Source organism: Anopheles merus, chromosome 3L (assembly GCF_017562075.2).
Source record: "Anopheles merus strain MAF chromosome 3L, AmerM5.1, whole genome shotgun sequence".
Classification (NCBI taxonomy): Eukaryota; Metazoa; Arthropoda; class Insecta; order Diptera; family Culicidae; genus Anopheles; species Anopheles merus.
The window spans coordinates 24861473-24931615 of NC_054085.1; the positions used below are offsets into that span (position 1 = coordinate 24861473).

General features: G+C 45.2%; 1 protein-coding gene across 1 annotated transcript; it reads right to left on the reverse strand.

Moving 5' to 3' along the window:
* Window positions 1–24726: 24726 nt before the first annotated feature.
* LOC121598567 (fat-like cadherin-related tumor suppressor homolog) lies at window positions 24727–60117 on the reverse strand. Its single transcript, XM_041925587.1, is given in 14 exon segments — window positions 24727–27974; window positions 28080–28307; window positions 28443–28463; window positions 29527–29712; window positions 29786–31348; window positions 31351–35406; window positions 35542–35995; window positions 38533–38933; window positions 39759–39959; window positions 41746–41982; window positions 49944–49967; window positions 55617–55800; window positions 57654–58637; window positions 58734–60117. Coding segments are annotated over 14 exon segments (10170 nt in total). The 5' UTR covers window positions 60030–60117; the 3' UTR covers window positions 24727–27639.
* Window positions 60118–70143: the final 10026 nt, after the last annotated feature.

The following is a 70143-nucleotide window of genomic DNA, read 5'->3' on the forward strand; positions in this document are numbered from 1 at the left end:
TAATAAATCTGGGAAGCAATTAAATAATTTATCGCACACTACCCAGCCGGCTAATAAAAGCCCTGCAATCTGCATGAAAAATTACAAATCACCTTGTTTACCCGGAAGCTCATTACGTTCGTGTAGCGATTCACAAAACGATTAGAGCCACGAAACAAAAAAAAAGGGATAAAATCCCTACCCATAAGCTGCCCATTAAAATTGGAAGTTCATTGTCGGTGGTAGCAACCCCGGAAAAACGACCGGCCAGCGTTCGATGGGCTCTACCGGCTTTACGATGCAACTCAATAAGTGTTCGACCCGCGCCGCAATAAAGCTCGCACTGTGTCCGGCCTTTCCCCTTTCCTTGCCGATCGACGACGGATGCTTTATGAGGGTGTAATAAACACTAATTGAAGTGTGATTTCGATGCCCCCATGGGCCCCACCCGAAAGTGAGAATAAAATGTGCGGTACAGCCCCCCACACCAGCAACGGGCGGTAGAGGGAGGCCCCACGGGTGTATTGTTTTACGAGACATGATTAGGATCGATTTGGGTGGTGGTGAGGTGGGATGAGGAAAATGGGGAAATATAAATCCCATCCATTTGGGATCAGTTGGGATGGTACACAGCATTATCTATCACAACCATCTGTCAGATGCAAATAAACTCGGGAGACCGACAATCGGAATCGTTTTTTTTTTTCGCAATATTTCTGCATTACCGTGGGGCATGGGGCATTTTATTTTCTCGTTACCAAAAACCCGTTACAGCTTTGGGGCCCCTTTGGGCCCCAGGATAGCCAAGATGGCCTGCGATGGCTGCTTCATTAATAAGCCATCAAAGTGACGACGGTTTCGGGTTCGGGTTTAGGCGGGTTTCGGAGCAATTGAGACAGTTGTCATTTCCGTTTTCATTTTCGCAGGTCAACTGCCTTTCTTCTTCTTCATTTCCATCCCTTGTGAATTTCAATGGCAACGTGTAATCCTTTCCAAACATCAGCCCAGCCCATTCGTTACCGAGCGCAGGGTCGTTTGTTGGTCGTTGTTTAGTTTACAAAAGGAAGGCATACATTTAGGCGCCGCTTGTCTCAAACAGGAGACGAAAAGAGCAGGCAAAATAATATATCTTGATTTTGACATTCCGCTTCGGTCGAATGAAATTAGAGGACAGAACGTGTTGCGTAGACACTCCTTCCCTGTTTTGCATACCTTTTTTTCCTCTTCGTTCCGTTTAAACGAACGTTACCACACACCTACCGCAGTGCAGGCAAGCCATAAAACGGACCAAAAGACTGACCATAAAACTTCTTGCCGTAGAAGAAAGCTTGCTTAGAAGCAAAGCGAACCTTTCGGCCGCTTTTGTTTACCGCTGAAGGGGTTTACCCTTTTTTTGGTCGTTTTTTTTGTTAAGCGTCTTATCAACGAGTAAGCATGAAGGGGAAGAAAGCAAAAGGAACAAACGGAAGCGGAAAAATACAGCGTGAATGCAAAACAAACGCATCATTTTGAGCAGCCGAATTGGCTTTCAAGTGACTGCTCTACCCTTATTTAACGTCACTCACCGTCACGAAGAAAGTGGGGTTACCTTCCCCGTAAGGAGTGGCAAAAAGGTTTTGAAGATCGGAACATGCCTTTTTTTTCGTTTTGCTGTTCCGTGCTGCTGAAGCAGTTGGCACGTGGCGCTTGCAAGCGTGGTAGAAGTGGTCAAAGAAAAGCAGGCAGTTCACCTTCGCTACAGTGGAACGGTGTACAGAAATGCGTGTAGGCGCGTAGGAAATAATGGCTGTCTTAGTGCGTACGCATGAGATGAGAATGATTGCGGCTGGGTGTGGGAAAATTCCACCAGCTCACAAGTGACAAACAAGTTATTTATAGACGCTCACATCAAGATGGACGGAAAGGCGGAGAAGCTTGTCGATACGGGGAAAAGGTTTATGAAAAAAAAGCACACTACAAACATTTCATTTCATTTGCAATATGATGTTTAGTTTGTAACCTATTTGCCATTGCCGTTTTGCCACACACAGCGATGGCAGGTTCTGCTGAATAATTCATTAAAATTCAATTTACCATTTCGTTTCCTAGGATTGATTTATTCCTCGCTTGCCTAGGACTCGTTGCATGGGACATTGCTTGGGCTAGCATAATAAAAAAAAAACATATAACAATGTTACTTCAGACACACACAGCAGCATGATATTGCACGAGCAACAGTAGCCGGTGTGCAGTGGGCGGGCAACAAACTACAAAGTGTTGTAATACTGGAATCAAGTGCTCTTTTATGACCTCATTCGTTACATGCTTGAGATTTTCCGCTCCCGCACAACTTTCCCGCTTCGAAACCATTCCCCCACCCCATCCGTCAAGCTCGTGCTACGAAACAAAGCAGTGCCTGTTACTGTTACGATTCAATCTGGTTCGCTTTCTGGTCGGTTAGGCTCGCTCGCTGCCTGGTGGCCGTCTGCGGGGCCCGAGATGCCACGGGATAGTGTAAAAGTAAATTTACTATCCATATCATTATCGGGCTGACGGGGCGAAGGACTGTCTCCACGTTGCTTGACTTTGTTTTTCGCCTCCTCCCCCCTCTCTCTCTTCCCCCTGCTGCACGGCAAAGCAACACGGGTGGTGCTGGTGCTTGGTAAAGTAAAATGCACCGCACACAGTGTGCTGCTTGACCTGCACGACGCAAGAACAGTGGCGCACTGGGTCTTCCCGGCTGCGGGTAAGCGGCAAGCGCAGCGAAGATTGATTTATTGCTCGGTGCTGTTCCTGTACGATCGTGCCGGCATACGACGCCGATGGCGGTCGATGATTTATAGTGCAAAAAGCCCCGGACGGCGGGAAAACTATTGCACGATGCGAAAATTGGGAAGCAGCAAATCAAAGCAAAGAGGGAGCCTGGGTGGCTCGCCGATGCAGGTTAGAGGTGTGTGAAGGAAGAATACTTATCAGTAAATCAAGTGCGGGCGGGGAGTGATTGTAAACGGACTGCCCTGAATAGATTATTATGTGATGCAATCTATTTGGAGTGGAACGAAACATGGTGTACGATAAAGATTGAAGTGAAAACTATTTGTTTGGTTGAGATAGTGTAAAAAATGGTAGCTCGAGCGCTTGATGGAGACTCATGGTGTTTGATGAACGTGATGGAGGCGCCTGGTGTTTCGTAGAATTTATCATCTTAACGTTTTCAAAATTATTTTTTCGAGCTAAAACGATTCATAATTATCTTCAAAGTGGTTTTTTTGGCCCGGCTGGCAATTCACACCGCTCGACAAAATGCTCGTCGTGAGTTCAAGCCTCACATGGATCGACCCTCCTGGCAAGGAAAGATTACATGTCTGGTAATCGTATCGTAATTGTAAACCTGCGTGGTAATTAACACATTTCAAAAGCATGTGAAGTCCATCATGATCACATAGATCGATACTTTACAAAGAAGAAGTTATCTTTTATATATTAATGCACGCTAGTTTTATTAAATAAAAGGTTGATTTTTTTTTTGATAAAAGGATAAAATCGTTCGTTCAGAGCACAAAACATGAAATTGGCGTTACTGTCAAATCCGAGAGTAAAATTAACGAAAAACAACAAATCACTAATTTCGTTGGATATTTTTCGAATGAATTTACTGCCTTTACAAACTTTTGGGTTGATTTCGCACGGGAAGTGATATTTTTGGACAACTGTCACCTTTTTATAGTTTACTTGCTGGCTCGGAAAAGTTAATAATGTCCTAATAACTAAATAAATATTTTATTTTCTGTGTAACTTCGGATATTTCTTTCGTGCCCGTATCCCCAAAGTATCGTATCGTGGAGTGTAAACCGCTAAGCGCCTTACACCGAGTGTCAAAGTGCTGTATACAACAACAGCAGTTTTCTTGTTCTTTTTATAGGAGTTAGAAAATTGATATTAAATTATGTTTAGTGAAACATCCGAAAATGTTGCCCTAAAATGTTGTCTGAAAAGTCCGCAAATTTATTCGCATGCCTACGCAAGGTGTGTGCAAATTTTAATCGAAAATGATTCAGCCGTTTCGGAGGTTGCTGGCAATATGGTGGTTGTTGACAGGAGATATTTAGATAAATAGAGATGATTTATAATTTTCCTATAAGACTCAGCAAAATCCAATACGAATAGCTCTTTTTTAAATGTTTGAAAATTCAATCGACAGGTTAGATAAAATTTGTTTAGATCGATCATACATGATTTTGCATCAAAAGCATTGGCGATCATTGGCTTAGAATCTAATATGTCACTTTTGCACCACCAAAACCCCATTTAAATGTTCTTTTATGATGTAAATTATTTTTTAAAGCTTCAATTTAAAGCATAAAACGCACGGCTGGAAAAACACAACATGAATTTAAGTTTTTCATATGATATTTTTTAAAGCTGCTTCCTAAGGTAGCGTCATCAACTCGTTGCTAATACCTCTGAGCGAAGTTGATTGTGATGAGCGCAAGCAAGAAAATTCAAGCACGAAGACCCACCGTACTACCGGCGACTATCGAATGGAAGATTTTAAAATTGCAATCTGTACTTCTACCGCTAAAGTGAAGTGTCCTTTGATGCTTGGCAAGCAGCGGAACGTAATAACACGTTCCCGTTGCTGTTGACAAGAAGCGTCACCAGTTTCCGCTCCGCCCAGGAACGAGCTGTAGCTCAAGAAGCTCTCAAACCGAGAGCTGAAACACACACACACACACACACACACACACACACACACACATGAGCGCTTGCACACGCACATTCCATCAATCCCACACATCAGCAGCACGCCGTGCTCGTTGGCGAAAGAAAAAAAAAGGGGGATTGTGAACATGTCATCCATCCCAAGCATACCGTTATGATACGTTACGTCCCATTCTCCCTTCCCCAAAACCCATTAAGGGCGATCGGCAAACGGTAACGGCTAGCCCGGCACGACTGTTACGATAAATCACGTGCGCGCAGAATTGGGAAGCGATTTGGAGTATTTGCATTCGAATTTACATTTCACTTTCACCAGACCGGCCTGTTCCTCCAAGGGGTGCCCGACCGTTCAATAATTTTGCCGTGTGTTTTGCTTGTTTTTTCCCCTCTTCCTTTGCTTTGGCTGTTATGTGTCCCGCCAGGGAAGGCTTTACCAGTTCGTTTCCAGTGGCCGCTTCCTTCGAATGCCCGATCGAACGGCACTGCAAACAGGGGGAAAGAAAAGAACCGATACAAAAGCCCTCGTAACGATCGGCTTTCTTTCCAATTGCTCCCAGAGCTTTCCCTGAGCTTGCGCTGATGAGTGGTATGGTATGGGTATGCAAACACATGGGAACGTTACCGAGCATGTGGGTGTGGGTGTGTATGTTTGTGGTGGTACGCCGGCACACTGGGCTTTATTTTTATTGCCGATTTTTATTTATGCATCTCGGGCCTGGGCTCCTTCGAAATCATATCGACCGATCGGTTTGGTCGGTCGGTCGGTCTGGTTGCTCCCGGGGCAATCGATTGCCCACCTCCCCCACCAACTGTTACCTCTTATTTGTTCAACAAATACTCCCCTCCTGGGGACCGTGTACAATACCCCCGGTACTCCGCACGCTTTGTTTGCTTCACCAGTGCAGTGACATGTTTTCGGTGGAATGTTATCGAGCGGAACAACAAATCGCATTAGCTGTTTTTTTTTATTGCCAAGCGCCTGGTGAATTGGTCACACACACACACACACACAACACACACACACACACACACACACACACACACACACACACACACACACACACACACACACACACACACACACACACACACCCTTAGGGGGATTGGCGCATGAGGGAGAGATTATTGTGGGAGCAGTTACGGTTAAGCGTGATGCATGGGACCCATTAAATCCATCGGGTCCAATAAAAAGTGCATTTCAGAGCACAGGCGAGCATGTGCTTAGGGACTTTTTTTGTTGTTGTTAATAAAGGAAAGTATTGATTTGTTATGGTTATGGTTACGAATAGGATCACACTTTTGGTGGTAATGGAAACATTTTTTTTTTCATCGCAACTAGAGAAAGGCAATCAAGCATAATTGTGAATACGTGTTTTTGTAAGGATTTCAAGTCGATGTTAACTGCTATTAAAGCAATCAAGCATAACGGTGAAAACAATATGTACAATTTAACACACATTTTGAGGCTAAAAAGGCATTACTAGTTTCAATGAATATAAAGTCTCTGCTTGAAATTTTCTGTAAAATTGTAATATATCAGCTGAATATCAAGGCCTTCAGCTTCAGGGCATATAAAACCTCTGTTTGTTAGGGTGAACATAAACTCAATCAATGCAAATGAAGCCTTCGGTTTGGTTTTTGTCAAGATTTTGCAAAACTAGAGAAGTTTAAGCTTTGCAAAATAGTGTTTTGTTTAATTTGCACTTTATTATACATTTATACCATGAAATAATCAAGTAATTCATATGTTTATGTCATAATAATAAAAATGAGTGATAGTTTATTAACCCAATTATGTACCAACATGAGCTAGTCGAAGGATTGATGTCACAGATTTTTATCCGAGCGCAAGTCAGTGGTTGGAAGTATTGCTGTGTAATATATTATCGAATTCATTATACATATTTTTGTGTTATAGCAATCGCTAACAGAACAGTGCAGGGATTCACTTAGCTTAGCTACTCCGTCTGGTGGACTGTATATTGTGGGAGGGGTACTCCCTAAGCATAAGTCTTGAAAAAGGCTGGCACCTCGAATCTACCTTACGCCTTGCTAACTGCGCAATTCCTTCCAAAGTCGTGCCACTCTTAAGGCATATCGAATTTTGTCTTAAAAGAGATGCTCCCCAAACAATTGCATACTGAAATGAACACCCAATGCTGGAATTCAAAACTCAACTTTATTCGTCTTTTCGGGAGCCGACATGCTCCGCTAGCAATGGACATAATCACAATTTTTATACAAAATCGCGTTGGAATTTCCCCGTTCATGGGATTTCCTATTGAGCGCTATAAGGTGTTATGCTGGTTGCATACGTTGAGGCGTTAAACACATTGCCTACCTTCCTGGTTTTGTGAATTGTTTACCTAAAAATCTAACGAAGAGTGAAGTGTAAATTTAACCACGATATCATTTTATAATATTCTTCAACCCATCAACCATCATTTTTTTTTCATCACCATCATTTTCTAGTTTAAGGAAATTTATTTTTTTTTCTTGTAGTAAAACAAAACCATGCACCATTTGTCACCACTCAGCTTTTTACCAAAAAATGGAATACAATAGTTTCGAAACTGTGTGTTTTGTGCCGAACCATCCTAACCAATAACTCTCTGTAAGTTTTCAAATTCTCAAACTACGCGAATTCCATTAAAATTCTGTAAAAAAAAACAAAACATAAAAGATACAGAAGACTCATTGCTTTGCAAGTGTGCTTAGCAAGTCGTCCACAAACTGGACGAAGTAGCAGTAGTTAAAAAAAAACACACACACACACAACAACGAAAGAACGCACGTGATGAGCCCCCAACGACCTATTGCGGCCGTCACGGTACTGTAACCATGATGATGAGCATCCCATAAAGCAACCGCACATAAGTAAAAGATGACCATTCGCGGCGTGGTGAGCTGCACGAGCTACACGATGCTCGAATGCAACCGAGCGCTGCTCTGTCTTCGCCCGAAACACCCTGCCCGGTACTGAATGCAATAAAGAGAAAATTTAATTCAATTTATAAACGAGCAAAGTCGAGAATGAAATAAAATCTAATAACAACGGAAAAGAAAGTGAAGGAGAGAGATAGCGCAGCAGCAACGAATGGATGAAAGACCACCGACCACAAGTGTGTATAAAACACAGCACAGTAGTGGGATGTATGGTTGTAGGGCGCTGGCAACAAAACTGACTGAACTAAAGGGTGAAAGCGAGACGGTAGGAAGAAGGGAGAGCGAGAGTAAAAAAGCTCATTCCAACCTCATTCGCGAACAACGACGCCGACCTCATTCAATGGTTCGCACCGCTCCTAAACGCAATAGAAAGGCCCCTGCCGGGCGACCAAACTGTCGTCATACCGTGGCACACGATTGGCCATATTGGCCACCGCCTTTACCTTCTTTGGCTTTGGCGAGTTGGCTCCAGTGAGTGAGTGAGTGAGTGGAGTGGGTCGGTGGTGTGTTTGAAAATAAAATTGTACAATGCTGACAATTTACGCTCCACCAGCACCGTCGAACGATGAGCCCGCGAGGACGATACAATAAAATTGGTGCAATTTATTCAATCATATTACTTACTGAACCAGAAGCGCATAGATCACGCGCTGGGAGGGGGGAAGAGAAGGGAAGCGAATGAAGCGGTTTGCAGAAGTGGTTCAGTTCCGGCACTCAGTGCGGAAAAGTTTCAAGATGACTGAGCTTGGGGTGGAAAAATTCTAAAAATTAGTTTAACAGGAATGGCACTGCAATCGTGTTGTCATACGATTTATCATGCGAATTGAAGGGTAGTTGTTTCTTTTGTTTCAATATGCTATAAATCGAGTTTTCAATGAATGAATTTTACAATAAATTTTCACAGATTAAAAAACAGAAGTTAAAATCCGTTAGGCAACGTGAGCAACATGTTTGTAGACAAAAATCATTTTACTGATGGTTTTTCGCTTTTCAAACGTTGGATGGTAAAAGGATGGTAAAATAATTAGCCATTTACTTGACTTAGGTCAAAGGAGCTTAGAGTGATATCGATGAAGAACTTAGATTCAGCAGTAGGAAGTGTAGAAATCGAGATAGAATAAATGTATTTGATTTTTATCATTTATAGTGAACATTTGCGTTTACAGCACTTTATTCAGGGCCCAAGTTCAGGCCCCATTAGATATTGAAATACATTTAAGATCTCTTTCAATGTGATAAATTTATAAATTTTGGGTGTAATTATGTATTGTTCGTCAAGCCTATTGTCAGTAATAATTAATATTATTATTATGCAGGTAATATTATAGGAGTAAATCTAAAACGTTTAAGGTTGCATGAATAGAATCGTCTTAAATTCGTGGCAACTTTGTGTAACTATTCATGTACAAAGCAAGAATAGGAAGTAATGATGCAGTGGCAACTACTGTAGTTTTTACTTCCCATAAGGAAGATGCCTGCGCACAACACCTAATGAATCTGGCTGTTTCAATTTTAAAATTTCACTTGCTTCCATTTTTTAAAAATTATTGCGCTTTTGTGTGTTTGCCTAACTTTAAGGGCTCAACAGTAAATTTTTCCGGCAACGCAGAGACTAAAAACAAAAGACAGAAATTGGCTCGTTTATATTAATTATACAGCTCACTTGGATTCCAAACATAAATTTGCGTTGGGTTTTGCTAGTGATATAAGATCAGATCCGGATTCGTTCAAATGATTCGGATTCGTTCAAACATGCGAGTGAAACATGCATCAGTTTTTGAAAGATCAGGATAATCGCTTCCCTGGGCGAAACAAGGGCGATTGCTCGAATGCGTCAAATGAGCAAGTGAGCAGGTATCATTTTCGGATCAGTATTCTGCTCTCTTCAGATAGCTGATCAGAGGCGTTTATAGACCAATAGCATATCTGTTCACAATGTGCAATCGTATGACTAAATCTGCGTGCTAAATCACTCTGTCAATTTCATGTAAAATGCACCTTCACTCTTTAGCGCTAATCGTGTAGATGCAGCTTAAGCGATCTGTTTAGCGTATTGTCCACTCGCCAAAAACGATGAAAATATATCTGACTATCTCATTCGCTCGCTCGTTAACACGTACTGCAGCTCTTCGCCTTGTGATTCCTGTAATGTTTTGGGTCCCTCTCACGATTTATTCATTTATTTCAGTTTCCCATTTGTTTTTCTATAGTTTTCTCGTAATTTTGGTATCGTCTTGTTGGACACAATCCACAATCCAATTAGAACATAAAATGGGTAACGCTCAACGGGAACTAAACTGGAACTGAGTTGATCTTCAAAAAGACCCGTTTTTAACACCACTAGTCTCTGCTATTTTTTTCACACGATAATGAATCAGACACGCCTACATGTATGCAATCTGCACAACAGTATTATCTTACTAACGACCTCAAATGTATTGTGAGATGAAATGAATATGAGCAACAGTCGTTTGAGTTGACATTATTTTATCGTTAGTAAATGCAGGAATTCCTGTTGTATTCTTCACAGCCATTGTGTTAAAACCGCTTATGACACCAAATTAAACACATTAGAAATACTTTTACAATGCCTAAGCTGTCTCCCTTTCGCCGAAAGGTGCTTTAATACGTTTCAATATTTGCCCGTATATTAGTAAAAGGAGCCTCCTTTTTGCTTCTCGGCTCGGCATACCTACACACCGTACCAGTACGATGAAACGAACGGTGATACATTGTACCTACTCATCTCAACCCTGCTCATTGTCTACCCGTGCAGCGTAACGAAACGGGGAGTGGCGTGGCAGCTGTGGAACAAGGCTCGACGTTGCGCTACGGTTCACTGAGTAAACAGCACATTCGTACGAAATTCGTTGACGTAATACAGAGCTTGTGCATCTGTGTGTATGTTTGTGTATGTGGGCATGTGTGGATATTGAATCATAATTTTCCTTTCTGCCCTCCGGCGGCTGAAACGTGTAATGAGTTCATGCCTGGATGTGGTAGAGTTCATTGGACTTGCCTCCACAATGTGATGTACGGTTTTTGGTGCGTATCCTTTTTCTTTCCATCGTACAAGAAAAGGTTGTCGTAAGAACAACGGACTTTTTCGAAGCGTTATTTAATATTTTGAATCTTGAAAAAAGCCTTTTCCATTACGAAGGAAACACGCGTGCACCGGCTGGGCCCATTCAGCGTCATCATCAAAATGCCAAAACAAGCATGAGGTGCCACTCGCTTGTTCAAAATGTTGCTCATCGTTTTAATTTTATGCCCCAATAATTAAGCATCGCCAAACGTGCCGCCAAACCGTCGGCAGCCGTACAGCGTAAGGGGTTCGTAAAATGTAAAACTACCGTTCAGTGGCAAACCTCGCACGTTAGTCTCATTTAGAAAGGGGGGGGGGGGACCGGGGGCAGCCATGATGGGTTGAAGGACGTGTGCACATTGGACGGTTTATGATTTATGGGCGACAACGGCAACGGCAACGACATTTAGTGGCACATGCCTTTCCCTCCGGCTGCCGGCTGTCTGGCGCGCGGCCGTGGAAAAGGGTGGAACGATTCTTGGTCGGTGGTGGCTTTGCACAGCAATGAAGTCGCTGTGCTCATCGTGATCGTCATCGTCGCTCGGTAGTGCGGTACCATCGGTACACTGGCACGTCCACCGTTGACAGTAAAAGCGGTACCATTTCACTACAAACTGCACATGGCTTTCATTTAGTCGGTTTTATGTGCTCTCCGTATCTCTCTCTCAGGGTACTTATCTTTAAGTTTCACTGCACATGTGTCTTAAACAGTGTGCAGTGGAGAAGGAATGCACATGAAGAATGGTACGAAGCATATAAAAAAGCAAAAACTGTACCGATGTGGTTGATAGAATCATAGCAAAACGTGTCGACACACTTGTGGTAGTAGCAGACGCAAGTAGTTAGAAGCGATCAACCGAGCGATGGGGGTATAACTGTCACCATCGCCCATTGACAGCTGGCAAGTAGTCCACGATTTGAAGCTATTTTGACAAGTGGATTGTTTTGTTTACTTTACTTTTTCCTCTATCCTCATATAAACCTTGACTTTATGGTAGGTGCTATAAAGCTGGGCGCGCTTTACAGTTTACGTTCGCTAAGTGCATTAAAAATAACAAGAAAATGTGATCTGCGGTTTTCCACGGAATGGACTACAACCGAAAGCGATCAACGTTGATAGACTGCGCAGTGTTTTGTCAGTGTGGTATTGTTTCCGTTTTATTTCCCGGTGCCGTTCGTTGGTTGTTACCAGTGAATGGGTTTGTAAATGGTACTGGGAAAGTAATTTTTACTTGCACACACACACACACGGAGACACTCGCCCATCTGCCCACGGAAGCTCGTAAACCGGAGGGCTCATCGCCGGGTGTACGAAACAATAGCCGCAAAAATGCTTAATTTTCCATTCGACCGAAATGGTGCGAGTAGGGAAAAAGGGGATCCGTTCGCTTCGCCGACGAATGATGATGTCGCGGATTTATAATTATGAAAACATTGCACATTCATGTTGCTTTGCACTATTTTGCCTCGTGTTTTGCCGCGACGTGTCGTGTCGCGCAACTCACATACGACAGTGTGCTTGGATGAGCTCGCAATGGCGTATCACGCTGCTGGCGGAACGATGCGTCAAGCAATTAGGATTATGACAACAGTGTGTGTGTGTGTACGTACACTGTTCGACCGCACTCGACACGACACGAGGCAGCTGTTCATGCTTGCTGCGGGGAAAGTTCACCTAGCAGGGAAAGTTCAAAGTTCGCATCTTCGCTGCGGGGCTTGCTGATTGTTAGCATGACGCGGTTCCAAGGACACGATACGGTACGATGCATGGGCATGGGTGGGACGACAGCACTGGTACAAAAAAATGTTTCATCCTTCGTGATGATTACTTCCATCATCTTCCGGCTCTTATTTGCGAAACAACAAAGACGCTGGCAGGTTAATGGTGATGATTTTTAAACCTGAAATGAAACTGAATAGGCTCTATCCCTAACGAGGGCAATAGGGGGGGGGGGGGGGGGGGGGGGGCACGCGGACAGGAACGTGGGAACACACTGTAATGAATTGTGGACACATGTGGGCTGGTAGAATGTAGCACAAGCTTTCGATTTGGCCCAAAAGGTTGTTTAAAACTTAGCACAGGCTATTTTTTGTGATATTTAAAAACAAAATTCAGTGTTACTTTCACATGTAAGGCGCTTAAAGCTATGCAACACAATAATAAATGTCATTCGTTATGGATAAAAGAAAATGTTTACCTTACAGGGTTTACCAAGTCACTTTGCGATTTGAGCTGCACAATTCATCACGCTTGAGACGTTTTTCTGTACTGACGCGCTACTTCATTTGGCCAGAAATAATTTTCTATTCTGCCGCATTCATTTTCGTCCATTACATGAAGTCTTTTCACAGGGGATGTTAGCTGGAGCCGTCCGCGATGTTTACATTTCTTTCAAAATTAAATTTTTGGAGTTTTAGTGCTGATTTGTGATGCAATTCTGTTGTTTAACAAAGAATAGAACTTTATCTGTGCTTTGCTGTAGCATTCAAGCCGGAAAATGGATTATTCGTTGAGTTATTAGCAGTTGAACCTGCTCAGTCAAACCTGCTAATAACTCAATGAATAACCCATGTTTCGGGTTGAATTTTGCTGTGGTGCAAAGAAAAATTAATATTCTTTGTTAAACAACATAATTGCATCACAAATCAGGACTAAAACGCCAAAAATTTAGTTTTGAATATAAATATGTACCCGTCAAACATTGCAAGGGTTGCAAGTGGTATCATCTGCTCGAAATCTTAAGATATTTAAAAAAAATCTTAATTAAAAAATTAATTAAATTATTCTCAAATTATTTTTTTTTGCTGTGTTGTTCGTCGAAAAGATCACTTTTCCTTTTTTTTATATTTTTGCAAAATAAAATCTCAAAATTTAGGCGTTTAGTAAGCTTTAATTTGCAATGTTATACCTGCTCTCGGGGTGCTATAATTATAACTGCTAATACTAGGGGTGAAAAAACTAGCAAGGCTCGCAAGCTCTTTAATGCGAGGGCTCTGCGGCGATGAACTTGTATGGCGTGCGAGCTCTCGCGCGCCCTCGCAAATCTCTGTCAATTGCATGGCGTGCATCGCGGAGGGCTCCAGCTAACATCCCCTGTGAAAAGACTTCATATAATGGACGAAAATGAATGCGGCAGAATAGAAAATTATTTCGGGCCAAATGAAGTAGCACGTCAGAACAGAAAAACGTCTCAAATGAGATGAATTGTGCAGCTAACATCGCAAAGTGATATTTCCTCTCGTATGATAAGAGTATGTGATAAGCGCCCAATAAGAGAGAGAGGAGTGTTAGATCTTCTCACACTAGCGAGAGCGAGACATGTTGAGAGTGTGGATCGATAGAGCTACCTCCTGATTTGGATGATCTCCTGTTACGATACCAGGTGTGTTGGTTCGCGCTAGTATCATTTCGATTGGTCGCAGCATCCCGCAGAGATAGCGGAAGGAGCGAGAAAGAAACGATACACACTCGCCTCGTCATCTTTCCTGTCGTCTGATAAGAGCAAGTAAAGAAAGAGGAGCTATAAATCTCGTTAGATAAATCCCAATAAGAACAATGAGCTATAAATCTTCTCACACTGGTGAGAGGGAGATAAATGGATCAACGCGATCGATTAGAAGGATCGATAGAGCTACCTCCTGATTTGGATGATCTTCTAATAGGATCCTTGAAATTTGGTCCATGCTGGAGCGTTTCGATTGGTCGCAGCATCCCTCAGAGGTAGCGGAAGGAGCGAGAGAAACGATTTCTTTTGATTTTGACCCCACGACAGCTGTAGCATTTAGTGCATTAAGCCGTTTAACCATGATTTCAAGGTTTAAGGTTTAACCAATTTTCAAGGTACATCATTCAGTCGAAATACAAAGTAAAAACAAAGTAAACAATAGCGTAAAGGCACATATTACACTATTGAATTGCTGGCATGTGTACCATTCCATTAAGCTAATGCGTACCGTCGTTTCGCCCTACCATAAGACGATCGCCTCATTACACCGTACCATTATTGTGGGCAACATTATGGTTAGTTGGCTCCCGGCTACCACCATAATCTGCTTATCAATACACTAATAAATGGCGGGAAATAATAAAACTACAAAATGAAAACGCCGCCAAACGGAACAAACTAAAAGCAGAAAGAAAAAAGATCAGCTCAAAAATGATAACAAGCTTGCTATTACGTCCCACACGGTGCTGGCATAATATTGCGCTCAGTGTTTTTTTCCTGTCTCTCTTACTTCTTCATTGTTGGTGTCTTTTTTCCGCCTTTTTTTTGGTCGCTTTCTGTTGCTTTTCCCAGTTGACAATGGTGGCGTGTACGGTCAACGGTTAATGGAAAATGCGCTATCGCGCCCCATTACCGATCGGGATGATGAAACGTGGGCGACACACGGGAAGGGATGGGTGGATCGAGTGTATTGTGTTGCATCGTTTTTTTTTTCGTTGTATGTGGTTCGATATTTTCGCGGAAATAAAAACAACGGCCCTGCGACATCAAACTTACTCCCCTTTGTTGTATTGCATCTGGGCGGAGATGCCATTTGCATATTTGTCGTAAGTATGAATTTACGGGCTTTCAATAATGTGTTTCGCGCTGGTCCTTTAGAGCACCTTGTGCCACACAGCGAGCGTATGGAAAAGAGAGGGTGGGGAAGCAAGGAAGGCGGAGAGAAGGGATGGGGTAAACATATATGACACCCATTTACAGTGTATGCAAATAAGGGATGTTGTTGTTGCTGCTGGTGCTGGTGAGCGGCAGATGTATAATTCACTTTTATCGATCCCTTCATTTGCTACCTGTGATTAAAAACGGTGTCTCGCCTGAAGGTGACAGTGGCGCAGTAATATAGCGCTACGCGTCATCGTGTAAGGGTATTGAAATAATTACTTCATTACCTACAAAACAAAAATGCCCAGTAAAATACAATTAAAACAATTTCAGTTTTTTAGTGTAATAATTGAAATGTGTCACACAATTTTAAACAAAGTTGCAATGAATTTGTGAGTTAAAATGGGATCGTAACATATTAAGTTCGTTTCTAGTTAGAATGAAAAGAAAAAAGGGATCGATTGCAATTGGATCATGGTCAAATAGCCTTGGTTTTTCGTACGTGTATCCTTCAATCACTTAAAAGATATGAGGAAATAATACAAAAAAGAAGGAAAGCTTTATTTACCAATGGTGTAAAAATTTAGATCCACATTAAAGTTTCATGAGATACGTTTTGAGCTTTATGATACTGCAAACAATTGGAATGTTTTGATAAGTTGATCGTTTTTTTTTTATTCAAATATAGAGCTGTTTAGATATTCATCTTTTTCATCAAATATTAGCCGAACACATTAATTCACTCATTAAGTTAGCAAGTAGAATCCACTCCCAGCAAACACGACCACAAAACCCATCTATCCGACCAACGCGAAGCTGGAATCCAGTTGGAAAATTCACACACCAATTCTCGTTCAAATTATTTGTACAGCGCACACGCACAGGCATACCCACACAAAACCAGCACAATCATCCCATTGGCACCCCTCAGCAAGCGCGAGATTGATAATTTCATCTGACGATATCATATTCAATTCCCTGTACCCCATTTACCGGCGCGGGCACAAAATCACTGAACGAACGAAATTAAATCAGCAACAATTAAACATTTATACACGCGCTCATCCACGTGTTTGCGCGCGTGTGTGTGTGTGAGAGAGATTGTAGATAGAACCATAATTAACAGCGAGCGTTGATTGTGTTTGTGGAGAGAGAGAGAGAGAGAGAGAGAGGCCATTGAAATTTTCATTCGATGACTCATTTCATGTTGTGAGGTGTATTTATTTTTATTTTTTATTTTTTGAAACGATCGATTAACGATTAAAGGCCCAATCGTCGCCCAGCGGGCGAGCGGGGCAGCGATCTCTTCCCAAAATCTTCTTTTTAAAGCGACAAACCGGTGGACACGGTTTTTGGTATTCAATTTCCGATATCAGATATCATTCCCGATCAATGCTTAATGCAGCGGTCCGTAATGCAGCGCGGCAGGATCAGCCCTTGCATCCTGCACCACACACACACATCCACACACATCTATAGCTCCTCTTAAAGCCAAGGGCATAATGGCAGGAAGCGAAGGCTGGCGGGGGAATGGGAGGAAAATTCAATTTAAATTAGTGCCGGAGTCATTGATTGCGTCCTATTTGTATGCTAATGTGCATTTGGCTAAATTGTGTGTAAATGAAGTGGGCGCACAGTGATCAAACATGCAGGAAGCGATGCCCCTCCCCCCTCCCCCCCACGCTGCATTGTGGTATTTTTTTGCCCCCTTTTCCAAGCGAGAATATTTAGTAAGCGAGTGCATAGGAAAAGGCAAACATACACACACACACCCACACACACACACCCACACCCACACACACACACATAGGTAAAAAAAATTCATGTGGGTCAATAAGCAGGCGAAGGGATGCGTTCCACCACGCCCAGTTTGCGGTGGGCGGGGGGGGGGGGTATCTGTTGTGCAATTTTAATTTGTATCGAATTTAATTAATCCAAATTTATACATGACCGCAGGAGGTGCGTCAGTGGCGAAACAGGAAGTGAAGTTTGATTTGCCGGAAACGGTTGAATAGATGAAACGATCGAATTGGTTGAGCAAAAAAACAAATCCCTTATCGCGGGGCTCAGTGGGGACATGGGGCTCACCGCTAATTGGTTGCGTTTGGGGCGTCACTGTTCGGGGTAGATCAACCGGTTTGCATGATTTGAGTGATGAGCCTTTGTTTTTGTGCCGAGATTTGATGGGTGATAACTTGGCTTTACTGGGAAAATGTATTATGCATGAATGGGACAACTTGAGGTGGATTGATTTATTTTTAGGAAAAATATGAAACCCAATGAATAAAGATAGCGTTAAATGTTTACATTTACTTAGAGTACGAGTTAACAATGATGATGATGACGAGATAATGATTTCAAGGAACAAAACATTAGAATTGATCCTTAGTATTTGGAATGCTATAATAATACCAATTCTTCAATACATATCTCTTCTTCTTTGGCTCAACAACCGATGCCGGTCAAGGCCTACCAACCCACTTGTGGGGTTGGCTTTCAGTGACTTATTGATTTCCCCCCATAGCAGGATAGTCAGTCCTACGTATGGCGGCACGGTCTATTTAGGGCTTGAACCCATGACGGGCATGTTATTAAGTCGTACAAGTTGACGACTGTACCATGAGACCGGCTTCAATACATATACATACATCAAATGATCATACAAATCCAATAATCCAATTCAATCAAATACAACAATCATCAAAAGTGAAAAAAAGATTAAAAATCTACTTGTAGCATGAAAAGAAAGGGATAGAAACGAGGATCAAATTTTAAATAAATTTAGAATTCTTGTTAGAATAAAAAAACAAAATCCCGCACAAAGCTACAAAGAAGTACAGTAAGAATTCAATCGTTGAACGCTTTCTAGTTGGCATGCTTGAACGCTCGATAGTTGTATGACAGTTCAATTAAAAAGTATGCGTTTGTATGGCAAAACCGGCTTTTGAAAGTTTCACAAAAATCTCATGGCTTGCCGAGAAAAATATTTAAAAAAAAATGTATGGAAAAACGTGCCAACTAAACTGTACATTATTCAATAGTTGGCAGGGAATCGAGGTTCAACCAGTGAGTTCAGACTGTACTTAGAAATTCAACAATGTCACAATGTCAATATCACAAAGGCTTTTACCATGAAAAATGGTATTAAAAACGAAGACCAACGTCCAAAGATTGTAGAACGCCACATAGCCACACGTAGGATCCTAAAAAAAGCATATCAAAGGACGACGAAGTAAGGATATCGTTGTCAAACTATTATTGGAATGGTAGGAAAAAGTCCTTTCGGGAAGCCAGATTCTAAAATTATAAGAAAACATATTTAATTATGGCAAATGAAGTTTCCTAGACCACACCAAGCGATGAGTACGAAGTATGAAGGGTCAAGTTCTAGGATCAAAGAAAGTTTTTGTTTGGTGTGGTACCAATTTAGTCTCGAAAGGACTGGTTGCTTTTAAAGGATTCTGCGCTAAGATACGAGTATTAAAGATATAAAATTTTAAAAATTCATAATAATTAATATAATAAAAAAAATATATTTCTCAATTAGAGACATCTATTGGATTGATTAAGCCTGGTTTTATGACAAACATCTAGCAGTTCTGATCGCTATTCTTTCCAGCTCTTAACTTCAAGTAAAACGTTTTGGTTATACTTGTACTTTGGTTTTTGGTTTGTTTTTATTTTATTTTATTTATGAAATTTTCTAGCTTCAGTGGGATTGAAAAACCAAAATGCTTGAATAATGTACACAAATTGATGCTATTTTTATTTCACTCATTGTACTATACTCAGTGAATATTATACTCTTTATTTGTTCAACCAATAAATTATTAAATTAAACTACAATTTTTTCACCACTGCACCTGATGTGTGAAATAACGACATTCTCTTTACATTTATACCGTTTTAAATATAGAAGTACATTTACCTATTTTTGGGACACGTTTTTGTGGGCTTCAACGAAAACAAACAAACAACATTCTGAATATAATTGACACAATCAACCAACCGAGCAGGCCTGAACCTTGCCCCAGCAGGTTTAAGGTTGAAAAAAAAAACTTCTCCAAAGCTCATTGATCGTATCAAACTATCCCTTCCTGTAAAAGGTCCCACCCGGACCGGGTGGGACGCAAAAACAGTACCTAAAAGACCTTCCGAGAAGGTAGGGCGCTGGGTGGGAGTTTACAATTTGATGGTTTAATTTCCTGCCCGCTTAATGTGATGCACACGTCGAACCTCTCGCCGAGCTTGTGGGCTTTACTTAGGATTAAAAGTGTACAGAAACACTCCCGGCTTTTGTAACTCGGTCGTGCAGAATGGCTGACTGAGCCATTCGACAGCCCTGGGTGATGTGGTGCGGAGGTGCCTACCTTTAGGCGCCTGCTTCCTGGACGATGCCCCATTACAGCTGGACGATTTTAGTTTGTGTTTTTTTTTTTTCATCCCGTTGGTAGGATACTCATATTCGCATGCACACTGCATGGCTGCGATAAGAACGGATTTCAACACACACACACACACACACACATGGGAAAGAGAGTATGGAGATGCAATTCCATACCGCCTACCTTTCCTTGAGCGGCACAAAGCTGAAACGTGGCACGAAACATGCACCATCATGCTGAATCCCATTACCGGAATGGACTAAAGACTCGTCCGGAGCGGAATAATTTCAAAGTACGGAAAAGGATGGAAATTAGATTTCTTTTGTAGGTGACAGTGCAGAGCCGCTCTAATCAATCTCGGATAAGCTCCTACGGATGAAGCAACACATGCACACACAGACACACATCCACACAGATGCCTGCAGTTCAGTTTAAGATCGTTAGCAAGTAATGAGATTTGTACTTTTAAAATAGACCTAGAGTGGTAAGGGCACAAAAACACACACACAGACACAAAAACCCATGATGAACGAGATATTGGTATCTTCGATCATAAACTCCATCATAAACTTCACAGTCAGGGGCTTTATGGGTTTCGGCTGCTTCCCTACTTCCCGTACCATTCGCCTTGCCCCTGTGCCGATGTGTATTTATTGGTCGTAAACAGTGGATGCCGAACATCCGGGGACTGTATTATCGGTAAACAACGGGTTTGCCGTTGTTGTTGTTGTTATGATTTCAGTAAAACCCCCGGTCCAACGAGGACCATGAGCAACGGGGATCATAGTTGGTGGAGCTCAGAATTTAAGACAGTGGGTACCATGATAAAGCGTCATAAAACTACCGTATCAGGTTGCCGGTGTGCTCCTTGCCTGCACTGTAAAAAAGGGATGTTGTATGCTCACTGTTGGTGAAACAACATCATAGCTTCCTCAATTAAGCATGGTTAAGAATGGTTCAGCTGAAGAGCATTGGTAAAGATGAGTACGAGTAGACTACGCATTTGGTTTGAAAATGGTTGAGTTCTTCAAAAAAATAGGTTTAAAATCACTTGTAGGGTGCTATTAATGTTTTAAAACTAAAAAAAGGAAAAAGAGAACAATAGGTTTAAATATGTGATACAATAGTTGAGTATTTCTGACCAAATGTGTGCTAGCGCCTAGATGTATGCAAAATATGCTTTTTTTGACAAATTGGATCGATGAAGCTGATTTTAAAAACGTTCTGTTCTGTAAACAAAAAAAGGTGCAGATGTGGGTGAAAGGTCGGAAATATGGTTATCTACAGTATATAGTTTATAGTCAAACTTTTTTTTAAAAATCTTTGTTGTATTATATTGCTTACCTTTGCGAGCTTATTTATGAGAGCGAAAATTAAACTTGTATGCACCTTTACACGACTAGCAAAAACCAACATAGAAAAGTTCTTCAAATGCATCAGGTCTATATTAGGCTATTATTAAATATAAATACAAATAAATACTGTAGCTAGCAATGTTTATAATTGCATTCTTACTTAAAGTTGAGCACACCTGAAATATGTTTAGAAATTGGTCGCCTAAATGTATGCAATATCGTTAAGATTGCCGTTCAATAGGTTCTACAGGCTTCCCAAGTATGATTGCCTCACGATTTATTGAAATATTCTCAAATATTTTTTGAAATATTTGTATTGAAATATGTACATTTTATGAATTCGTTTCCACGCATAATTGCAACAGAAAACTGAAAAAAGGATAAAAAATAAATAAAAAATTGCATAACTTCAGGCGTACCTAAAAAAAAGCGAACAATGAGAGATATACAATTATGACTAAAAGTTGTTATTACATGCATTATGTTATGGGTTAAACATGTTGAGGTGAATAATACAATATTTTGAGAGAAAATCCTAACATCGAACCATCATTTGTTTTTACAACCGCTTGAACGATGCCCTTTTGGCACGTATGGTGTGACGTGTGGAGTGAAATACGGCTTCATATCCGCCAGATAGACGGATAGTTCCACTTCAAGTCGGGTCATGGAAGGAAGCGCCTGCAAACGGGCAAGAAAATCCAAACGAGAAAATAAAAACACAGCACACCGTGAGTGTTCCGCGAAGGAGCGTGCTTTACACGTGCTCGTAAAATGGCCTAATCCTGGAAAACGAACATGGAATGCTGCTGTTGTTGTTTTTTGTTTCTCCCTCACCTTGCGTTGGGTCTATTTATCAAAGCGATGGAAATGCGGTGCGCTCGTGTGCACCGCATCGTCAAGCACCCTCTGTCCATAGCGTGAGAGGTGTGTTTCGCCCACCTTGTTTTTTTTTTTTGGAGCAAAGGATTGAGAGATGGATTTAGCCGCCCTTTGCACCCAGGGTGCTGGGTCCATGTTTTATGGCGTCATATATTAACACACTCATCGGATTCTTCTCCAATACACGATACCGTACACACACACATATACATTGGTCAGGGTGTTATGATAAGGGCTTCCCTTTTCGGTATGCACTACGCAGCATGAGGGGTTTGTTTGCAAACATTTAGGCGCCGGTATATCTTTTGTTCAGATTTTTCCCTATTCTTTCGAAGCGTATAGGTGGCTGAAGCATGCGTGTGTGTGTGTGTGTGTGTGTGTGTGTGTCTGTGTGTGTGTGTGTGTTTGTGTGAAGATTATAGCACACTTCAGCTCACGAAGAAACTCGAAATCCGGTAATCGGTAATCTAGAAGAGGATCGGTTTATCGTTCCAGCACAAAGTGCGCCGTGCCGTACAGCTGGCAGAACATCCGGATGCTATTATACGCTCAGCTTTTAATCTTGCACACGAGCTCACACACACACACACACACACACACACACAGGCTCACCAATCTGAGTTGGTGCAGTGACTCGGCGTTCGGATGCTTGCAGTGCTGATGCTTCTACCCTCTTTAAACGAGAGCACGCGTGGAGCCGTGACCCTCCCGAAAGCAACTTACCTATCAGGGATGGTGTGGTATATCCAATTTATGCTCGTACCGATACCGATACCGCCTCGGCTCGTTTCCAGTCAAGGGAAGGAATTTTCAATTAGTTGCAAACACAAACGCCGCTATCAGATGGGTGGAAAAATAATTGCAATGCGCATTACGCCCTGGATTGAAGCTCACATCAGATGGGATGGAAGTTTGAGGCTTTGAAGATGAAATACAATGGGCTGTTTCCCCTCTTTCCAGGGGGATGTATGCTCATTAAAAAATTGATTTGCAAATAGAATAAAGCACATAAAAAGCTTTGTAAAAAAGATTAATTAACTCTTAACCCTCTTACTGTACGCGCCGTACGCGCCCGTTCCATTATCGATGCACTGTCATCGATTTATCTGTGCTGAGCTCTGAGCAATCCAATCAACCTTAAACAAACAAAAAACCCACATCGCCAAACAACCACAGCGTTGCCGAAGATTGACAAGATAAGCTGCAGCGCACTTAATCCGCTCAGCTTCATAAACCGTGGTGCCGATCGAACAAACAAAAGCGGCTTAATAAGCCAAATATGAGGCAGGCGCGCTTGCACAGCGAATGCAAAAGCCATGGGCGCTCCACCACCAACCCGAAGCCAACATAAACCAATAATAAATGGTTATCTCGCATCTAAATGGTGGTGGCCGAGTGCTTTGCTTTTGTCCACCCCGAACGCCACCCTTCGGCCGGATTATGGCCGGGCTGTGGTGGGAGGTTTTCTGTGCTGAATAATTTAATACATGTACACGGCTTGCTTTTTCAACAACTGGTCACTATTAGGATTCGAGGTTAGCCACAGCAATAATGCACCCCACTGGGAAGGATGGTGGCCGGCGACGAGGGTGGGAGGTTGGAAAAGGCAAGTTCATGTCGGTTTGCTGTTAATCACACTTTACCGTGGGAGCCGCCGTTCTGTCCCGTACGAGCCGGTGTCGTTATAGCTGTCATCAGGTGCCGGCGCGTTTGCCCACGTCGGTTGGTGTTATAAATAAAGCCAGGATCGTTTTGGAGCTGTGTTGGGAGAGGGCTCACATGGGTTGGATATTGGTATTGGACATTAGTGCGTAATGCAAGCCTGCAAGCAAGTGGCAAGCAAAACGAAAATAAACATGTAAACGGGATATTAACACGTGGGCAATAATAAATCATTGCAAGGGGAAAAAATATACCAAAAATAGAAATGTTAATATAAACTAACAAGAAATTATTATTTAAAAAATAAGTATCGATATAAAGAATGTCCCATATGATTGTGATAAAAACGTTATATAAAATTATTATCCTTTGATTTTTTTTTGTAATTTCTGTAAAATACAGATAAAATTCTATAGTAGTTAATTGTGTTAATGCAAATTATATGTTGAAACCGTTTGGTATGGACATAAAGAAATATTATTTCCCAGACGGTCTTGTAAGGCGCCTGAAGATATGCAATATGTATATTATTTTCGCTTTTTAAAAGCAATTTGTTTTCCTGGTTTTGTCACTAGGCAATCTTTTTGATAAAGAAAAAAAGATTACCTAAAATATATCAATATACAGTATAATGCTTCGAAAAATAAAAATTGCATACCTTTAGGCGCTGGTCAATATATACCTCTGGAAAAAGGGTTTTTACATCTGTTCTCATTGTTTTTTGTTCAATAAATGATATCACATTAATATCATCATTTCATACCTTAACAGATTGGATTTATATTGATATGTAACATCAAATGTTCGTACATTTACGTATCACTTCAGTAGCAAAGCTGATTTTGTTCTACACATTGCATAAATGTAGGCGTTTGATTAACAAGAAATCACTAGGATTAGGGAAAAATATGTCCTTTGTATCGATTTGTCTTGTTCTTAAAACGCAAATTTTAAAGCAATTGAAGCTACACACTGTATTCCGCAGATTGTTGTTTTGAATCTGAAACAAAAACTTTGTTAAAGAGATTTGCTCCGCCTCGGATGTTAAACCGAACTACTCTACCAACGAAATTCGGATGTTATCAGCTGTCTCTACGATAAACGCAAACATCAGCAGCCACCAATTTAAAAATAGTTATCTCAGAAATTTATTTACTTCCTCACTGCCATACATACACACGTATGCTCTCCGCACAGCATGCTGCATCAAACTTTTTAGTGCGCACATTTTGTTTTCGTTTGATCAGTACAGGGAGAACACACTGCGCTGCGACTACTGTATAAATACGCCTTTCGTTTGATCTCTCTTGCTCTATCTCTATCTCTTTCTGTATCTCCGGGTGCGTGGACATGAAATGAGACTAATTCATATATTAATCTGCTTCTCCATTCAACAACTATTGCAGGTTAAAGAGAATTGTTTCTTTTGAATTTAATTGCGAAATAATGTTCGTAAAAAGTGATAGATGGTTCAAAATTGCATGCATCTCGAAACAAACAAATTAATAGTGTGCTAAAAACTTCTATGTTGAATCAATTTCAATCGATTTTGCCTATTAAAAACGGTCGAAAAAAAAAAGAATTTATAAAGAAGTGCGTAGTTCATCTCTTTTTCTTCTTTCGTTTCTTCCCCATAAAATGTGATAGTCTAGTTACTTCGCTTCTAACTTCGCTTCTTTCCCCTTTTGCACCAAACGCTCCAACAAGCTATTCCTTAGTACGAGTGTTTTGTTGTTCATTTCATGCTGCACCGGTCTCTGGTTTGCTTACTCCTGTTTGTTCTAGATTTAACCCTAATACTTTTGATATAGTTGTCCCACCCTTCCCGCTAGCGAGAAAAAGTGTGTGAGTGTGTGTGGAGAGTTTCCCATTGATGCTACACTACTAAACACGGGCCCGTCCACTTCGTTCGTGTGTTTCGTGGTTGTGTTTTTTTTTGTTCCCAAACGTAAAGAATAAAGATTCGCATGATTCGTTTTTATCCTAATTCTTGTATGCGGGCTTTTTGTTATCTCCCTTGCTTAGTCGGTTCGTTTTTTTTTTACTTTGTTTGTGTCATATGATACAGTTGCTCATCTGCGCTTTTCCTCTTTCGGTGCGCTCTTTCTTCGCATTACTTCGATTGTTTAGTTTTTTTTTCGTTATTATTTTTTTCTCTTACTCTTCAATATTTTACTAAGGACTTCCTAAGGACTGCTAAGTTATAGTTTCTTCTTCTCTTTTTTTTTGTAATATTTCCTACTTTAGCTCATTCACCGTCCAACTCGAACGCTATTCATGGCGGGTGGGAGTAGCTTCTCCTCGCCGCCGTCTCACAACACAAACCGGGGTTTTGAAGTAGAAGTTTGGAGGGTGGGGTCAGGTTACCTTAAATAATAGAGCGGCCACATAAAATGCTCTTCCTTACAGAACTCACATTAATGAAATCGCGACAAACCTAGGGTTATGTATTGTTCTTCTAGTAATTATTATAAAAAAAAAAACAATTAATGTGAAAATGTGCGATTATGTTGAGTAAAACAAAAGAGGCAAGAATGGATGCAAAAATTCCTATTGTCCTCTCATCTAAACTAACGCTAGCTGTTCCCACGTTGCTATAAAAAATGCACTTTATATCCTATTGGAAAAAAAGAAAGCACAACAGAGCCTATTGGATGCAGGGGGAGCCGTTTCCGCCGTCTCGCCATCTAACCGGTGTGGAATATTAAGTTACAACGTTGGAATCTCGTGACGGGTGGTACAAAAGTAACATTAAAAAAAAAAAAACACTGAACGCTTAGATGATGAGGCTAAACTAAAGGCAAATTAGTGGTAGGACAACAGTTGTTACGTTTGAGTTGATTGTGAAGTTCCACCGAGGCGTCGATTGCGATAAAAACGAGACACACTTAAGGCGGAAATCCATTAATGGCATTCGGCATATTTCGCTCCCTCCCTTTCCGTAAACCGGTCGGCAAACAGGTCGCCGAGAAACGAGAAACCGAAAGAAGGCGAGGAACTGAATTAAGCTAGCCGCTTAACAGGAAAGCATGCACACACAGAGACACCAAGGTTGATAAACGCAACGTAGCGCCCGAATACTGAACTGGTAATCCTCTATTGAATCTTCTCCTAATGGAAGGTGTTTGCGTCGAGGTGTGTGTGTGTGTGTGTGTGTGTGTGTGTTAAACCTACCCCATGCAATTATCTCGCCCTGGATGGCGGTGTGTATTTTACGGACTTTATCGAGGGTCGTCGTGCTATTTATGTTGTGGAGAAGAATGTGGATACACGTTAATCTAAACTAAACTTCTCTCCTTACCATCAACTTAATTGAACAGGAAAAGAGTGGATTTCCAGTGAATATTGTTCAGTCCTTAGTTGCGATGATTTGATGAAATCGATCCTTTTTTTTCCTGACGCTGAGAATGTGAGGACATAGTGTTGTTTGTGTGCAACTGTGCCAATGCACAGTTGAATGATATTTCCTCATCCGATACGACAGTTTGATGGAAGATGATTGGTACAGTGAAGCCCTCGCTTATTACTCACTACTTAAGCAGTTATAAAAAAAAGGAAAGAACCTTGAACAACTGTGGCCGATACTCTTAGGACGAAACGATTTGCCACCGACAAACACAAAGCAGGGACAAACAAGCACCGCGGGGAAGAAGAGCTGCTCCAGCGGCACACGGGTGCGGCTGTATACTAAATTAAATAAATTATCCCACCACAAAGAACCAGTGGCGCTGGAATGAAGTAGTGGTTTGTGGTGATGGTAGTGACTTCCGGAACCAGTAGCACCGCCCCAGTGCTGCCGCGCACGAGTGGCAGGGCAGGGATCGCACCAGCGCTACCATTGCGTGGAATAGTGGCTGCTGTAGGGGGTGCGTGCCCCACCACCACACGATTGCATTAAAAGTAGTCATGATGGTAGCACTAAAAGTACTAGTAGTAGTAGTAATAGAAGTAGTAAAATAAGTCTTATCTGTTAGCGCCATCTGTGGGCGAGTGCTGCTGCTGCTGCTGCTGCTGCTGTCATCGATTAGCTGCCGCTGTCAAACTTCCGTCTGCTGGACGACGTTGCTCCACTTGACCTTCTGTTGCTTCGGTTTGGCGGTCGCACCGGTACTGCCGGCGCTGGTCGAAGCGACACTGCCACCACCGGACGAACCACCGGACGACACGTTCGCCTGCGGTGGCGGGAGCTGATGATGGTGATGCTGGTGATGGTGATGATGATGGGGATGGAGGTGCTGCTGCTGCTGCTGCTGATGGTGGCTCTCCTCGTACTCGGAGTCATCGATCTCGCACAGCTGGGTGGAGAGATCGCTGTTCGAGTGATTGGAGCTGTTCAGCGTGCGGGAATGGCTTAGCAGAGAGCTGCCTTCGTCTGCACGAAAAAGGAGGTGGGAATGAGGACATTTGAAATCAGTGAAAATAAATAACGCTTCTTGCATTCAACTGCAACCGCAATCGATTGGTGGTCAAAGCTTACCAGTTTTTAAAACTAAATCGATATCACTGGGTTCGCGACGGTTCCGGCGCGTTTGGGGAAAACCGTACGACTCGACGTCGTCGTCGTCCGACTCGACCAGCTGGTGCCGGCCGATCTCGAGCCCGTTCAGCGGCTTCCGGCCCGTCAGTGGCACATTTTCGCCCTCCGTTTCGCTCTGTATGTTATACTTCGGCAAGTAGCTGTTCGGGTGACGCAGATAACTATCAGCTGTGAGGGGAATGACAACAAAAAAAAAAAAGAAAAAAAAAGATCGATTATAGGTAAGGTTTTTGCAGGAAAAAATGAATACTACTCATATACAGTTTAAATTTTCAAAAAGGTTAGTTTTGGAATGCAACTTACGTGTATTAACTTTTAAAGGCACTGCGGCGTTCCAGAAAAAGGTTAAGAAAATTTCGATTTTGTTTGTTAGTGTTAATCTAATACATTTGGTAGTACATTAGTACATTTTGCAGTTTTAAATGACGGCGGTAACATATTCTTTAATTTCTTCCAATCTAGTCAACAGATGCAAGCTCATATTGAAGAGATATTGAAGATCATCAAGATACTTGACAATAGACAACGTGTAGAATCTGATGTATGAAGCATACATGACTCTAGATAGTCCAAGTCTCAACAAGAGAAAGCCATTTGTTCCTCTGAATATGAAGACTCAAACCTAAGTTTAAGCATCATAGGAGGAACCCCGCAAAAAAGAACAAAACGAAGTATTATGGAGCTCAGGACATTCAAGAAACATCCAGAAAGGAACAAATGACAAAAACAATGGTGTGAAGTAACCATTTTGCCATACAACATAGAGAATAGCCGGTATAGAACTCCAAACGCTGGTATAATAACCTCAAAGTTGTTTAGTTTTCCCTTAACTAATATCTCATCAAATCTCCTCAAATCTCTCATCATCAAAGATCTTGGCAAAAAAGATTCAACTTGACTGTCAGGACATTCAAATGTTCTTCAATAAACCGCTACTTCTTCTGCAAAGGACACTCCAAAAGTCCAGAAAATTAATGTTTCTTGATGTCTGCTTGCAATTTCAAACATAAGAGTTTGTGAATTCTGGAAGAGGAATTGGATATCCTACTGTTTATCACAAAGTTTAGCTCGTAAATCAACTCCAAAAAGTTTTTGGGGTAAAAAGGGTGTTTGGAGATAAAACCATAGATCCCAAAGATTATAACAACTTATATAGTACAATAGAAGCAAATCAGCTCTTGCAAGTACTATCTTTAACTTATCATTAACATCTTCCCCGGATCTCCAAAAAGTTTTTGGGGTAAAAAGGGTGTTTGAAGATAAAACCATAGATCCAAAAGATTATAACTACTTATTGGAATACAATGCAAGCAAAGCAGCTCTTGCAAGTACTATCTTTAACTTGAACCTTTATCATTAACATCGACCTCTCGTCCACCTCACTTACCTGTGTTAAATCTATAGTCTTCACTGCCACTGTCGAGCGGGTTCAGGCAGGATATGGAGGAGTTCTGCTCGAAGCCCAACGAAAGCGGCTGCTCACTCTGATCACACTCCGAGTCGTCCACGTACTCCGACTCGTTATCCTCGTTCAGCGTTTCGATGTCTCGCGTCGAATCTACCGGTCCTAGAACTGGGCGACAAAAGACCACACACACATTAGAAGATATCGCCTCCTGTTTGCGTCCCTGTGTCCGGCTACTTACTCGGCGGAAGAAGACTAGCTTTCGGGTGCGATTCATTGCTTTCGTTGCTGTGGAAGCTGGACGAGTCCGGCACCTCGCTGCCCGGCACCTCCGTAATGTTCGGCAGCGGATGGTGCCCGCGCCCGACCCAATCGGAACAGTCCCAGTGGTAGGCGGCGGTGCTGCCGTGATGCGCCGGCCCGTCCTCGAAGCTGTGCGGTGGCATCAGCATCGTCGGCGAGTGCTGCGTGTTCAGCAGCCGGCCGGGCAGTACGCCCATCTGGGCCGGCTTCAGCTGCATCGGCGAAACGCGCAGATGGGTGGTGCTGGGATGTGGAGGTTGCTGCTGCTGGTGGTGCTGTTGCTGCTGCTGTTGTTGCAGCAGCGGATCGGGCGATCCGCCCTGTCCGCGCCGCTTCAGATCGTTGTTGATCTTGTCGGTGAACGTTTGCAGCTGGATCTGTTCCGTCCACTTCTGCTTGTGCAGCGACTCGGTGTCGGAGGTGTTTGCGTTCCCGCCACCACCACCACCGCCACCACTGTTCAGGTTGACCACCATCTGCTGCGTGCACGGTACCGTCCCTTTGCGATACTCGGGCGGCACATTCTCCAGCTCATCGCCCGCCGAACCGTAGCTGCGCAGCGTGTCGAGATTGTTGTACTGCAGCATTGCGTTGCAGTTGTACAGATGGTCGGCCGCGTTGTTGCTGCTCGGCGTGTACGAAACCGGCCGCTGGTCGCGCTGTATCTCCAGGTTGGACATCTTCGAGCCGCGCTTGTAGCCGGACGCCTCCGACACCGGGTTCAGCACGATGCCCTTGTTCGCCTCGTTGTTGATCTTCTCGTGCCGGCTCGAGCGCCGCTTCTTGCGGCAGGCGCAGGTGACGCCCCACACCACCACGCTGACCAGCGCGAGCCCGACGATGCCCACCGCCAGGAAGAACAGATCCGACGACACCTTCTTGAACGCGATCGTCAGTGCGTTCGAGCTGAGCGGATCGCCACAGCTCGCCCCCGTCATCTCCGGCGGGCAGATGCAGCGGAAGCTGCCCGCCTCATTGATGCACGTCGCTCCACTGCCGCACGGCTGTCGCTCGCACTCATCGATGTCGGTTTCGCAGAACGTGCCCGAGTACCCGTGGCACATGCAGAGCGGCCCATCGTCACCCTCCTCACACACGCCGCCATTGCGACAGGGGTTCGGTGTGCAGAAGCGCCCGTAGTCGCACCGCTTGCCCGACATGCGCGCCGGACAGTCGCAGGTGTAGTTCCCGAACCCAACCTTCGCACACTTGCCCCCGTACAGGCAGGGCGAGGAGGCGCACGGGTTCTGGTCCTCCTTGCAGTACGGTCCCTTGAAGCGCGAGTGGCACAAACACTCGAAGTTGCCGCCCCCGATGTCCTTGCAGGTGCCACCATTCCAGCAGGGCTGCGTGCCGCAAACGCCCAGCGGCACCAGCACCGACGCCGCGTCGCAGCTAAACTCCACGTTCGCGAACTGCCGCAGGCTTGCGACCGAGCTGGCGCCCTTCATGTGCAGCGGCACCGGTATCTTGGACAGGCGTATATCGTCCATGCACCCACGAAGCCGCGCTGCACGTCCTGGAAGCCGAGCACGGTCGGGTGCTGCTTCACTTCCGCGCCGAAAAAGATATCGTCCGACTGGAGGTTCAGCACACCGTTCACGCCCGGCGCATTGCCCTGGGCCACGTGCTTCCCGTCCACGAACAGCTTCGCACTGTTGCCTTCCCGCTCGAGCCGCACCTCGTGCCACAGCCCGTCCGACACGAAGATGCTCGACACGCTGACCAGGCCCTCGCCCGACCCGAGATCGAACCGGTACTGGATCATCCCGTTCATGATCTCCAGCACGTTAAAGTCCACCTTGCCCGCCGAGTACATGATGTTGCCGGTCGGCTGTACCGTGCGCAGCCGCAGCCCGAGCACCAGCTGGTCCTCCAGGTGTTTCCGCGCGATCTCCTTCTCGATGCGATAGTGCGCGTAGCTCTTGCCGCTGAACGACACCGGGTTGCGCGGCACGTAGCACGTCTCGTCGTGGCACAGCGTGATGTCCCGGTCGCACTTCGGCCCGGCGAACCCTTCCCGGCACGTGCAGTGGTAGCCCTGGTCGGACGAGTCCGGCACGCACGTCTTGTACGGTGGGCAGGGCGCCTTCGAGCACTCGTTCACCGCGTGCTGGCACTTGTCGCCACCGTACCCCTCCCGGCAGGCGCACTCCATGCGGTGCGCGTGCCGCGCCGACACGAAGCTCGTCACGTCCGTCGACACCGGGTGGATCAGCTTCGCGTCCAGCACGATCCGGTCCTCGCACTCACCGTGGATGCAGTAGTTCGGCAAACACTTCGACTTGACCACCTCGTCGATTTGGAGCTTGGTCGCGTCCTCGATCTCCTCCAGATTCTCGTCGATCACGCGCCGTATCTCGTGCCCGGCGTAGAACCCGCCCGTCTGCCCGTTGCGCACGGTAAACAGCACGTCCAGGTCGCGGTTCGCATTGCGCCGCGCGCGCACCGTCCCGTGGGAAAGTTCGCGCCGGGCGCGGTGCTGTATCAGGTTCAGGTCGTCGTCGTTCGACGGCTGCACGGAGATGATGATGATGTCCTTGATCTTGCACCCGATCGCGTTGCGCACCGAGCGGATGAAGCCCTTGCGGTGGCTCAGCACGAACGCTTCCGGCGACACCTTGAGGAAGCGGATCACGATCGCGTTCGCCAGCATCTCCTCGTTGATCAGCTCGACCGCGACCTTCACGATCGTGTACGCGGCGAACTTGCCGTCCGTGACGGTGACGTTGACGCGATAGTCGCCCACGTCCAGCCGGGGGTAGGCGTAGATGACGCCATCGTTGCGCGAGATGTTGAACAGGTTGGTCGGCGAGTACAGCACACCGACCGTTGGGGCGAGCCCGTACGTAAGCGTATCGTACTGATCCTGGTCCGTCGCGTACACCTTCCCGATCACACCGCCCGGATACTCGTCCAGGAACGAGTTGATCGCAATGTCGAGCGGCGTGATGACCGGCGGATACTGCGACTCCTCTATCACCTTCACCAGCACCCACGTGTCGGAGTACAGCGGCGGCGTGCCGTTGTCAAACACGCGCACCTGCAGCTGGTAGCTGTCCCGGATCTTGCTGTTGAACCGCGTCGCCGTGCGCAGTATGCCGTCCTGCTCGATGCGGAACGCGCCGCCCTCGTTGCCGGAGCGGAAGTCGAACGTGTACGGTGCCGCGTTCGGGGCCGTGTCCGCATCCGTCACGTCGAACTTCAGCAGCGTGTGGCCGATCTGTTTGTCCTCCTGCACGACGGCGGTGTAGTTCTGCTGCGTGAACACGGGCGGATTGTCGTTCGCGTCGGAGATCTCGATGTTCACCAGCACGTACGCGGTCAGCGTCGGCACGCCGTGATCGCGCGCCTGCACCTCCAGCACGTAGTTCGAGATGGATTCGCGGTCGAGCGTGCCGGCCACCGCCACGTACCCGGTGTCCTCCTCGATCGCGAACTGCTCCATCCGGTCGCCCCGCTCGATCGTGTAGCTGACGCGCCCGTTCTCCTCCGCGTCGAGGTCGTTCGCGCGCACCTGCAGTATGCGGTCGCCGCGCTGCGCGTCCTCCCGGATCCGGGCGCTGTACGAGTTCTGCGTGAACTGCGGATGGTTGTCGTTGCTGTCCGTGACGGAGATGTTGACCGTGGCGAGATTGCTGAGCGGCGGCGTGCCCCCATCCACCGCCTGTATCGTCAGGAAGTAGTCCTTCGCCCGCTCGTAGTCGAGCGTGTCGGCGAGCGACAGGACGCCCGTCCGGTTGTGGATGCCAAACTTCCGATGCTCATTACCCCCAATGATGGAGTACGTAATCTCTGCATTGATGCCGGTGTCCTTGGACGTGGCCAGCACCTTCAAAATCTCCGACCCGATCGCATTGATCTCCGGCACCGACGCAAAGTAGTGCTTCGACGTGAACTCGGGCGGATTGTCGTTAATGTCCTGCACGTTGACGACGAGTGTGGCCGCGTTCGAGAGCGCCGGGTGGCCCAGATCGGTCGCACTGACGGACAGGTTGTACAGGGCCTTCTGCTCGCGGTCGAGCGGTTTGGCGAGCGTCACGATGCCCGACTCGGGCGCGATGCGGAAGTGGTCCCGGTACGAGTCGAGGAACGCGTACTTGATCTTGCGGTTGATGCCGATGTCGGCGTCCGTCGCGTGGATCTTCGTCACCAGCGTGCCGACCTCCGCGTCCTCCGGCAGCGTCACGCTGTACGGGTTCATCGAGAATTCGGGCGCATTGTCGTTCAGGTCGGTAAGCGCTAGCTCGATCTGCGACGAGCACTCCCAGCCCGGATGGTCGCGGTCCTGCACGTGCGCCATCAGGCTGTAGCGGGACTGAGTTTCGCGGTCCAGCTTGCGTGCCGTCTTGAGGTGTCCCGTGTCCTTGTCCAGATTGAAGTCTTCCGCGCCGTTGCCGGTGAGATAGAACCGTAGCCGACTGTTCGCCGGCTCGTCCATATCGTTGGCAAGCACCTGCAGTACGTGCGTGCCGGGGCGGGCCCCTTCGCTCAGCTGTTCGCGATAGCGATACTTCAAACAGTACGGTGGATTGTCGTTCGCATCCAGCACCGTGATCGAGATGTTTGCCGTCGCCGTGTACTTGCCATCGGTCACGATCACCTTCAGCTCGTACTCGGCGATGCTCTCCCGGTCGAGCGCCTTCACCACGAACACCTCGCCACTGTTTTTGATCTGAAACTGGGACAGCGAATCGCCCGCGATGATGTAGTACTCGACCGCCGTCCGCAGCTCGACGTCCTTGTCGGTGGTGGCGATCTGCAGCACCACCGTCCCGGGCAGGGCGTCCTCGCTGACGCTCGCCTTGTACTGCCCCTCGCGAAACACCGGCGGACAGTCGTTGTAATCCTTCAGCCGCACGATCACGGTCGAGCGGGTCGTGTGCTTCGGCTGCCCGTTGTCCGTCGCCAGCACCTGGAACTTGTAGTCCTCGCGCTTCTCCTTGTCCAGCGCCACCAGCGTCGTGATCCAGCCGGTGTACGCGTCCACGTCGAAGATGTTCACAATGTCGCCGACGTCGGGCGAGAGCGCATAGCGGATGTCCCCGTTCGAGCCACTGTCCGCGTCGCGCGCCGTCAGCTTCATGATCGAGCTGCCCTTTTCAATGTTTTCCGCGAGCGCGAACGAGTACGGGTTGCTTTCGAAGATCGGCGTGTTGTCGTTCTCGTCCTGCACGTGCAGCACGATCTCGGTGACGGCCGTGAGCGGTGGGCTCGAGTCCGTCTCGGCCAGGATCGCGATCAGGTGCGCATCGCGCACCTCGCGGTCGAGCGTCTTCGCCAGCCGCAGCTGCCCCGCATCGTTGATCGAGAACTGTGGCTCTTCCAGCTCGTCCGACAGGATGCGGTACCGGGCGGTAACGTTGCCGGACAGCTTCAGCCGCGTGATGACCGTGCCCGGCAGCGAGCTTTCCGACAGGAACAGTTTGCGGTCCTTCTTCTCGAACAGGGGCGGGTTTTCGGCCGAACTCATGATGTAGATGTCGATCGGGACGTCCGAGTAGAGCGAGGGCGTGCCGCCGTCATGCGCACGGATAAAGAACTGGAACAGTTGGTTCTCTGCGTTGTTGGGAGTTTCGAATTTGAAGCGATATAAATAATTATCAGAAACCGTAATGGCAAGAGTCACACAAACATTATGAAATTCTTTTGCTAACATATGAATCAATTTTCTATAAAATGCCTGCAACTTACCCCACTGAACCGCACTCTTCTGCAGGTACAGGCCGCCCGTATTCTCGTCCACCCCGAACAGCTCCCGGATGCCGCTGTTCTGCGAGTCAAAGATCGAGTACTTCACCACCGCATTCTGGTTGTCGTCCGCATCGACCGCCCGCACCCGGTAGAACGTCGTGTTCACCGTCAGGTTGCCCTGGATGAGCGTTTTGTACTCCCGGTACTGGAACACCGGCTGATTGTCGTTCTCGTCGCCGACGCGCAGCCGCACCGTGCTGAACCCGGCCCGGCCGCCCGCGTCCACCGCCATCACCGGGATGTCGTACTGCATGCGCTCCTCCCGGTCGAGCTTTTTCTTCGTCACGATTTCGCCCTTCTCCTTATCGATCGAGAAGTACTCCTGCATGTCGTCGGAGATGATGGAGTACGCTAGCCGGCCGTACTCGCCAAAGTCCTTATCCGTTGCCTTGACCTGAGATAAAGCAATGTGAAAAAGGAAAAAAATCTCCGATTAAAGCACGAAGCAAAGGCTGCTTTAAGTTTGGGACGGCTTTCCCAGGTTCAAGAACGCAGCCTGTGTGTGTGCAAGCGGTTGTGCACGAGAGCATCGATTGCTGCCCGGAATATAAATAGCCTCAAATTAAGGCGAAGGTCAATTTGTTTGCTCATTTCACCGGAAAAGACTGGCGGATGTGAAAGTGTGAACAAAAAAAAAAGGGGGGAGCTAATGACGGAGGTTTTGCTACTCGCAATACAAGCAGGGTCTAGTGAGAAAGTGAAACGGTACGTAAAAGGGCACACAAAATAACACACAAAAATACACAGCGAAGGTGTTGCAATGTGACCTGATTTCACTTCCGACTGAACCGCAGCCTCGTTTTTCCTCCCTACCGACATACATTGAAAGCGTTGGAAATGTCATTTTGTGGTCAGTGAGATAAAAACACCAATGACCACAGGTCTGCTAGCCAATGCCAAAGTGGAGGTAGAGTAAAAAAGAAATGGTTTGTATTTAATTTGCTCACCATTTATGGCTTTTTCCCCAACTATTTTGGTTTCGTTTTCAATAATAAAGGTGTCTTTTCTTTATTCGCAAAAATAAAAAAAGGTTCGTCGCTTAGTATGAAATGGTAATGGGAGGAAAATTCAGTACAAATAATAACACCAGATGCGGGGTTTAGTAATTGTACGTTCGAGTTGCATGCCAAGCTTAAAGTAAAATTGTACGAAACTCATTTGCCAAGAAAATAAATGCACGGTCTTGCTGCCAGCGCGAACGTTCAGGTGTCGGGTAACATTTTGATAGCATGCATTTAGGCGTTTCTTCCTTCCCTCATCGGAGCTTGGGTTCGGGCTGCAAGAAAACCGTTTCCCAGCGCTTAGCATAAATCAGCATTTTTCTCGTCATGCACACCTACGAGAGTTCACACACACGCACACGCACACATAGGAGGGCGTTTAAACGGCTGTTGTAGCGAAGGAAATGGTGCAGAAGACCGAGCACCGACGAGTACGACTGGTACACGTCGACGACGTGTGGCTTAATTGCATCCAATTTGCATTCCTATTTTCTTTCGGAGGGAAACTTCTGTTCCGTACGTCGGTACTACTAATGCGCCGATGTCGGGGTTTTCGGGGGAGGGCAGGGATACGTACTCACGTATCCACAAACGAAACACACAGTTCCCAAATGTGCCTTCTACCCTGATTTTGTTTTGTTTGAGTGGAGAGAGAGAGAGAGAGAGAGAGAAATAGGCGGTGCCGGATTTTGTTTGAGACTACTATTAAATTGCAGGGATTTTGTATTTTTAGGAGATGGGAGGGGTGAAGTTTGTAATTTCTGTTTCGTGTTCTGGTGGTGGTGATGGTGCTGCAGTTGCAGACCTCCTCCTACCAAAAGAACAGACAGCTGAAAATGTAGATTTATGTGTTTCTAGCTGTGAGCGAAACGACTCCTAATATTATATCTTTATCGTGTACCATTGGGCATGCTACTAAAGGGGGTTTCTTTACCCCTCAGGTTGAGTTCGGGAAGAAGTTCAACTTTATAAACAGGTAGATAATTTAAAGCCACTTGATCGTACATTCGCAAGGGAGGCTATCAAGGTACGACTCGGGAGTGAAACTACTTAATCAGTTTAAATACCAGCTTGGGACTGGCTTTAGGAAGGTGTTGTTTTAAATGCTTCCCTCTCTATTAAATTCCTAACACGTCATTCTAAAACCTGATTTAAATGTGAAAAAGAGGTGATTTGTAGTAAAGAAGGCATATATGCCACAAAGAGATTGAAGGATTTTAGTAGTTATTTAAAAACAACGAAAATAATGTGCAAACCTATATATGCTATAAAAAATTAAAATAATTGCTTTAAGCGCCTAGATTTATGCAATTTGTGTTACAAAATTCACTTTCCAATGAGCTGATGCCTGATTGTTACTTCTGCAGGATCTGTGTTTTAATTATGATTTACAAAATTATAATTAACACAAACGGTGTTGCGTTGTGGTTACCGTTTACTGGAACGAGCGTGGTTTCGGTATGTTTCCCTACTCAAGAACTATCCTCCAGCCGTTCGGTTAAACAACGAACAAGCGTGAGGTTGTTTTCACTTCACAACCTTTGCACCACACGGTACCCCATACCGTACGGGGGATGTGGTTGTTCCCCGATGGCTGCCCGACGAACCGCTCAATCAGCAAACAGCGGAGCGGAGAAATTTGCGCAAACTTTGGGCGAAGCCCACCGCGCTACCGTTGTTGTTTCGGCTTCGGGAATTCGCGGCGCATTTAACATAAATTAAAGCAAACGATGTACCGGTGCTTCCCATCCGTGCGGGATTGCATGGGATTTGTACGGTGGCAAGCATCGGCAAGTGAATTGCTTGCGAAATTAGGGCACCGGATAGGGCTCGAAAATGAGCTACACCCGCTTCCGTTCAGACGGGTTTATGGTTGAAGCATGTTTTTTTCCCAATTCTCCTCCCCCGAGAATGGATGGGATGGTCTTACCGTTGTTACGAGCCGCCCGGCCAGCTGGTTCTCGTCCACCTTCGCATCGTAGAACATGTGCTCGAACACGGGATTGTGCAGGTTGGCCGGCAGGATGGTGATTTTGACGCGCGTAAAGCTCGTGTACACGCCGTCCGTTACCGAGACGTTCAGGATGGACACATGCTTCTCGGCAAAGTTCTGCATGTTGACCAGCGTGATGATGCCGCTCACCGGATCGATCCCGTACGTCTGCAGCTCGTTGCCCTGGGCAATCGTGTACACCAGCCGATCGTGATCGATGTAATCCGGATCGGAGGCCGACACGACCGTCACGAACTGGCCGCGGGATGCGTGCTCGGACAGGACGCATGAGTACGACGGCTGCTCGAACTTGGGCGGGTTATCGTTCATGTCCATAACTGGAGAGCGGGAAAGAAAAGTCGAAGGAAATGGTTATTAAACAAATGTATATAAAAAAAGATATATTTAAAAACTTTTATGGCAAAAGTATAAAATGTTCCTAAGCTGATTTTGAATGTTGAATCTTAAAAAAATAAAACAAAAGATAAAAGATAAAAAAAGAAGTTTTTTTTTATAAATATTGAAATCAAGTTTAACACAAAACTAATGCAACAATCAACACAAGTTAGACTTTTATCCATTATATGTTAAAAAAATTATCTAAAAGAGAAGACATAAGAATCATGGCTATTCATTTTGTATACTTTTAGGCGCTTAACAGGTAAAACAAGTTAGAATTTTTGTTTTGTCAGAAAAAAATAATTTGCATACTTTTAGGCGCATATTACTTTTAGGCTTAATTTGCATAACTTTAGGCGCTTGTTAAGATTAAATAAGATGAGATTGCTTACTTCTTGATACTTTATTAACTTCAGCTAACAGAAAAGCAAGAGTTGAACTAATTTTGCATACATTTAGGCACTCAGCATTGGGAATTTATGATTATACAGATTAACTATAGTTAAGAAAACAAGCAACTCAATTTAAAATTTCCAAGTTCCAGATCCAATTTGTGAAGTTAAAAATGACAAAAACAAAACCTTAAAACAGATAATGATTGCACAATCAAACGACATCAGGCTTAGTTAGTACTACACCACCAATTTTCCTTCAACCACACAAACTCCCTGTACCTAGCATACGCTACACGTACGGCCCCGAACACAAAAGCACCCTGGAACTAAATCAAAACAAATGTTTGTCACCCCCGCTGCCGCCATTACCTGACACCCAGACGTGGGCAGTGGAGCTCAGGCTCGGTACGCCCTTGTCCGACGCAACGACGGTAAAGTGATGGTGGCTGAGCGTTTCGTGGTCGAGCGATTTCTTCAGATAGATCACCCCGTCCGCCGGGTCCATGTGGAAGTGTTCGGAGGTGTTCTTGGAATCCGTCTGCAGTGCGTAGTTGATTACCTGGTTGATACCTGGAGGGTTGGACGGGAGGGAAAAACAAAAAACAAAAACAAAAAAAACAGAAAAGGTGACGTATGAGTGGTACAATGTTAGCAAATTTGTAACCAGTGCTACCGACATGCTTAATTAAAACGATGAGCAACAGAGCGCATGGAGCGGGGGAGCACATGGGGAGCTGAGAGGGGCGGGTGATGCGGTCCCGTGTCAAATAAAACGATTGAATGAATCCTTTAGCAGCTGCTTTTTGTACGATGTTCCCCCTAAGATTTTTCCCTTTTTTGTGTTTGTTTTTTTTTCTTCGTTTGTCGTACTGGATTGCTTCCACCGAAAGATCTTCTGTAGCGGTAGCTACGGCTGGCAGCGCACCGGTTTGGGAAGCAGAACGACAACCTATTCGTATACGGAATGCCACTCAAGTGCTTCGCCCACAAGCGCATCCTCTCACACGTAATGGTGGTGCGTGGTCGAGAGTAACGTTCTTCACCGTGCACCGGTGGTCCTGGTGCCGTCTCGATTGTGGTGCTGCACGGCTCGAGTGTGACGGAGTTCTCATTAGATAAGTACCCGAAGCGGCGAAGAAGTACGCCCGACATGTCGATGATGCTTCTGCCAACTCGTTCCCCGCGGTAATGATGATTATGGTGATAAAAGAAGTCGACCAAAGCGAACCCCACCCCAAGTGCCAGTGCGAGATATGTGCCGCTTGGGTTAGAACTGGTTCTTACCACTTGCAGGATTTACTTGGAGTCGTGTTGGCAGCATATGACAAGGTAAATGACTTATAATGATCCAACTGCAACTGCACACGCCCGGGCAACATTTCTCTCTGGGACGGGTAGCCGCAATTCTAATGAGTTATTTTGCTCTAAATCATAATTGCACACATATTTAAGTGGAGCAAGCTAAGTTTTGTACACGTAAAAGCAACACGGACAATTTAAATTAAGATTGAAAGGAACTGTTATCAACCCGGAACACCTTGCGCGGAACGTAATGAGTGCAATCTTGATGTATCACGCGCTTGGTATCAATTCTCGTTATCCAGCTTGGATACTTCCCGGACCTTCTCTGGGCAGTGGCGAGTGAGAGACCGGGATGAAAAATCAATTCACGGACAGGTGTGCCTTACCATCTCACTAGAAATGGTTTGTAATTGAAGTTAATAACCGGCGACACCGACAATATCGTACTTCCGAGCAGCGCCGCACAGCGCAACGAGAGCAAAAGGAAGCTGCCAATCATTAGGACGGATCTTTCCGACGGGACCGACCGGGGATCGGACGTTTTGGACGTTGCGATGAAACTCATCAATCATTTCTGCGTCGACGGCGGGACCGAAAAATGGACCAAATTCCATCGGGATGAAAATATTGTCCTTTTACGAAAGTGCAAAAAAAGAGGAAATAAAAAAGACTGGATATCCTCGCCGTCCTTGGACTTTTGGTTTTGTTACAAGGAACATCAAGTCCATGAGGAGGTTTTTTTTTTGTTACGAGCAATCAATGTCAACGAATCTCTTGCGGACATGTGGCTTTGTGGGATTTTGCTGAAAGGTCTGGCCAGTGTCACCGGCAATGGAATGAGACATTCCGTTCGCCTAATAGAGCTCCATTATTGTTCGGAGGGCAACACAAAAAAAAACCCGCGAAGCTCACTCACACAAGACTAGCTGAGAGGCAGGATCCGACATCCTGAGGTCCTGCTGCCACCGGTTCACACGCTAAACGAAGGATACGGGCCGGTGCAGGTGTGCCGGGCAAGGCACATCTTTACGGCTGTCGCACGGGTGGGACTTACCGGTGTCGTTATCCTTTGCCTGCACCTTCAGGATGGCCGTACCGAAGGGGGCCCGCTCGGACACGGTGATGTTGTAGCTGTCCTGCTCGATTTCCGGCGGGCAGTCGTTCACGTCCTGCACCAGCACCGACACGGGCACCTCGGCCGACACGCCCGACACGCTGTCCGTGGCTCTAATTAAAAGTTCATAAGTCTGCCGCCGCTCGTAGTCCAGCTCGTCCACGACGTAGATGGCACCTTTTGGGATTGGGTGGGAGATTTTTTGTTTTATTACATCCGGAAAAGCGACGTGTAGTGGTGTAGGGAAGATATCGTCGTCGTCGTCGTCAGCATCATGGTTGGTGTCAGCAGCGTTGTCAGTAACGTTGAGGAAAAGGATGAACAGAAGAAAATGGACGATATGAAGGAAGAGAGAGAGAGCAAAGAAGAAACACATTAAATATTAAGATTATTATTTTTTTTTGCTGTTGCAAAAAGCACACACTTTTATAAGGATGATTATTTGCGGACCGTCTCTTAGCAGGCAATTTCAGCGAGACGGTTTACAACACAGTGAGAACGTCGGGTGCAGCGAGAACGACTGTATGTGCAAATATACGGTTTCATGCCACTTTGCAAGCCACAACATAAAACAAACCATTCCGTAACATGCTGGAACCCGGGGCGTCCCGGTGAGGTTTGACGGGTGAGGAGGAAAAGGGGGGGGGGGGAGGGGGGAACAGTGTGCCTGGGAGAATGACTTTTCCTCGGTGAGCGATACGAACAGGTGGTTAAGGGGCTGGACCGACATAAACGCAGCACTAGCACTTTACAGACCACTGCCGCCATGCCACACGCCTTGCCGGAAGGTGGGTGCAAAATGCAAATAACACTTTGGTACATTTTTGATCGCCCAACACGAGAATAAATTGTGTGTTTCGCCAATAATCATCATACACACTCCGGCGCGGGCATGCAGGCGCAGGCAGATGCAGGGCAGTGGAAAGGGAAAGCTATCAGGCAAAGGTTTAAATTAACGTGCGCTTTCGCGCGGGAGGTTCACACTGTGCACGCTGAAAGCTACATATTTCTCAAAATAAATGATGGCAATGATATAGTAGAGGGAGCGAGAGCGATGGAGCAGAGGGAAAGAATGAGAGTGAACTCGCCCCGTGCACATTACCATTCAGCAGCGGGTGTGCAGCGCGACACACCTTTGCTGAATTGAGCGATAAAAGTGAATTTATAAATTTAAAACACAAACACAGCAGCGAACCGTTGGCGTTAGCAGTGAGCGAAAAACGATAAACGCAAGTAATTGCATGCAAATTAGTGGCCTGCTTGCGAGGATCGTGCCCAGGCGTGGCCGGCAGTGTGCGAATTCAGCGTTGGGCTGACAGTTAACATTTTAATACGATTTTTTGAAGCATAAAGCGAGCATTAATTATTGATTGCACGCTGCGAACTCAAATAGCAGCTTGATTTGTTTGTGAAAAAAAACACACATTGATGCACTAAATAAACACACCAGCCAGTGGTAGCTGTGTAAGTGGCTTCCCTCTTTGAGTATTTTCAAACGCCTAAAGGTATGCAAATTATTGATTCACTTCCTTTTTAAGGGAAATTAGCGTTACACCAAAATTTAATATTTAATTTATTTATTATATATATATATATTGAAGTTAATGTTTTAATTCGGTTATTTAGTTAATAATGTAAAAAATTTCTAAATATTGCCAGCGACGTTTCTGAAAACATGCAACATTTGATTAATTTAATTAATCAATTAAATAATTAATTAATTAAGTTAAAATTAATAGTAAAATTATTTTTAATAAAATAATAATTGAATTGAATAAAGCAGTAAGCTTGTTTTGGTTTTATTTTCATTGCTTTAATAGTTAAACAGGTAGCTCTCAATCAGCCATATGTAAAGAATTTTAATTGCTTTATCATACATGCCATTAACTTTCAAATCAAGCTTTTATACGAAATATCCTAACCGTGCATTAGAGAAAAGTCATAAATATAGATGCGGTTTCTTTGCAGCGTTGTTTTTCTTCCCATTTGTCACACTAAAATTCCCAAATAGTCGCAACTACAGCAACAAAAAATCCACATAAAACTAATTGTTTCCCCATTCCGGAAACCACTTCATGCCCCCAAGCCGGACTGTGGCCTCACGGCACGAACCGCATTGCATTTCCGAAACAATCTCATCATGATTCCTCCCCCACTTGGTACCCCATTTCGGCTGGAATGCCGCAGTAGACGAAACGCGTAGCCCTGCCGAACGAGCAGTGTGTTTAGTCTATTCTGCACCATTACCACAGCGAGGGGTGCGCGCACGTGAGTGAAGCCACACCTCAGGAAGGTGTTTATGTATTATCATTATGGGAAACGCATAGTTTGTGGTTTTCATACTCTCGGTTTTGTGGGTTCAGGGTAACCGGCGGGTCGATCGTAACGGTGTGGCCGATTTTTCCAAACACAAAATGCGTACGTGATTTTCCGCACGAAATGAAAGTGTTGCTCTAGCACCGCCGCCGTACGCTGCTGTACAAAAACAATGCTCCAGTTTCATTTCCCAATTTGTTCGTCGGAGGGTTTTTCACACCAAGCCACACTTAGGCGTGATGTGCGTGGCTCCACATTAATACTGCGAAATCGAAATTGACCACTGCGAGAGCATGTATGGGTGTGTGTGTGTGTGTATTTTCCAAACAGTTTGTATACTGTCGACCCGAAAACCAAACGAAAGTGATAGCTTGTCGGCGGTACACACGGTGCGCGTCCCAGGCCAATGGATTTCCCCAACCAACCAAACCCGAAACGGTGCGCCGAACATCTCATTATAGTGTGGCAGATCGGTTGGAAAGTGTACTTTAATGCACTTCCCGGCGTGCATACGAACCAGTGTGCTCATGGTGGTTACTTATTGCAGCAAACTAATTGCCAAACGGATCGAAATATCGAATTCGAAAAGCTTCCGGGAAACGAGATATCAATATATTTGAATATATTGGTGTCCGCAAAAGAGAGAGAGAGAGAGAAAGGGGGGGGGGGGGGATGTGTGTGTGGGAGAAGAGTGCAGATTGAACGTAAAGCATGCTGTGCAAATAAATTAGAAACAGCCGGAATGATGATTTGGCATGAATATCGGGGGTGATTGTAGTTTGATGGTTTCAAAAATGTTGTGTTTTTGGGTGGTCGGTCGGAAGCAATTCTCGGCTGCATAATTTGTGCAATAGGGACATACCGTATCGGAAAGGGGTAGCTATTTTAATGAGTCGAGAACTGCTCATTTTGAGTCAGTTGCCGTACAAACGAGCATGTGGCGGAGTTTCGGGAAATGAAACGGTCTGGTTTCGAGATAATGATGTGAGAGCGTTCTGGCTAGCAATCGTTGATTAGTTTCAACCAGATTTCGAAGAAAATCAAAAACTAATAGAAGCTAATAAAAATTACAGAATAGTATTCAATACATGCAAACGTTTGATTAGAATTTAAAACATAGTCCAACAACGAAATGATTAAAAGATGAATTATTTTAGATGAGTTATACGATTATCTAAAGTTTTACAGGGTTTTCCGGAGGTTCTCATAGTTGTAGGACTCTTCCTAGATTCTTTCTGATGGGAAGTGAACTCCTCTGTGGCAACCTTTTATTCTCATTGGATTTGTCCACCAAGGGTTCCATAGAGTCCAATTCCCATTACATTAAGTTCATTTCACGTTTGAAAGAGTCTATAAAGTGTCTCACAGCTATGAGAACTCCTGCAAACCTTTAAAAGCATAACAGTTAAGCATGCTTAAATAGTACTGTTAATTGTAACTTCTAGTGTGCATTGGAATACCACTTTTTGTATCATTTGTTGTATTAAATAAAGATATCAAATGCAAACAATTTCAGGTATACAATCCAACAAAATGAATTTGTTTTAATTTTATTAAGAAGAAAAGGTAGCGCCACACTCTCCGATGCCCTGGTGCTATCGACCTAAGGCAGCATCTACCAGATAGTGTTCGTTATCATATTTGAAACACTTTAATTTTTTTCCATTATTTAAAGCTTCAAAAGATGTTTAAATATCCGAATAAAAAAAACCGAACCAATAGATGTACAAGGCAACAGAGCAAAAACCGGGAAAAGCCTACAAATATTCCAATTGCTTCTAAAAGGTTTCCGCTGCTTCATGTGATCAATACGATCGCGCAAACTTCAAACGAACCAAACCGCTGTACGGAAACTCCAAACATATTTGCGTTCCGTTATCAGTTTGCTTTGGTTGGTTCAATTTTACCGCTTTGTTCGAAAGAAGAATATTTTGCTCACCGATTCTATGGGTGTGTTGGCTTTTTTTTTTTTGCTTTATTGTTGTAACGCGTGTAAGCCGGATTTGGCAGAAGACCCAGTCACCGCACACAATGCTTCAATCAGCGAAATCATTCATCTGTTTTACCGCCCATATCGCGTATGACGCGTAGGCGTGAGAGGATTTAACAAAAAATGCGAATAAAAAGGGGATGGACGCGGAAAATGCACCGTTTTTCCAACACCGCACGCGTTTGAATATCGATTAAATCTCGGAATCGGTATCTTTTTTTCTTCTTCTTTTGGGCCCGCGCTCCCTTTTGCCCCTCGTTTTATCGGCGTTTACCCATCGTAATGGTGATTCCCGTTTTAAGGGCTTTCAATGGGCTTTCATTGTATTGGGGGCGGTGTGTCGTTGCATTTTTTTTTGTGTGCCATTTTTGTGCCTCCCCGATACTGATCGCCATCATTTTCACACCGAAAACACACACACCTATTTCTTTGTTTGGGTGTTTTTTTGTCTATGTAGGGGGTTTTATGTTATTTTTTTCTGTCCAGGCTGCATTTCCTTCCATTTGGGCGTGGACAAAGCGATAGGGAATTTAAGTGAAAAACAAAGCAAACACATAACTACATATTTATTTACCTATATTTACGCAGTGGGTGAATGTTGATAACGCGAGTGTCTGGGTTTAGTATATAATGACATTAGTTGGGTGGTAAGATTTGTTTGTCCTTTTGCTATGGTGAAGTTTGTCAGGCTTCAAATATTGAAATGGGAAATTGTTTACGATGCTAGTTTTATTCCAGTGGGGATTAAACAAAATATTAGATATTCTTTAGCACACACACTCTCACAAGCTTACCCAAAGTCCAGAGCCATTCCACTGTGAATTGGTCTTCGTTTGAGCTTTCATCGCACGCGATAGGTTTCCACGAACTATAAAAAGCGGGGTTTGTTACTCACCGCTCTGCATTTAAATCTTGCTCGAGTGTTCCAACAAACCACGATATGTCCACCTTATCGCGTGAGTAGCGAACCAACAACAAAAAAGGGCCCCGAAAAAAGGACTGGTTCGACGATCAAAACACCACACACTCGCAAAATCCGGACCGGAAAGTTAATTCCGGTGCAATTCCGGGGATCATAAAATCGCACAATGGCAAGCTTCGAAAATCCACCCGTAAACCTGTCCCGTCGGCAACACGCTAGAATGTTGTGAGGGGGGAAAGGACAGATAGTGAATAACCGTTCAATCCCTACCGCATCCGATAGGGGAGGGAAATATTTTTCCATCGATGATTTAATATTGCTTCGGCTAGTGCTTTAGACTGGTTTCACTCTATACAATAGCCTAAAACTATACCCGTTGGTGCAACAATCGAGATTTCGCAGCACCGGAGTGAAACAAAAAAGGAAACGAAGCGGCTCAGTACACACAACAGATCCTATTAGTTGAACGATAGTGTAGCAACGGCTTTGGGCTACGAGAGCGCACAAGCTGAGGGCTATAAGCCTGTCTATTAGGTGCGTGAGCAAAGTAAGCGTACCGTTCTTAGTGGACGTGTTTGCGAAGCAAAATATTCAGTAGTTAGTAGTACAAAGATGGCGCTAGCACTGAAGTGTTATTGGAGTTTAAATCAGTTAATAAAAATCGTCATCATTTACACATTTACTATCAGAGATCAATTATTTCAAAAACGTTTTGCATGTGCAATTTAAAACATTTAATCCTTAGATTTAGAAGTTTTAAACATTTGAAACATTTAAAATATTGTTGAAAAATATTACAATAACGAAATCTATCAGTTTCTAACACATATGTTGCATACTTTCAGGCGCTCAGGCGACCACAAAATAATCTTTGCTAGAAGCAACGAGCGAAAAATCTACAAAGCACTACCAAACAACTTGACCTGCTGCCACCAGTCATACATCTAATGCAAAAAAGACACAAACTTTTCCAACCAATTTAAATCATTGATTGACAAGCATTCAGGAAGAAAATTGCATTACTTCCAATTAAACAACATCTATTCAATATCTGCGATCTCTACGACAAATGCGCAAAACTAAGTAAATAGCCCAACGGTGTATAAATGAAAAATAAAAAGTATTCGAAACACCACGCCATCATCTGCAGGTCTACTAGGCTCAGTGCAAAAAGCTTCCATCCAAAAGCCAAAATGAAAAATCCATCGATTCTACCAGAACAATAAATGTGCCGATAACGGGGACGCCGTGCGAAAACTAACAACAGATCGGTGAGTGTGTGGGGCAGAATATCTACGATCTCAATTTTCTAACCCCACGTGAGGCCTAGGTAGGATTCGGATTAAGTCGCGCTACTACAGGGTTTGCTTTGCTGCAAGCGAAACCAAGTGTGGCCAGTATGGAGTTTGAATATTTCAACACCTGATCGGAGTGTTTTATCGGTTTTTTTTTGCAAAATACCAAAACAAGGAAAACAAAAACTATATGAATTTCTCCCATAAATATGCTCCATTCTCTCGTTAGAACCAATAACATGGTTCAAAGGTGACTCCAGCAAAAACACCAGCATTGCTGCACCACCGCGGCACTAAAATAATACTGTATCACAGTACCGGGAAAAGCCCACTAGCACACATGCACGCTCTAAAACATGAAATGGGTTGGGAGATTGGGAAATCGCTTGCATGCACGGTTTGGCAGAGAGTTTGGCACATGCTGTGCTGCTACTGTAGCCCGGATCTCGGGGCACTGTAAAGATGGATGTGTTTAAAATAGAGCCAGGGCATACATTACTCGCCAACCGTTGCGAGCAACACACGCCCGCCCCAAATTCACGTAGCGGTGGTGGTACTGAATGTTTTAAATGTATGAAGTGCAGCACGACAAACGCGTACTTGGAAAAAAGGAAAAGGCGAAACAAGTTCATACAAATAATTTATGCAATTTTCTACCAAAGGATGGATGAAATGGATTTTAATTTAACATTTTTTCCTGCTTTTTGTGTTTTTTCATTTTTTTTAATTTGAAGCATTTTTGAAATCGTCGCAATTTCATGGAAAAAGCGTCCGTTGCTTGCTAAACTGTTCTATGTTTTGCATGGCTGTGACATGACGGTAATGAAAACGAATATCCATGGCGAGAAAGAGTTACGTACGGAACGATTTGAGTTTTTTTTTTTATTCCCTCGGATGAAAAGATCGAGTGTGAGTAGACAATTTGATATTTAAGTTTTGCTGGAAATTATAACTAAATCCTACAAACATAATACAATGATAATCCTATAAAAGGAACGATTAAGCGTGTAATTGACATTATGCTTATAAATATATGTATTTGGAATGAAATATTAAAATTGTGTTGAAACAAAAAATAAATAATGTGATGATTAAAATCATTATACCCCTAAATGTATGCATTATGCATGGCAACTTTAGGGTTATAAGGTTTCGTCGATGGTTAAAAAGGAACACATGTGAACGTTTTACGCCATAAAAAGACAGAATGGTTAAAATAACAACAACACGAAAAACAAAAAACGAAGACACGCAAAATGTAGATTATTATGAGTATTATTGTGAGCAAACTGTGTTTAATTTAGCATATCATGTTTGTGTGCATTATGCTGGTAATTGCTGCGAGCTGGTGTGTGAAAGTAAACACGTTTGGTAAGCGTATTAAAGATCGTTGTGCGACAATCCAGAGGATGAGTGTGAGTGAAAAAAAAACGAAAAAACAACAAACGTGTGAATAATATACGACACAATCTATACAGCTAGTGCACAACAACACATTGAGGACGGTGACAACAACAAACACAAAATACAAAACACGAGCAGTGGACGATTTCGATGGGATTTGAATGTTTTTTTTTTTTTGGTCGATTTAAATTTCGTCCCTTGCGATACTCACATGGCCCGTTGGTACTGTCCGGAGCTTGATCGCGGACGTGATGGTTGACGATGTGGCAAGAAATGGGTAGAAAAGAGACACAGAAAATAGAATAATCATTTGAATGGAAATGGAAATAAAATCATGTAGTTCCGGGAACATTAATGCGCTTCGCGTGCGCTTCGATGTAGCTGTTTGATGCGCTTTGCTGGGGTGTTATCGATACGGATCAAACAGCTTGGTACACTCGTGGACGCCTATAGTGTGCTAGAGCTCAACCGAAGCGTTGAAAGGATTACATTTGCATTTGGCACCATTTTGTGAGTGAAGTTTGCAAACATATCAATAAAAAAAAACACAAAAACACATTTGAATTACAATTACCACGATAAATACCCTTGCCAACGCTTCACCACATGAACATGATCGGTATATTTATATGCAGAGCATTAAGCGTGAATGATGTATCAATTTTGAGCTTGATGAATGTATGTAGATTCAATTACACGAAATAATGTGAATAGCAATTTTACCATCGTTATTTCCCGCAAACCCCGCACCCGTTCTGTTGCCTCCTCGTTAATACACACATTTTTTCGCCGCTCGATGCTTAATGACCGACCACCCGAAGCGAAAACCGTGCCCGTTATAGCAACATGAGCGCCTAAATGTATGTAACGTGAGCCTCAAGCATACTGGCTCACGCTATAAGCAGTGGCGCCTAGCGAATGTAAACATAATTAATCTCGACTGGAGGCATAGCACGGCCTGTATTGACCGTAAGTAACGCGTTAATGTTTTGCTTACTGGAAATGCTGCCTTTGATGCTGCTGGAACGCTGCGTATGGTGTTGATGTTATTGTTGTCCAAATTAAACAAACCAAATCTCGCCCTACCCGGGCTGCAATTATGGCATTCCGATGGAAATAGCGCGCGACTTCACGCCCGCTAAAGAAAGCAGTACTCGGTGGCCAAATGCTAGTCAAAAGTGACAGGGAATTTGTTTCCTCCCTCCGCACAACGCACGTGCATTGCTAATTGCAGCAGGAATGCGTCTTTGATGTGTGTGTATGTTCGTAGCAGTCAACATTTAAGACAGGGACAGTAACAGCGGAAACGTGCGAAATTTACAACGTTGCTGCTGCTGGTGCTGCTGCTGCATTTTCTACCTAAAGATTCTTCTTGGAAGCGAGTGGAATTTTAGGTAGAATCCTAATTTAATTGCAATTTCCGGAGCAAGGAAATTGTATGCAGCCCATCCGCTAATTAAGGGTAGGCATTTAATTAGTGTAGTGAAAACCTCAACCGGAGGAAAAGCTAGTATTCATATTAGCATTTGTTCACAGAATGTGAACAATTTGCCTATAAACAATAGCAAATCAAACGCACGTTGGAATACCGTTAATGAAGCTCGTTAGCTATGAGTTACATTTATCATTACAAATAAACTAAATGATTGAAAGTGTATCTTGCGTATCAGGTATAGATTAGAAGCTGTATTGAAAAGTTAAAGTAATTTAGACCATTTAGCGTATTATATTGTTTTATCTATGCGGTTTGATGCAAAGCAAATAATCTTTGCCATTATCCGCCTTTGTTTATGCAATATAATGTAACCACCTGTAGCTTTTTATACTATAATAATATAACGCCTTTATGTATGCAATCCAAAATACAAAACTAAGCTTATAGAATCAACAGCTTAAAGACTCAAAACTTAAAGACTTTCAAAGATTTTATTTAAATTTCCTTTTTTGTGGAGAGACTCTCAGTGTAGAGTGTTTTATTCTTTTAAGCTTTTGTGAGATGATAAAAACGTTTTGCATACTTTCAATTGCTTCATGTCACTGGCACAATATAAATCTTTCACAATGAAGAATATAAATACAATACATTGTCCAATGTAGCACTGTCACAAAATAAAGCTCTATTAAAGCGAATATTAGCAAAATACTCTTCCACGGTTGACCATACATTTTCTATCTTCGGGAGGATGTGGTATCCGCTTTTGTCATACGATAAAGACATGTTCTCCCAAGGACAAGATTTTAGATCCTTTCAAAATTTTCAAACTAGACCAGATAAAGAAGGGAATAAAAAACAGCAATATTGTTTGTCATTTTTCCAAAAGGATTTCCGGTTTTCTTTTAAGTCGAGCTTTCCCCCTCTCTCGGTGTGCTTGTTGTTGATAACTTTTGCTCTGCGAAAGACTTTTCATCCTTTTCTTTCCTAAATTTCCAAAGGATATTGTTTCCTCTTCTGGCCCACATCTTCATCGAAAAAGATTTTCCCAGAACAAACACAAACGACAGCGCACGGCAAACGATTTAAAGCTCTAAACCGGCAGCAGTTCTAGCGCAGCGAGTGTGTGCGCTTATGTGTGGCAACAGTAAACCGTTTTGATTGCTGTTTTGATCCGGTTCCGTACGGCTTGGCGAAGCAACTTAACCGGAAAATAAGACATTGTTACGGAATCACGAACAAAGCCGGTCGCCGGGAGGCGTGCGTGTATGTGGGTCTTGTTGACTCGTACAAAGTCAGCGTCCGTTATGCTCGTTATGTGATCTGCTGGACTGTACTGGTTGACTGTGTCGGTGGGACACACAGCACACACTCATACACAATTACTCAAATCGTGCAGCTAGAGAGGTGGGAGGAGTAATTTTATTCATCCCGAAGGAAGCATTTTTATTGCACTCTGTTGTGCGGAATGGGCACGCCATTAAAAAGGCTGTCCATTTCCGAACGGTTTGAACAGCGCAACAATGTGAACAAAGCGAATGGACGTTTGCTGCATTGAAGCTGCTACGAGATTGTGCTTTATTTCGACTTCAAGCATTGCTCTTTTGCTGAGTAGACTAGATGCACTATTAAAGTATTACCCACGAAGTGAAAGAAATTGCAATTGCGATTTTTGCCTGAAACTAAAACGATTGGCCGTTGCTTTTCCCTTTTGCAAGCAAACCTAATTGTAAGATAAGGTTCACAGTGTGATGACTTTTCCGAAGCAAATAAAGATCGACTCCAATCGAGCTGCAATTAGGGTGTCGATGGCAAAGCGAACGAACGTACGAAACGCGAGAGCACCAAAAGGTCAATTCATTGGCATTTCACCCGACGCATTTCTTACAATCGAGCGCTTGATGATGGCAACACACACAGTAGTGTTGTGTTGCACATTTCGTGTAGCTCCATGCATGGAAAGGTCAAATTGAAAAGGATAGCAGCGCGCATAGACGAACGCTTCTATGCTTTAAGCAATCTACCACACACACACGCACACGGTTTGCACGAGAGTGTTTGAAAATGCATTTTCAATTGCTGTAATGAACTTTTACCCAAAGGAGCGCAGGGAGCATCACAAAGGTTTCGGTATCTCAATTATCGTCCGTTCGAGGGAAGAATTGAAAATTGAAACCAATTTGCTGTGTGATTTGCTTGCTTTGAAATGGGAGCGAAAAGATGGTATAGTGCAACTGCAACACTTACAAAGTGACGTTTGAGAGCTTCATCTTGATTAGAAATGGGGGGAAAAATCAATCCAATTGAATGGTTTAATTTCAAAAAGGGCATTTTTTCTTTGCCATTTTCATTTTGCTTTCACTAATTCCACCCAACTATTTATTTTTGTTCCTTAACTGCAGAAGCAGTAAAAAGAAAATCATCAACAGCAAAATCAATGATTAAATAGTACTTTCCACTAGAAAATAACACTATCGGGATAAATTATATCTATTTAAACCACCAGTCGAAGCCCCATTACAAGAAACCGCAGTAAACCCCTTACCAAGGAATGAAGCATAACGACCAACTAGCGCGCGATACGTTTCCTAATGACCGGATGTGCCGCGGCATGCCGGAAATGGAAACGCAATAAAATTCTGCCAACTACCGTCTGGTAGTTGGTGCCATTGCTTTCTTTCTAAAACAAATTTAATTCTTCCTCAACCCACTGGTACACTTAAAGAGCACGAAATTGCCTACATTTAGGCGTTTATAGCTATACAGCGAAGCCAATTAGCAAACGATCGGTTGCTTGTCGATTTGGAGAAGGATAGTAAAAAACAGGCAGCCTAAACAATGGTAATGCACCATTCCACACCAAGACACAGCTTTAAATTAGGGGCCCATTTTGTTCCTTGCTTCCGTTGCAGCAGTGGAGTGATTAGCTGGGGCAGGACACTTTATTTTTTCATACACTTCTACACGAAGGCAGACGCTAGCTAATCGTCACACAAGCGCAACCGTTCACCCCGTCGAATGGTGTGGTAAAATATTTGTCTGGCGCAGTAGCGCGGTAGAATTTGATGCACGTGAATTATGACTCCTTTGTTTTGTAATGTAAAAAACAACACAACAATAACACCAACAGCGTACAAGAAGCTCCAAACGGGAGAAAATGCCATTCCGATGCCAAACTTTAATCGCGTAATGTTTCAACGTTCCTGTTTTTTGTTTTGCGCTAGAGATCACGCTCCATCACAAAGCAGCAGCATCAAAGGCAGCGAGCACCAGCAGAACCGTCCGAGCAACAGTGGAAGCAACATTCCAACAGCTCCAAACTTGTGAGGAATTTAGCTCCGTCGGAAGGTATCAGCGACCGTAGCACCGGCGGCACGACGAAGTAACGAGCAGCGGCGCGATTCGAGACAAAAATGTAACTACTGTTCGATGAAGCGAGTTTATTAAATTCTACCTCCCCCGGTTGGAAGAGCTTACCGAAAACAAACGACCAAAAAAAAAACCCAAGCGAAACAACGAATGCTTGACAAGTGCCGGCGAGCACTTCCCAACAGTAAGAAAATTCCAACACACATACACAGACAAAAAATTGCCTCCGCTGCAAAGATCGGACACACAAAAGACCTGGTGGAATCTGGGAGATTGTTTCACTTTGTCGATTGCTTTTAATCGACGTAAGGTATGTTTTTTTTTTGGGTGATGATATGCCTGCCATAGAAAGGAGAAAAAAAAACACGATCAAAACCTAACCTAAAACAAAGCGCTTTGAGAGACGGAGAGCGAAGCAGAGGCGGACAAAAAATCGCCAGCGAATTGGAAAGAAAAATATCACGTAAAACGTGAAAGTGACGAAGCACGAATGGTCTACCAAGGCCGGTCTGACCGGTACCGTATCCTCCCGGTGAACGTCAAGGAAATTAATTCTCTGGAACTGTTTGCAACCCGCTACACGGTGCATTGGTTTCCGTCCACCGGAAACCGGACTCGGCGAATGAGAAAGTGAGGAACAGAACACAGGAGCAATATTTTTCTATGCCTGCATCCGTGTGTCTGTGTGTATGTGTGTGTGACTGTTTGAGGTCTTCTATCACTTTCGGCAGTGGGTGGTAACCACCGCCCCATGCTGCTCAGAACGTCCGAGTAGAGAATAGTGGCTAACCAAAAGAAAAAAGCTTCTTCTAGCAATCAACCACGGGAACCGAATCCGGTTCGAAGGACCAAAACTTTTGCACCACAGTAGCGGATGGAAAGAACAGACTCTAGAGCGAAAGGGAGAGAGATTGAGCCCACATAGCTTCTGGTGTGGGTTCTCAATACTAATTTATCGGATGACAGTTTGAGCTGAGGGGGGGAGTACGGTTTCACTATATTGCTGTTAAGAAAGAAAATAGAGCACAAAAAACTGGAGAGAAAACTGTGTCTCTACCGCAGGGCGTGCGTTGCGTGACTTACCCGTGTTGAAATCGACGGCAAACTCCTCCATCTCGTTGCCCTTCACGATGCTGTAGATCAGCTTCCGGCCGAGCGGGCTCTCCGCCTGGATGGCAACCGACAGTGGCGAATGCAGCTCGATGTTTTCCGCAACCGTGTCCGAGTAGAACTGCTTGCTGAACACCGGCATCGATTTATCTATCACCTGTGCCGAGGGGGAGGAGAGAGGAAGAAAATCGAGAATGAGAATGTGGCTGTGGTGCATCTAGCAGGTAGCTGCCCGCGAGCTGTGGCCAACCGTCCGACGAACGATTCAATCGAACGTCGGCTTAGAGCATGTTTAAGCTGAATTCAATGATCGAAACCGTAAGCTGGGTCAGGTTAGACGTTCCAGAACGGAGAGAGAGAGAAAAAAAAAACAGCATTGCCTCAGGTGAGCGCTTTCTAAAGAGACTATATGATGGGGCATGTGGGTATGTGGGACAGACACAAAAAAAGAAAAATGAGCACAAATTTAGGTGAAGGCTAGAGCTTACCAGATGGCACGTTTTATCAGGCCCGACCGGCTAAATGCAAATGATATGCAAATGGGGCGGGGGGGGGGGGGGGGGGGTAATCATTCAGCGCAGAAGATAATGCTAAATTGAACGGTTTTTGAAATGCACACAGCTCCCGAAAGGCCCGAATGTTTGCCGAGTGACCCAGTTCTGTGGCTGGCACAGAAAAATGGGCTATCAAAATTAATAAGTAAAATGCGCCTTTTCGCTCCGAGCGATGAACCAACTTCCGGCACGTACAAAATAGACACTTCCTGGGAAACAAATCACGAACAAATACACCATCGCAACCGCGCAACACCGCAGTTCCACCTGGCAAGGGAAAATGCGCTGCTGACCCTAATCCTGTTGTGATAAATTTGTCCGATTGTGCCGCCACCGGGTGGTGAAGTAAAAAAAAAAGAAGCTTCCCGCGATGTACAAAACGGACCGCACCGGCGAGAAGAAAAAAGGTGAGAAATCTAGTGCCGACGGGGCCGTATCGTTCGATGGCCAATTGCCGCCCAAATGGAGCTAAACCAGCCTGGCAAGGAGGGCGGGAGAGACACCTCGGGGCTAATGCAGCTCGGCACGGCATATAGGCAGGATATACCTGCATTCAATCAATGATTCAATGATTAATGACTGCATTCAATCAAAAGCGAACAAAATGTTTCGTATCCTTCCGTGCGGATCCTGCTCTACCTGCTTGGCCCCGTTGTTACCTTAACGCTTATTGGCATACCGTTTGGTTGTTTTTGTACGTAGTCAAGTAGTCTGTTACACGAAGACATATGAGCCATACCATCGGGTGCTCTGTTCGTGCACGGATGCTTCCAACGGTAGATCGTTTCCGACCTGATGAAAAGGTCGCTGCCCAAAATGCCGGAGGGAGCTCTCCGGGCGATGATAAGCAGCTGGAGCAGGATGAGATGTTGAATGGATGTACACACCCTTCTCTCCACCAAAAAAAAAAAAAAAAAAAGGATTGTTCCGTCGTCCATCCGTTCCAGCCAATGGGACGTGTGAACACGTCCATGATTCATGAAGCTCGTATCACGCCGGGAAGGTTAGGAGACGAACCCCCAAAACAACCCAAAACAAGGGGGGCATGCGTGTGCGGTGTGTTGCAACAAAATGTTATTCTAACTGAAAGAACCTCTTGACAGAAGGAGATGGGATGAGAAAAAGGACGAGCGATAAAAGTAACAGTAAACCTCAAACAAAGGGATGGGATGGCCAACCGTCGTACCCCATCGCTTCCGGAGATCCGGCCGGGATGGGTTTGTTCGGTGAAACACACACGCACAAACACACACTGAATGCCGATACCGTGGCTGAAGAACGGTAATAGGTTCCTCTTGAAAAACTTCCTGATTTATTACGGGTTTGCCTCTTCCCAAGGAAGGCATCGCATGAATGGACCGATTGAACCGACTCGCCGAGCTCGAACGCGGATGCTTCCGGCGTGATGAAAAGAAGAAGAAAAAAACAACGAGTGAGAAGCAAACCCATTTCTTACCTTCACGTGTACGGTAACGTCCGTCGAGCAGGGTGTGATGCCGCCGTCGTACGCCGATATCAGCAGCTCGTAGTCGCGGTTGTGGCCCTCGAGCGTCTGCTTCAGCGTCACCTCGCCCGTCTTGCGGTCCACCTTGAACAGCTCGCCGTGGCCGCGCTTCATCTCGTACCGCACCTCCCCGTTCTCGAAGCTGTCCAGGTCGAGCGCGTGCACCTTGGTGATGACGGAGCCGCGCGGATCGTCCACCGACACGACCGCGTAGTACGGCAGGTTCACAAACATCGGACAGTTGTCGTTGATGTCCAGTATCGTCACGTTCACGATGACGTGGGCGACGCGCGGCTTCTCCCGGTCCGGCTGCTGGGAGCGGGCCTCCACGATGAGCTCGTAGTTGTCGCGCACCTCCCGATCGAACTTGCGGCCCGTCGTCTGGATCGCGCCGGACGTTAGCCCGATCTGGAACATGTCGGTCGGGTTGAGGATGGCAAACTCGATGTGCTCGTTCAGCGTCGAGCCGAGCACGTTCACCACCGCGACGGTGCTGATCTTCGTGCTGTTCTCCATGATCGAACCCTCGTACGTCGGGCGCTGGAAGATGAGGCCCGAGTTTTCGGACGTCTCGACGTTCACGTGCACCTGCGCCACCTTCGCGAACTTGCCGTCCGAGACGCGCACCGCGAGACGGTAGGCGGGGCCGATGCTTTCGACGTCCCGCGTCGTGATGATGCCGGTGGTGGCATCGATGGCGAACACACCGTCCCGGTTGCCCTCGATGATGTCGTACCGGAGGGTGGAGTTTTCCGAGCTGTCCTCGTCGGTCGCGTTCACTTGCAGCACGGCCACGTTGGCGTAGGTCGGCAGCAGCAGCGTCACGTTGTACTCGCTCTGGCTGAACGTGGGCGCACAGTCGTTCACGTCCGTGATGTTGATGCGCACTTCCGCGGTCAGTTCCGACGTCAGCCGTGGCTTACCGAGATCAGTTACCTAAGCAATTGTGGCAAAAGAGAACGAACGAAAACAAGCAATATAGTACACGTTTCAATAAAAAAAAGACACTTCTCCGCACCGCGAGCCACTTACCTTGACGTGAAAGCTGAAGAACGGGATCTTTTCGTGGTCCAGGAACATGATCGTCTTGATCGCGCCGGTGCTCGAGTCGATGTGGAAGTACCTGCGCGGCAGCATATCCAGGATGTCGTAGTGGAGCAGCGCATTCAGGCCGGAATCGTCGTCCCGCGCCCGGATCACGAGCGGCAGCGAAGCGTTCACGAGATGATTATGGTTGCCCGTTATCGCACTGCCGTTCGGCGCCAGTGCCTCCGACAGCGTCAGCACGAGCGACCCGATCGGGGCCGCCTCCGACACCTCGCCCCAGTACACCTGCTGCTCGAAGTACGGCACGTTGTCGTTGCGGTCCAGCACGTTAATGGTGACCGAGCAGGTGGCCGACGCCGATGCCATGTTCGTGGCGCGCACCGTCAAATTGTAGAACTTGTTGTGCTCGTAGTCGAGCTGGTCCTTCGTCGTGATGACGCCGGTCGACGGGTTGATGAAGAACATGTCGCCCACGTTGCCGCCGATGATCTGGAACAGCAGCGACGAGGTGCTGCGTGCCTCCAGGTGGATGACGAACGTGCCGATCGGTTGGTTTTCGTAGATTTCCGCCGCCGGATCGTCCGAGATGAAGCGGGGCGGCGCGTTGTCCGCCATGCCGATCATGATGTGCACCGGGATCTGGGAGGAAAGCGGCGGCTTCCCACCGTCGGTCGCCTTCACCTGCAGCATGTACTCGGACAGCGTGCTGATGTCGAGCTGCTTCGCCACACTGATCACGCCCATGCTCGGATCGATGCCGAACACGTTGCCAATGTTGCCGCTCACGATCGTGTACGCGATCTGCGCATTGTCGCCCACGTCCCGATCGATCGCGTACACCTGCACCACCTGCGTCCCGACCGCTGCCGTCTCGTACACCTTCCCCTGCACGATCTTCGTCGTGAACTCGGGCGCGTGGTCGTTGTGATCGTGCACGGTAATGATGACGGTGGCGTAGTTGCGCTTCGCCGGCGTGCCCTGATCCTTCACAATCACTATCAGCACGTGCTCGGCGAGCGTTTCCCGATCGAGCCGGTGCGCCATCACGATGCTCCCGGTGACGGAGTCCACCCGGAACAGCTTCAGCGATACCGGATCCCTCGCCGCGTGCAAGCTGTAGAACAGCTTCTTGTCCTCGTCCTCGTCCGTCGCGTGCAGCTGCAGCACCTCCATGCCCTCCTCGATGTTCTCCGAAATGTCCACCCGGTACACCGACTCGGTGAACTCGGGCCGGTGGTCGTTAATGTCGATCACCGACACGTACAGCTGCGTGTACACCATGTGCACCCCGTCCGAGATGCTGATCGTGATGTTGTACTCGCGCTGCCGCTCCCAGTCCAGATACTTCGCCAGCAGCACGTTCCCATTGTCCCGCCCGATGTAGAACTCGTGCCGCTCGTCGCCGCCCACGATGTCGTACCAGACCTGCTCGCCGTCGGCGTCGGACGCCTGGATCAGCGTCACCAGGTAGCCGGGCGCATCGCTCTCCGTCACCTCCACGTGCTGGTCGCCCGTCTTCACCACCGGTGCGTTCTCCGACTCGAGCGGCACACCGACGACGGCCACGACGACGCGCGCCTGCTGGGAGCGCTTCGGCACGCCGTGGTCCTCCGCCCGCACCAGCAGATCGTACTCGGTGTCGATCTCGAACGTGCGGGCCGCGTAGATCACGCCCGTGTCCGGATCGATGCGGAACTTTTTCGCCTTCCCGCGGCCCGGCTTGATCGAGTACGTGACGCGACCGTTTTCGCCGATATCCTGATCCGTCGCCAGTACCTGCATGGGACCGAAAGATAATGAAAAGGCGCATTAGTGAGCGGGTTGGGAATGGTTGAAAGCGGTTGTGCTGCAGGGGAAAATCAAAGCACAAACGCATAAGCATTACATTAATAAAGGCTTCATTTACGCTAGCTAGACTACTTTCTAAAAATAGCTACGTTAACGTGGTTCATTAACTTTTGAGGCACAGAATTGTGCCATTTCCCTTTGATGTTGTCATACCACTCTGCTCTGGCAAACGATGGACGCCCCTTGTCTCGGCACTTTAGCATGAAACCCGTCGAGTAGAAGCAAATTGCGCTTCTAAATTGATACATTCTCTTTCATATCCTGTTTGTTTTTGCGCCAGTCAATTCGCATACAAGATGCCACCCTTGGGAGCGGGGTTAGCCTGTGTCGCTGACACCATATCGGAAAGCGTATTCCATTCGCAAACAAATAGCAAACATTTCAGCGTAATAGAATTTATCCCACACTCGCACTACTCGCCGGGTCGCTTGCTCAACTCGAGTCAATTTCTCCCGCCCTTTTTCCATTCTGCCACCTCAATATGCTCGCGGTATGAGAATACAACGACGAAACAATATATCGTCCCCGTGCGAAGATTTAACACCCAGCGTGTGCATGTTTGTGCATAGGAAAAGAGGGATTTTTTTGTGTCGCCGTTGTCTAGCTCGGTTGGTACAATCTTACTCTACACTCTACACTGTTTTGGGTACATATATGCATGCATGGATCCAATCTGCTGACGACGTACATAGGGGAAAGCGGGGCAATATGGTCATCTGAAGCAGTTTAATGAATATTCTTTTGAAATTCCCACAAACCATGATCGTTCTTACATTGATTACATGATCCCCACTAATCTATGATTTAAAATTGGTACATAACCTGAAAACTGGGGAAATATGGGCCACAACAACAGCGCTTGGGTAATGGTCAAAGCTTTTGCGCACGTTTCATGAAATGAGGACCAGCCCGATTCCGTTTTCGGAATCAATTCCAGAGCTGGTTTCGATTCGAGAGTCGTTTTTGGAGCCGATCCTGGAGTCGACTATGGGGTCGATTTCGGAGCCAATTCCGTAGTCAACTCCGGAATCGATGCCGCGATCGGAATCGGGTCCGTAATCAGAATCGACTCCGGACCTGAGAATCGCAATTTGTTCCGGTAACGGAATTAGAATTGACTCCGGAATTGGAATTAGCTGCGGAATGAGAATCAATTCTTTAATTGAAACAAGAAGTTTCAGAAGCAAAATCAGTCCGGAAATCTCCATGAGAATGAATCGTTTAAAAGAAATTTTGATTATTTGCGGCCATCGTAGCATACGTAGCATCTTTGGACCCAAACGTCTATCCTTCATCAAATTCTTCATCTCCATCCCGAAACCGACTCCGTTTCGAAGCCGATTCTGATTTCGGAGCCAATTTCAATTCCAGAGCCGATTTCGATTCCGAAGCCGATTCCGGAACCAGTTTCGGTGCCGATTCCAATTCCGGAGCCGATTCCAATTCCAGAGCCGATTCCAATTCCAGAGCCGATTCCAATTCCAGATCCGATTCCAATTCCGGAGCCGATTCCAATTCCGGGGGCGATTCTGGAACCAATTCCGGAACCAATTTTGGAGTCAATTCCGATTCCTATTATCCAGAATCGATTCCAGAAAACTTTGGAGCTAGCCGGAATTGATTCCGATAAAAACTTATTTATATTTTTATAATTTTTGTAATTTTTTAATTACGGATCATAACACTTACATGATGTTCATAGAACACTCCAATGAATACATTTTGAACCTTGGAATTTACATGGTTTTCCAAGTCACTTTCAAATATAAACTTTGTTATTCACTGCTTGGAAGATGTTAATCCACAATAATCTGATATTTCATTTCCATCCCAATTTTCCATTTCTTCAGCATGATTTTCAACAAGACTAAAGCTGGATTGAGATTGATAGTTCTTTGTTATGTGTTGAAAATCATGAGTTGAAACTGAAATTTCATGTTGAAGCAAATGCACAATTTGACAGCTGTTGAAAAACATTCTTGGATGCGGTGAATAATTGTGCACACATTCGAAAGTGTCTTGGAAATCCCTTGTAAGCTTGCTGCTAAATAATGCTTAACTAAAGGGTGCTCATTTTGCCCCGTTTACCCCTATACTGCCCGGATGGAGTGTGGATAACGAACCAGCCCCGGCTAGTCATTCGTCATCATCGTCGTTACCGGGGCACGATACACTCATATCCCGGGGAGTTGTGTGGAGAGCGTCCTGACATTCGACGCCTTTTCTCCAGGATTGAGTTGACTTTGCTTCTATCATCTTCTTCCTTTACCGACCCTTCGGAGTACACCAGTAATATGCTATTTGCGCGTGTTTATATCGTACTTCCCTTTCCGAAGGGTACAGAACATCTTTCAAAACTGACTACAAGTGTCGCAGCACAGAGAGACAGATGGAAGGAGAGAAAAAAAGACGGAAAACTTCCTCAACACGACCAACACGACACGGAGAGACAAGGCATTTTCCTTTTATAGCTTTTGTATGCGCCGCTCAAATACGTTTCTCCGCACGTTCCCCTGCTAGAACGCGGTCGTTTCGGGCGTAACATATTCTTCCGGCACTCTCTCCGGCGCGTTTGCAGAAGGTCCTGGAAGGGAGAGAACGTACTTAAGGGGGTTCTTGCGTGTTTTTTTTGTTATTTCCTGTTGGTTGGTGATTCTTCACGGCGCCCGGTGAACGTGTGTGAACCTTAAAGGCTTTTTCGGTGAAATGTCACCCTGCCCACGATTCCCGCGACACTTTGCGCCACATCATCGGACGAACATAAAATCATAAGTGACATCATTTCACTGGGTTGGGCTCGGGGTTGGTACGAGTGTGTAATGGAACACTCTGCACACGTCCCGGGGATCAGCACCGGGGTGTGCTTTCCGCCGGGGGTGCTATGCATATTGTGCCACCGCCCTCACGTCGCGAGGTAAGCGGTGCGGATTCAAAAAAGAGGGGGAAATTGCATACTTCATTCTACACTCGTTTGCCAAACGGCTTGAGCCACACCGACGGACGGACACGGGGGACTACTGGGACCTCGGGCTTTTCAATTCCGGCACTTGTGAGCATCGGGAATGGGATACTTTTCAAATATTGTCTTATTTATATGGTAAGCTTTTTATTTGCGACAATTGAATCCATCTACTTTGCCACCTTTGGAATGATGTGCGAATAAAAACCGCCCGAAGTCGACAGACTTTGAGACCCCTTTATCGCTATGCATCGAATTTTTTTTCCCACAGCCAATGCATTTTGAGCAGCCTCTGCACCTGGCGAGCGGTGTTGTATTCGCGCAATTCCGATTTATTGTCCTCGTAAAGTTGTCGTACTTGAAATTGTTTTCCCAATTGGATTTTATACAGAGAGAGAGAGCACGAATATAAAAGCAACATTAGCGAAAATGGCAACTTGACCCACATTGCAGTATTTTATGCTGGGTGGAGAATGAGTGGGTTCTTACTAAGGTGTGATCAGTAGCGGGTTTCCTTTTATCTGAGAATATGGCAATATGAATATGGGAATATAATATGGGAATAATGAGAATATGGCCAAGCCTTTTCTTTTCGTTTGTTATGACTAATTTTATCCACTTAAATAAACTTTAAAGAATAATCCGTTTGATGGAAAATGGATAATTCAATGAAAACATTCGTACTATCTGCAAGCTCGTTCATAGTCGTGGCTATCGAATACCATCTTAAAGGTAGTGTGAATATTGGCATTCGCTAACATAACCTAGGCGAAAACTTTTACCATTTTTAATGCTGTAAATAAGGGTTAAGTCTTTTTGGGATAGTTTTTTTTTCTGCTTCTAGGAACCATGCCGCTTACCCTTATTAGACTCAGCATAGCGTTTCCATGTTTATTGCATTTGTAAAGGATTTACGCTTATGGTAATTTGGCCTTTTCTGGAAGGGTCACGCAGTGACAGTTAAAAAGAGTTTATTTACTACATAAAAGCACGACCTTTTGCGCGAACACATCAGCCCCGGAGTCCCGGAGTCAGGATGAGGCTGAATAAAGCTTTTCATTCTAAGCTTCTTTTCAAAAATGTGTTTCAAACAGGCGGCACACACGGAGGGAGGGGATACGGATGAAAAGCAGTTCCCCTCCTTAGGACGAGCTCCGTATTTTCTTTACAAAGCTACCTCGCATGGTCGAAAAATGCTTTAAAGACTATATTCTATGCGCCTTCAAAAATACGGGAGCTCTTAGCTTAAAAGTCAACGAGATGCTCGCTCAAGGATGCATGATGCGTCGTACTACCCCCTTGTAGCAGTGCGTGTAGGGGGGGGGGGTGTCCGTAACAAACAAACAAAAAAACATTAAGAAGAAAAAACCTTTCAACATTTCCTTGTACATCCTTCCAGTTTTTGTTGCTGCCCACCGAGCAGCAACTGCTGACCGCGTTTGGACAGCCGGCGGGAGCATGTCATTTTTCATGCATAATTTATTGGTCCTTTCCGTGCCAAATCCTCATTTTGATTGACACTGATGAAGGCGACACACGTAGCGGTAGGAAGGGAGAAAAAAAAAGCAAGAGGGAACCCAAATTTTCAAGCCGGACTCTTCGGTGAAGGCAAAAAAGGGAAGGGCACACAACAGTATGCGCATTGAATGGAATAAAAATGAAAAGTTAACTTAGGTTAGGTAAGGTTTATTCGATTTAGCTTTAGCCGTGTCTTCTTCCTTTTTTATCGGTACAGAAACAGTCCATCCTAGGGATTAACATTTCTTTTCGGGGTGGCCTTAGAGGCAAGATTGACGTGGGGCAAACTTATGCGCACCAAACAAAAAAAAAACGGTGCCACATTTGTCAGCGGTGAGCTCTGTACTGCCCCAGCAGTTGGGTAAATATTTAAGGATCAGGGACAAATGCTTAAAGCCCGATCGAGGATTTTGCGTAGTGTAAATTCGGTTATGATAACGGTGGATTTAAACAGGCCAGTTTTCTCTTACAGAAATTTAAAGTCTATTTCAATAAACTCCACTTACATACAAACTCAACCTTGATTTGTGGCGTACGTCACACGACTTACATCACGAAAAACCATTTCGAGCAGAACTTGTGCAGGTAATTACGGTGTGATAATAAAGCAAGCACATTTATAATGACTGAATGAACGGCCATTAGTCGCTAGTCGCTGAATGGCACCCTAATTAAGGTCTTCGGCAGAACACCAAGCACCAAGCACCCACTCAAATGCGCTGCTCTTGCCTGTATGTGCAGCACACACACATGTGCCAAGGAAATGGAAGAGTAAAGCCACGCAAAACGCAAGCAAAAATGCCGCATAAACAACGTAGACACAAATCCCATTCGCGTACTTTCTCGCTTCGCTGGATTTAAGACACGCGAGCAAAGAATCGACATAATTGAATTAATCAGCAGCCTTTTTGAGACACACTCGTACGGTAAGGACGCGCAAGGTATACCGACGCAGGCATGTTCTATCCATACGCGCAACCGGTTCAGAGTGTGTGTGTGTGTGTGAGTGTTGCTGTCTTTATACATCGTTCGAGAGATTGAATAATGAATAAATTGACTTATTGTCAGACGGAGACGCACAAACCCGGCGCTGTTTGTTTCAGCATCGCGAAAGATAAAGTGAATTAAATAGTTGTGCTTGAGTGTTGGTAGGAGTCGCTCGGTTGTGCCTAACGCTGTCTAGAATGGTTTTCCACGAAGGATAGGGATGTTCAGATAAATAGGAAAATACGGGTTAACGCGAACGGCTGCCATGGAAAAACGGGGGGGAAATTGCATTTGAGTTTACAAATTCCGCGAATCGAATTCAGTTTTTGATGTAAATGTTTGAATCTCATTAAAGGGTAGCATTATGGTGGCAATTGAAAACGTCATCTAATAGAATGTTTCAATCGATGTGGAAAAACAATCTCTATTTTATGCAAAAACCTTTATGGTTTGAGAATTTCATATGCCCATTGGATTTTTTTTTTCAATTTAAATAAAATATATTTATATATATTTGTCGCATGTCCACTGAAATTCGCGATCCTTTCTGTCTCAAGTCCCTTTATTGCTGGGTCCGTTCCGTACTGGAATATGCCTGCATCATCTGGTGTCCTGTCCAAAAATCTCTGCTCCAAAGGATTGAGAGGATCCAGAGACGTTTTACGAGGATTGTATTTCGTAGGTAGCTGGGTCATCACTCTATTCCGTTTGCTTCGTATGACGATAGATGCACTCTATTAGGCCTTGCCTAATTGGAGCTAGTTGGAGCACCGCTTCTCGGTCGCTCAGGCTTCTTTCGTTGCTGGCATATTGCTTAATACGATTGATACTCCTTCCCTTCTGTCGCGCTTACATTTGTATGCACCTTGTCGCACCTTACGTTATCGTTTTCGTCTCCAGTTACCTATATGTCGTACACGTTTTGCTCGCAATGAGCCTTTTGTAAGAGCTATGTCGTCTTTTAATAGTACTTGAGATCTGTTCGATTTCAACATACCCTATCCTGTCTACCGATCCCGTCTTCGCTCCTTTTCCGTACCATAAACTCCTTCCACCTCTCTTCCGGCCTCTTCTTACTCCCGAATAACTGTACACAGTCAGTAATCACTATTGCTGTAACCCAACGTGGCCGAGCAATTAATTGAAATAAATAAATGAATAAATAAATAAATAAATAATGTAGTCAAAGTATGTTATGTAAATTTGTCAAAGTATCTCAACCCAAGTGCCTGTGTAATTGGATGCAGTGAGGACTCAGTTGCAATATCCAGGATACAACATATTTTTGTTTCGGTGATTCGGCAAAAAAGACAAAAAATAAGCACAAAATTACCTGTCGTCATAATAGTACTCGCATACATGGTGGTACCCCATGGCTACCGAAACAACAGCATGCGCTGTGCTTATTCACTGTGTTGTTGTAGCGATTAATTTCATCAGGTAAACACACAGCGCGTGGATTACACTGTACTTACAATACGCGCTCCAGCAAACGATGACTCACGCGAAAGGTTAAACGATCGAATTCACGCGGCCAAACAACACAATATTGTAAGCATAAACTAAAGCCAACAATGTCCAACCCGTTTGCAACACGAGGGCCTGTGAGTAGTTGAGCATGAATGCGTATCATGTTACATGTTTTTACGCTGTCGCTGGAAGGATTGCAGCCAAATCGGAACCAAACCGGCCAGCCAAACAATGACTGCCGAGCGTATTATAATGATGAAGGGTGAATTGGGCGCGCTATGCTAGCTCCACGGCTCACCATCACCACCGGCACCGACGTCTAAACCGTACCGTCAGCAAACAGTGACAGTGACTGACCGTTTCGTCGGACGCCATCGGGCGCAGGAGCGATGTCGAAAGGGCGCGGGGTCAAATCAGTCAACCGTAAATCTGTCATAGAAATAAATGTCAACGCAGCAACAATGCAGCACTCTCGGTTGGTGATAGAAGCGGTACGAATTGGCGTGCGTGTGTGTTTGTGTGTGTTACGACATGGCTGCGCAATGCCATCTGAACCTTGTGCTGGTGTGCTGTGCCTTTCCCCTAACGTCCGACCGATTGAATATAAATGTTTAATCGATGCAGATTTGACGCCCGTAATTTGAGTATGGCTGCGTTAATTGGAAGTGATTAAAGAGAGAGAGAGAGAGAGAGAGAGAGAGAGAGAGAGAGAGAGAGAGAGAGAGAGAGAGAGAGAGAGAGAGAGATAGTGGGATGTTGGATGCTTCAGTGGTGGTTTTGATTAGGGGCTGTGTAGTTGCTATTGTATGTTTTTCTTTTTTTGTTGCTTTCCAACTGGAAGCCATACTGACAGTCACGCTTCTATGTCAAGCTGAGGGCTCAGTGTGATGACACTGCATCGCGTGACACATGTGATGTCTGTGAGTGTGTGTGTCCAATCAAAATGGCACATAAATAATAAAAAAAACAATCGGCTTCATATTTCGGTGTCTCGCCCGAGCCAATATGGTGGTCGTGCTTGCTTGCTGTGGTCGTCGAAGAAGATCGATCGGTGGTACGGAAGGGGAGCGCTGTCAATCATAGAAAATGTAACGAACAGTCCCCCCCCCACAGACTGAACGTCACACAAATGGGGAAATTAATTTGCTTCCATCCCCGACGTTTGTTTGACAGGTGGGCTCCAGAGTGGGAAGTAATTTCACACTACGCCAGAAACGTTTTGTATCACCGGCCAGTGCGCGGTGCACTTGATTTGCTGGATTAATTCACAAACAATGGCTTTGTCGCGCTGATTCAACATTGCTGCACTCGGATAAGGTTAGAATTAATGGGAAAATATAACGATTTTGCTCTCCCTTCCTGAGAACCATGTACCAGGTAATTTACTCAAGTATTCCGAGCAGGAAGACCTACGAGTTGGACCGTAACGATCCTTGTACGATAAACCTTGCCACAGAAAAAACACAAGAATCCACACAAAGTCCGCTAAACCCAGGTCGGTTTGTAATCGGTATTTTAGGTAAGGATTCCAAACGCATTTTCCGAACCATACACCACATCGATGTCAGTGTGTTTCCGATGGCAAAGTAACAGAATAAAAAACCTCCCTTCAAATGCAGTGCGCACTATACGAAAAAACCAATCAAGCACGACCGATGGAAAGTCATCAGTGTACGCGGAAGAAATGGGCGCACAGGAATGTCCAAGCATTGGGCGGTGTACATTGCAAAGGACACCTGCCCAACAATTTCTTAAGTAGCCCCAGTGTCCCTCACTACGGTGCGTGTGGGTGTGTGTGGTTTGTGATACTATATACATGCACTTTACCGACCGTAACCGGATCCTTGAGTTGCTCATGTCTCTTGTGGTCGTGTGGACGTCGTTACCGTCCACTGGAAGTCGTGCGTTACCGTGCGTCCCCTCTAAAAACCTCGCTACCATCGCAACCTCGTTGCAAAGGGTCCTCATGGAAGGGGACATCACACCACACACACACACACACACACACAAACACACACACAACACACCACCACACACACACACACATACGATAATAACGTTCCGGACGGGGGATGCGGGAAATAGTGTCTAGGAAAGCTAAGCTGACACTGATGGGATATAAAATTTGTGGTTGATCATCGCTTTTTGCGGCGATGGAAGCCAATTCGGTTCCAGTTTGCTTGTGCTGTTCGAAGCTGTGGTGACGAAGCACTGCCAACGCAAGTTGCCGGCAGGCAGGCCACCGGCAGGTTTTTCGATATCGAAACCAAGCAAGCAGGGACAAAAAATGAGTCACATATCTTGAGGTAATTCTACGGTCGGAAGCAGCTTATCATGAAGTACAACTGACTCTTCTTAGCAATTTCATGCACGATTACTTCCCTCATTGGAGTGGATGAGAACATTCACTGACACAGAAGAAGGAAAAAGATACAACGAAAAAAGGACATCACAATCTCCGTTTGCCGCCTGTTGGATGCAGGCAGTTTGGGAAATAATTTAGCCTTCTTATGAGCGGCATCGTTTAATCGAATCAGGTCGCAAACGCGACAGCTCAAAAGTTTTTGAGGCAGCTTTTCGCAACCGATGGCTCCGACACTTCCGAGGTTAGTA